Raw genomic sequence first — 72,089 nt, forward strand, 5'->3', positions numbered from 1 at the left:
GAGTCAGGTGCCCATCAGGTTATGAGTGTCAGAGTCACAGCCAAGGCTGGTGACATGCCCAAGAAAAATGTGCAGGGGTGTCTGCAGGCAGAGCCTCAGCTGTCCCTGGCTGTGTGTGCCTGCCCCAGTGAATGCCACACACACACCTGGTACCCAGGTGAACTGGCTGGGGAGCTACAGCCTCAAAGGAGCCTCAGCCAAGGTGGAAAATACACAAAGAGGGGTCAAATAAATGCCAGAATTGATGGAAGGGTAGGCAGAGGGAAAGTATAGTCATGAGGGGGGAAAAGCAACCATTTAAGTTGGTTTAAACTAATACAAAACCACACTCTGGGCCAGCAGTGACATCCAGATTGAACAATAAGGTTTCTGTGTCCTGTATGATGAAGGCAGCTGTGATGGCTGCCTGCCTTTACTTTCCACAGTAAATAGGTTCTAGCAAGGTTTGAGCTTCTAAGTGCTCCACAAACCTGCAAGATTTGAGCTTCTAAGTGCTCCACAAAGCAGCTGAATGATCATGTGTTGATTAACCTCACTATTGCAAGTACTGGCCATCAGCAACTAGTTGAAAACGAGTCATTAAGGGTATCAGGCTGGAAAGGTGTTCTTTACAAAGGCATTCCAAGTGCAATTAGCTGGTGGTTCATAACACCTTGAGGCTATCACTCTTTGGTTTCATTCATTTTTTTTCTCTTTCAGTTCAGTTCAAAGTCAATTAAATCTCACCTTAAATCACAGGCCATCTTTCTGCTTGCTGGGAGTCTTTTGCTGAGTTTGTGAGAAGATTCAGTGGTGAGGGTGAACCAGGAAATGTACTTGTGTACCATTGCTGAATTTCAACAGGAGAAGCATTTTTCAAATCTGGGTGACACCTAGTAAATCTTCAGCAGGCAATGAATGAGGCACTTTCAGACTGACCTTATTTATTGTTGGAATGGAGATTAATATATCATCCCAGAGGTCAAGTTGGTTTGACTGATCTCTAAATTACTGACCTGCTTTTTACCCTCTCTAATGGTGAGTCCTGTTCTTACCATCCTGTGGCCCTTTGGAACCTTCTGCTAGAGATAACTTGTTATTTCCAGAGATTATGGCAGTTTACACATTCTAGAATGTGTTCTACCAAACCCTGACAGCTGCAATATATATTTTATTAGATTAGTGACTAATTTATTTTCCATCCAATCTGTCTTGTTCCATCGATCTGCTTTACCAAGTGAGATCATTCAGGTAGGATTTTTCATCCTCTTAGAGCACTGAGCCTATGGGAGAAGCTGGAAATGGTCTCATGCTTCTGATTTGGTCAATTCTGATGCTGTTCAAGATTAACAAGAAAGCAGTTCAGCCACTGAAATTAGCACACTTCTAACTTCTCTTGATGGTTTCTTAGCTGGACATGCTGCAGGCCTTGCTGGAATAATTTTTTCTCTTGGTCTTTGTAGTTTAGAAATGGAAGTGAACATACAACACAGGCAAATAATGAGGAATAATTTTATTAGCACAAACACGAGGTGAGCACTCCCTGTGAAAGCAAAGCATATTAACTTAAGGAGAAATCTGAGCAGATCTCAGCTTCTGCAAGGTAATTTCTGCAGAGCTATAAAACTACAGAGCTGAAATACCAAATGTTATGCTCTGTCTGAAAATCTGGTTGTTCTAATTAAGCTGTCTTCTTCCATTCTGGCCAAGCTGGAAATGTATTTTTCTTGAATGCTTAGAAGATGATTTTAGTAGTGTCATTAAAGGAACTACATTCGCAGAAGCCTTAATAAATTCTGAGTATGAGCTGACAGTTTGTAGTCAGGATCTTCAAACAGGAGATCTTAAAAAGAGCTCTTAAAAGAGCTGTTGGGTCCTGTCCTCCCTGGCAGGCAGACCTTCCTGGGCCATGTGTTCTTGTATTTTTTTCTGATTCTGGCAGAAGTGTTTTGGAAGACTTGCTTTTTATTATTAACATTATGAGAAGGGTACTCTGAAATACGAAGGAATTGTTTCTGCCTGAACTGGGCTAGAAAAACCAGCTGTTCTAGTTTACCTGAGCTATTTGCCCTTCTGATTCTCCTTTGCAATATGAGGAACAAACAGTTGCTTTTCTGCATTTTCTGTATTCTTTTAGGTGCAGGGTGAATTTGCAGAGACAGCTGATAGATCAGTCATTGCTCCTCTTGTCCATGCAGAGTGCATTTAAAATTAATATTGTTAATATGCCACTTTCTCACTTTCCTACAGTTAGCTCTTGGCATGGGGCCTCACTTTGTGGTCCCAAATGTGCTGCAGACGTGCTTTGGAGGCAACAGCCAAAATGCAGCAGAAGCTTCTGTCTAAACTTGGCACCCAAATACCTCCTTCCAGGATTGTGGGGAGGAGTTGCCAAATAAATTCTGCTCAGCTTTATCTCTGCATCTGGCTCTCTCCTGGCATGGGCTGGGCCTGTGCAGGGGGAAACAAAGCTACAGCTTCAGCAGAATGCTGAAATGTGGTAAATTAAAGCTCCCAGCCAAATGAAACTTGTAATTGGTGTGTCACTTTCAAGTGAGAGAATGGCTCAGGCAGGTTCAGCGTTCTGCCTGGGTTGCAGAACTGTTGTAATTATCCTGTGTGGTTTTTAATACTTCTGAGAAGAGGAAAAAAGGTGCACTAATTTTTAGAGCTACACTCTGTTGCCAACGTGCAGCTGGCATCTGAGGGCATCTGAGCATTTCAGCCAGATGAAGAATTTGTGAGCACTGAGACTGGGTCAAAAATTGCTGTTGCCAGTGCAGGCTGAGTTACTTTTGAAGTAATGTGACTTCTTCTGGACACAGACATTAGACTGTCATTGAGATTGTAATTTAATTTGAAGATCAGACCCTTTCTCTCTGTTCCAATGCTGAACATCTGCTTGAAACATGAGAGGATGGACTAAAAAATGTAATTTTGCTGTTTGCCCTTCTTAACCTCCAATACTTAGCTTTTTTTTTACCCCCTCATTCTCAAGGACATTCTTATCATAATCCTTGCACACAAATTGGTACAGATACACTCAAACACACAGGTGTATTGAGAGAGACATTGGAATTTGGTGTGCTTGAATAGATTCCACACCTTTCCAGAAACAACCTAGATGATATGAACTCTCTCTTGGCAAAAGAATGCCCTTGAGGGATCATATTTGCGTGAGGAAGCTCCTAAAATAAATATGTGTGGGAGTTGCCGAATATATTTAATCTACATTTGTCTGTCAGAAACAATAAATTAAAAAAAATATATTTTTAGTTATTTAATCTTGAAGGTGAAGTAACACTCAACCACCTCCTGAGCCTGCTGTGCAGATTGCAGTCTGAATGCTTGTGAATGCTGCTGCTTCTGCTCAGAGCATTCCTGCTTTCTGATATCAAGTTTGTTCAACAGCTATCAAAAGCAATTTACCAGGAAGCAGCAAAATAAAAATAAAACACTTTATCTGAAACAGGTGCTCTCAATTCATGTCACTATATATATATATATAAAATATTTATCTTTATATTTTTATATATATTTATATCTTATAATTAATATATTTATATATTTACATCTATGTATATATATTTATGTTTATAGCTATAGCTATTGATATAGATATAGATACGATCAATGTTTCCAAAATCCAGACTAGTGCCTGGTCATCTCCTGGTTGCCATCTTCAAAGGGCAGCACATCATCATTTCACATACTTGTGGGCTCCTGGAAAACACAGAAATTTCCCTCCCCTTGGGGCAGAAATGGTCCTTTTAATAAGATTTTTCAAAGCATTAACAAACAGCAAACTACCACCTCAATGCTTTGCTGAGGAAGTGGCTTGGATTGTCCCTGGGAAATGATCTGAGGTGGATATTTGGAGGAATGGAGCTGTCCCTATGTGTTTGAGGTGGACAAGGTGAAGTTAACTCAGCTCTTGTAGCTGATGCCAGAGCAAACTGCTTGTTTTGAAGGGCACCCTGTCCCTAGGAGACTTCACTGATGCCCAGAGGCTTTCATTGATCTGACAGGTGAGCAACAATCAACAGAATAGCTTTGGGTGTGGGAATGCAGTAAACTCTTCAAGAACAGGTAAAACTTGTTCTTTTCCTGCAGTACATTCTGAACCATAGCACTTACACAGAGAATGAAGTTTAGGCACTCTGCTCATGCTGTCATTTCCTTTTACTTTTGTTCTTTGTAAGCAGAGGCTCAGATGTGCAATATTAAAGGAGAGTTCTGTACATAAGTGGCATTATTATATGCTTTTTTTCTTAAAGTTCTTGCATGCTTTAGGAATAAAAACTCCAATTTTTATATGCAACTTGTGATGGTTTCTTAAGGCTTCAAACATCTTGAAAGGAAGAATCCAGGCTTAAGTTTTCTCTTATGACAAGGTTTTTGATGGTTCCTGAACCACTGAATTCACTCAGTGCCTTGGACCTGGTCCCAGTGCCTGGGCTCTCAGGGCAGCTTGCATCTCAGGTTTGTAAGGACAGGACCAACTCCTCTATTAGGAATTACTGATGATTAGTTGATGTGTTTTTAAAGAACTTCAACTGAGGCTGGTCAATACAGCAGAGTTGCTGAGACCTGGGGATTTTAGCAGATAACCCTTAATTTTTACATCAGCTAAGGAGGAAACACAGGATTTATCTTGTGGAAAAAACATCTCCAACTTTATTGCTGCTGCTAGAACAGCAGATTGCTGCAGCATTCTGCCTTGGAGGCATAACAAATAAATTATTTCAGTATGAAGTTCTTTCATGCAGTTTTGGGCTCTTCCCTCCTAAGTTATGATGTCTTTTCCTTTCTCTTTGTTCAGCATTTACTAAATGACAGATACAGTACAAACTTTACCCTCTCCACTGGTGTGTCCCAGGTCTTTCTCCATTCTCCTTACTTAAGTAGGAACAAGGTTTAAAAATATGCTCTAAATAGGTTTAAAATTTTGCTCTCAGTCTCCCTGGGCACTTGAACACATTGCTTGCTTTTATCTGGGTTCCCAGGTGAACCAGGACCTCTAACTCAGGCTCTTGGAAAAAAATAAAGTCAGCAGTATAAAACCTATTTCTAAGTTATCATATTTATTACAAAAGAAGCTCCAAAATTTCAAACAGTACTTTTTTATTCTTCTCCCCTTTACCCCTAATTTTAGTCTCTCTTTAAGAAAAAAAAAGAAAAAATAAAGAATGGAGACCCATATAACAAAATAAATCTGTAATTGGAGACTTTAATGATAACTTCTAATATTTACTACTTAAAATGCTCATTAAAACTAACATGGCAACTTTAATGAGAAAAATGAGTTCCACATTATGCAAATATTTGCACTGGTGGACCAAGATTTGAATTTATCTAGATTATAGCTGGTGGAAACAGCCCAAGAACAAGGTCAAGTTTCCTCCTTGTGCCTGAGAGCTTTTTCACAGCTGACTGGGCTGCTCACTCACCAGCTGGGCAAGACCCAACATCCTTTAAGTTATCTCTGAAGGGGGGTGTGACTGCTGCTTTATGTGGGGGCTCACATGTGAACTCCTGAGCAGGGAGCTGATTAAAGGAATTTCCAGGGCTGGCCTGCTCTGGCTGATGGTGACTATTCCAGGTGTAATGTGAGAGCTCTGCTGAAAGGAGAGCATAAAAGGATAAACAGTATGGTGAAGGAAGCTGTCACCATTATGGAAAATCAAAAGTACAGCAGATTCTGAGAACAGATATGGGGGAACTCTCTTAGAGTGGTGATTTTAAGACACACTTCAAGAAGTCTGTAAACAACTGGTTTTTCTCTCAAACTTGTATTTTTCCTTTCAGGTATGGTTTATATGAAATTTTTTGGAGGCAGAACTGATGGCTTGATTAGAACATAGAAGTACATAGCAACAACATAGAAGTATAGAAGTATTCAAAACTTGTGAAAAATTTCTCTGCTTTGTGCTGGGGAATGAGAAATGGATGAAGCAAACATCTTGTTCTGGTCAGTTGGCCAGTCCCAGTAAATGCTAATGTTAGCTGGAACTAATGTTGTTCTCTCTGCTTCATGTAGCTGGGCAGGGCCATTTGGAGTTTGGATTCCCAACCAGGGGATGAGTTTGCCTTCGAGGGGGAAATATTTACCAGTCTCCAGTTAAAGTTACCTCAAAGATTTTTTTTTCTATCCCCATAAGCATAAACTGGTTTCACTTTATGACAAGAAGTTTCAAAACCATAAAGAAATTGTACTAAAGGGGAGCAACTGGAGCTGTAACCACTTGCACTGTGCACAGAATAGGAAATATTGAGTTGCCAGGCTGCTTTTTTTTCTTGCCAAGTCTTCCAAAGTGGTAGGAATGGAGCATCTCTGACCTCTCTGGATTGCTGTTTCTACCATGGTGTCACTGTGCTGGCAAGAAGTTTTTTCCTGATGCCCAGTCTGAATCTCCCACACCTCAGCATGGTGCTGTTGCCCTGTTGCTTCACTATAGTGGAATAAATTTGGTTCTGTAATCTCTGGGGCTTAGATGCAAGTATTTGTAGGTTGCTTAAAAAGTCCAGTCCAATGAGCGTGAAGAATTTTTAAACAGTCTAAATGCTACGCTGCTTTATTTCTGGGGAAGAATATGAGTTATAGCTTCAGTCATGGAAATCCTTTAACAGAATTTGAAAATCCAAGGTGTGGTGATTTAATTTTTTTTTTTACAACTTGAAGTTTTACCACATCATTGTTTATACCAAACTACAAGCTCAGCTTTCACAGAAAATATCCATCTTGTTCGTCCTCCTCACCATCAAAAGCCATTAGAGTAAAGAGCTGTTTATGGGGACAGATGTCTCATATCAGCAGACTTTAAAAAAAATACTCCAAACAGACTTTATAGTGCACACAGTAACCAGATAAATGCAAAGCACTGCCCAGCACAGGTGTGAGAAAGCTTATCTGTCTCCTTATCTGCAAACTACAAGGGTCAGAGATACACAGGTGTGGCAAATATTTGTGGGTCCCCAGGATGAGGGAAGAGGTGAGAATCTTGACTCCATGTTTCAGAAGGCTGATATATCCTATCCTATCCTATTATATCCTATCCTATGATATGATATGATATTATATTATATTAGCTATACTAAAATTATACTAAAAGAAATAGAGATAAAGGATTTCATCAGAAGGCTAGCAAGGAATGAATAATGAAATCTTTTGACAGACTCAGAGAGTCCGACACAGCTGGCTGTGATTGGCCATTAGTTAAAAACAATTCACATGCTGGGTAAACAATTGTCCAAATCACATTCCAAAGTAGCAAAACATGGAGAAGCTGAAGCTTCCCAGCTTCTCAGGAGAAAAAATCCTGGCAAAGGGATTTTTTATAAAATATGACAGCGACACACAGGTTTGAGAAAGTCATAGCAGGAAGGAGCAGATGGCAAATGATGCAGTCCGGGAATAGTCTGCTAAATTCAGCCATGGGTAACAGCCAGTGCAGGTGAGTGACCTGTTGTCAGGAGGAAACATGAGCATGCAGGGCTGTCAAATACCAGTTTACTCAGAAATGCTGGAGCTGGGCTGTTTCCACCAACCACTGGGCCACAGTTTCTGAGAAATACACGTGGGCAATTAGAGGACTCCAACAACTGGAATAATAATGTTACTGAAGATGCTTTCCATCAAAGCTCTTTAGGGAATGATGAATAATAACTGAGCACAAAACCTTTGTGACAAGAAGTTTCAAAACACTAAAGAGATTGTACTAAAGGGGAGCAACTGGAGCTGTAACCACTGTGCACAGAGTAGGAAATATTGAGTTGCCAGGCACGTCTCTCTTGTCCCTTCAGAACTTTCCTTCCATGTGAATGATGTTTCAGTGAGCAAGGCTGAATCTCCTGATGAATCCCTTGTAGTCCTGGGAGCCACCACTCTATCAGCACAGCTACTGTTGAAATGAAGGACCCAAAGTGATGTATATGACTTTGTTTTGGAAAGAAAATCCTCAAGTCACACCTGAAACATCCTTTGTTTTGAGATCTTCCTTTCCCTCAACCCTGCGGGGAATTTCCTGTGTCTGAGGTTTTGGGTTTTATGGAGGAAAACAAAGTGTTACTCTGGCTTCACTGCTGGATGTACAGGAGATGGAACTGACTTTGGTGTGGGAGCAGAGAGGGGACTGCTGGATTATTTCTGGAGTTTGGTGTGGGAGAAGAGAGGGGACTGCTGGATTATTTCTGGATTTTGGTGTGGGAGAAGAGAGGGGACTGCTGGATTATTTCTGCTCTCAGCTTTGTCACCTTCAGAGGTTGTCTCCCAAGGCAGAACAAAACCAGTTTGTACTTTATAGAATGCCTGCACATTTCAGCATGCCTGCTGTACACAGGGCATCCTGAAAAAACAGGAATTGATTTGTCTTGGAAGAGGCTGGGCAAGAATCATATTTTTCTTAGTTTAGGAGGAGAGTTATTGTTACAGCCCAGAAAGAATGTTGGCAAGATCTTCACAGAAACTCCCCTCTTCTTTTCCTCTTCCTTACCCTGAAAAAGCAATTGTTAAATGGCATGCATGTAAAAATTAAACTGTCCCCTTCCAAAAAGGGGACGCTGCTTAAAGGACAGCAGCATAAGCCAGTGTAAACTCTGGGCTATTTCCTGTCCTTTTGGTGATGCTGTTAGCAGTCAGGAGGGTGTCTTCTAGCCCAAACCACAGGGTCATGAACATTTAACAAGAATTTCATGTTTTACTAGAATTGTGGTAAAATATTTTTCAGGCTTGAGATGTTACACTGGTTTTTAATTCTATTTTTCTTTGTGTCTACTGAGAAAAAGAAGTTTCTAGCCAAGGTCTTACTGCCTGACTGCAGGAGTGGAAACAGTGACAGAGCAAAATATGCATCTACCACAGGTGGTTGGTTTGAACAGGTGAGAGATCAGGGATCAGCCCTGTCCAGGGCTACACCTTCATTACCTTGGTTTTCTTTCCTGTTGGCAATCAGCTCACTGCTGTTTGCTCACTTTCATGGCTTTTCTCTCTCTCTCTCTTTTTTTCAATGCCTATTTAACAAATCTATATCTGTAGCCACTACAGTGGATGTGAAGAACATGAAGTTGCTTTATAAAACACAGGTTTTACAAAGTGCCATTATCAGACAAACTAAATAGCTCTTCTTTTATAGCTGAGCATATTATATACTGTAGAATTTATTGTGGCCTATTTATTATCCCTAATAACCCTCACAATAACTTAATTACAACCCTGAGGTAATGGTGAATTTGTCCACCTCTCTGCAAAACAGCAGAAAATAACTGATATGATCAGGTAATCTGTCCTTGGAGGATGGGTAATTCATGCTGTGTGCTCAGGAGGAATTCTTTCAGAGGCCTCTGCTCCAGTCTTTCACCCCAAAAGACAATCTTCCCTCCATCTCTATGTGTCATTTTAACTGTGCCAAATCTTCTCCAATAGCACTTCTGCAAGAATATTGTTGCTATACAGGGCACCAGTTTTTGACTTTCAGGTTTTAAGTAATTTCAGGTCAAGCAGTAGTATACCACTAAAACAAAGCAAAACACAAAACCCCACTGCAATGCTGGTGCAAATATTGATTTATAGATTCTTCTTTTTATCACCAGGTATTTATATCATCAGACCTGAGTTTCTCACCCCAGCCTCCCTTTATATTAAAAACTCTTACCTTTTGTCCATATACTTTTAAAATAACAAATATTATCCTCTTATGAAAATAGTATTTCAAGGCTATGTGTATCATATGTGTAGAGCACTTCTTTTTCCCAGCATCTGGAAAGAAAAAACTTCTTAAGAATCCCTATTTTAATTTTTATAAAGACATAATACCTCCCTGGCTCTCACTGCAGCATCCTGTGTGCTGCTGTGTTACAACTGCAATGCAAAGGTTGCTGAGCTTCTCCAGTCTTTAGGAATTGTGCAGGGTTTAAACTCATTCACAGTTTGTAAAGGGGCTAAGCCCAATGTCCAGAGTTTTGAGTTGAAACTCAAGTGTGCCCATGTATCCTAAGGCAAAGTGTGCTTTCCTGGCAGAGTTCAACACTGATACTACAACATTACTGCTTTGTTTTGTTGTTATTCCAAGCCAGAGACAGCCTGGAACCCATTTTCTTATGGCCTTCATGGGCTTCAGAAAGTTTCTGCACTTTTTGAAAGATTTTGTCCTTCTTGGCCTATCACTATTATTTTTCTGTGGCTCAGACCTGGCTATTTCCCTTTCTGGTGAAAACACAGTAAGGATGTATTTTTGAGGGCCAAAAATGCCTTTAAATTTCTCTAGAACTGGGGAAGACCTTAAGTCTCTTACTGGAGTTGCAGGAGGAGAGTTATTGTTACAGATGTTTAAGTACAGCCAAGTTAGTAGAGGGGTAAATAAGGGCAGGGAGGGGATTTTGGGGACCCAGCTCCTTTCAAGGGGTGAGTGGTGATAGTTTGACTCATGGTCCTATAGCTGATTACAAATTAGAGCATGCAAAACACTGATACCATGGGGGTATTTGCAGTATTGGCTCTAAATTGTAGCTGCTAAGAACATACCTGCTTCCTCTTTTCTGCATCTATGCACGTTTAGGCTGGTCTGAGAAAGGACTAAGAATAACAAGATACTAATAAGAGAATGGGAGCTTAGGTTGAATAATTGGAAAATTGTTAAAGAAATGTTAAGTTGAATTATTATTTATAATTTATTATTATTTATAATTATAAATACTTTATATTTATATAAATAATTATAATTATTTATAATTATTAACTTGAATTATTTACAGTCACATTGGGACTGGAAGATACAGCTGAAGGAAGGATGTGGGCAAATTCTAATTTCTGATAAGCCTAGAATGCCTCTAATGTGTATTTTAGGATGGTTTTGGCTCTGAACACGTGAAATAAGACAAAATTAGTTTATTTCCCCTTCATATGCAAACCTATTCATATATTCAAAGTAAGCAGAGAAAGGCAAACCCCTGATCTGTGTACAGTGTCTGCACTGAAGCCTTTTTGTTTTTTGTGTATTTGAGCAAATCTCTCTGCTGGGTTTCCAGTGGGCTGTGCAACATCTACACCAATACTCCAGGCATAACTCTGATGGTTGCACCAGTATCTGATGTCTCAGGGCTTGTCCTTGGTGTGCTGTGATGCTGAGCTCAAATATGCATTTCCTCTGGTCTGATTGCTGTTTCCAGATCTCTGTCTCCTATCAGATGGTGCCTTAAGGTCGTGTTGTCTTCCCCATGGGGTGGGTCTGGAGCATGAGTCAGGAATGTAAACTGAGGTTTTAGTCAGCAGCACTTTGAGTAAAGGAATGGAGGAGCAGCTGCTGGAGCTGGAATAGTTTGGGAAGCAGCAGTTCTCAGCACTTTGCATGGTCTGAGCATGATTCAGTGTGTGACTGCTCATCAGGCCAGCTCCTGAGGCATCCCCCAGGAGGGCTGTGAAGAGACACTCTTGGGCTTTTTGGCCCTGAAAACTAAAGCTGGGAAAATGCTGATGCTCCTATCAGGCTGGAACCTAAGGGCTGAGCACGGTAACAAGCAAAAATCCAACCAAACAGGCAGCCTGACTGCCCCCAGCTTCCATGGGCTGCCTCTGGAGCAGGGATTGCCAGGCTAAACAGGAGCCAGGGAGGGCTGGGGCTTTTGGTGCTGCCAGCTCATTTCAGTTCTTTTATGGGCCCACAAGGGGAGGTTGAACCTCTCTCAATAGATAGCATGTACTTTCTCTAAAGAAAAACCCCACAAAAAAGACAAGTAACCCAAACCCTGTGCCCACGCACAATAGAATGCAATTATTTTACATAATTCTAGAATTATTTTTACATAGTTCTAGAAAATAATTTACATAATTCTAAAAAATAATTATTTTACATAATTCTAGAATTATTTTACATTAATTCTATTTAGGAAAGGAGGGAAAAGAAAAAGTACTTATGTTTAGGAGCAGTGATAGTAGAAAATAAGGTGGAAGGATGAAATGAGGAAAGGAATGATTAATTCTCTGGTAATGTCTATAATCTACTCCAAAATTATCTGTACTATTTAAGAGTTTCTACTAAAACAATTCTGTGAAAAGTGGTTGCACTGGGTTGTGGTCAGGACACAAGACAAGAGGACCTGCGGTAAGTTCCTTTTTCAGCCAAAAACTCTTTGGGCACTGCTCAGCATGTTTAAATGCCAGGTTTCCAATCTCCTCTCAGGAACAGAGCAAGTGGGAATGTTCTTCAGGTCCAAGACTATGGTGAGGCTGACTTAATTATTTTTAAGATCTCCAGTGGCCCATGGTGAAGTTTACTGGAAAATACCAATTAAAGAGAGGTGAAAACAGCAGATTGTGGGTGGTTTGACAGGTCAGCAAAACTGGACAAAGGAATTATTTTCAGGAGGCCTCTGATGCCAACAGGAGCATTACACAGCTTTCCTTCAGTAACAATGTGCTGTTACAGGAAAGTGTAAGTCTCCATACCTAGATTTTATTGAAAAATGAGTTTGCCCTTTTGAAGGAAGGGCTAAGGCTTAAAAATACATTTGCTGCATCCCAGCCAAGTAGGTTCACTAATAACAAAAAGACCAAAGACAGACTTTTTGCATTAGAGAGAGCACTTTATTATTTCTCTGCTTTGTTTTCTTTGGAGCCCTGCTGAAATGTTTTTGATTGCATACAAGTGGGAGATCAGTTGTAATAAGGCGTGTCTCATGTTTCTCGTGTTGCTGCCAGGACTGAGATAATTCTTTGTGACTTTTGAACACTGCTTTGATTTTAAAGGGGCACTATCATAGATTCATTTTGGTTGAAAAAGACCTTTAAAATCACTGCATCAATGGAAACAACCCAAAACTGCTGCATTTCTTTTTTAAGGACATCTTACTGAGAGGTACACATGTATTTAAAAGTACCCAACACCATTGCTTGTTTTGTTTCTTAAGTAGCATGTGAGTTTAATAAGACTAAAGGGAGCATTTCTAAAAGCTCCCTTCTTGATCTTTTAGACTGCAATTCTTCATTCCTATGCTACTGTGTATTCAGGTTTACTCTTTCTGTATTAATTTTGCCTACCACTTCTTTTTGGCCATAAAAGGAGACTTGTCCAGGTTTGCTGGTATTCATTCTTTCATGGCACAAGCAGAGTTACTTGGGTTAACAAGCTAGAAGAGAAAGTTGGATTTTAATTGTCTGTTTTCTATCATATTTGAAAAAGTTATAAAAACAATTCCCTCAACATGTGGTGCTGTAAGTTCCCTTTCCCCGTGTTGTTTTTGGACCTGCAGTATTTTGAATATGACATCCTACAAAAAAATAATAGTATTTTTAAAACCTCCTACTGGAGTGCATTTGATTTGAGTTATTCAGAGCAAATGTGGAGGACTAAGAGCCCTCTGAAAAGGATCAGTGACAGGAAAGCAGCGTTGTTTGCTTCCCTCCCCAGGGCACATTCTGTCTGTCCTGTGTGCACGTGTGAGACTTTCTGGGACTCTTGGAGAGCTGTGGGCATCTGCCAGCAGAATTGAGCTCCCAGATATCCAGAAATATGTTTGGACACGGTGCAGTGGTACAACCCACTGGTTCTAAATGTCTGGTAGGAGCCAGACCTTTAGCCAGGAGTGTTGAAATGAAGAGGGCTGGTGACCTCCCCTGCGAGGTCCCTACTCCAAGGATTTTGCATCTCCTTCTGGACAAGTTCAGCAGTGAGGGCACTGGATGGGCTCTCTTGGAGCAGCAGGGCTTGAAAATACACATGAGAAAATACCCATTGCCATAAAGGTAGCTCACCTCCCCTGATTTCAGAAGAGCAATGCCAGATCACATCTGCTGATAACCCAGCAGAAATAAATTCTTATTTATATAAGAATTTCCTGCTGGTTTAATGGACAGTCTAACCCCTGGGTTTGTGGGGTTTTTTTGAGAAAAATCTGACTTACTAAATGTAGCAGATGGGTTTTTTTTTAAGTGCTTCTTTACCATCTTGAGCATCATGTAATGAAAACCTGAGCCTTCAGGTCCTCAGGAATTTTTTTCCCTCCTATTACCTATTCCCACTTGTGCAGGCATAGTCCCAAAGTTATCACATTGCATGTAATTGCTGTAGGGAAGATGATCATTTTAAGTAAGAGAATATGAAGCAGGATCATGAATTCCTTAACCAGCACAGAGCCCAGCCCCTTGTGTGTGTCTGTTACTTCAAAAATAAAGGCAAGACTCCACTCCCTTTATTATATATAGATTATCAACAGAATTGTTTTGAAATTGCAATTTTCTTAAAACAATCACTGAAACACCCACAAATAATTTCTCCACCAACTAGCAAAGAATGATGAGCTTGATTTCAGCCCAAAGTGTCTGAAACACAGTGCCTTAAACTTAGTGGTTCTAGTTAAAATCCTTTCTGGACACAGTTGTAAAATGCAACAGCCATGTGAGGGAGGATGAGAGGAGCAAGGGATGGTAAGATCTATGTAAAATCAGTTTTGCTGCTGTTGCTGATGAAATCTCAAAGGAAAGAGGCTTAAGAATCAGTGAGCCCATGAAAACAAGCAGTACAAAAATAGTAATTTTAACTTCATTGGTGCTTTTATAATTCATGTAGTGAAACAGCTTCTTGTGCATACTCATAGAGTCTGGAGATTCTTATTCAGCTGTGTGAAGAAACAAAAGAGTGAAAAACGACTAAATTCTGAGCAGTGCACTTGATGCTTACCCACTGTAGAAAACTTTTGGTATAAAACAGTCTGAAAAGAATTTGCTGCCCGCCAGCATTTCAAACTCCTCTGTATAGAACAAAGGCAGTCATCTGGAGCTCTGACTCGTGGTAAACCTGGATGAAACTTCACCTCAGACATCCTGGAGAATCCATCTTTGGTTATTCTTGTACTGACATTTGTATCGATGTTGATATACTGGTATTGATGTTGTCAGTGACAACGAGGTGATGAGGATTAAAAACTCAAAAAAGCCACTCTGGCCACTCTAGTCCTTATAGCAAATCAGCTCCTTTTTTTTCTCTGAGATACTTTGTGGATCATGGTGGTGACACCAGCCCTGTGAAGATGGTTACACTGGCTGCTGTAGGATCTCTTTTCCTGGTGTTGTGCTCTGACTCAATCTTTCAGTGAATTGTAGGCTTTTGTGGTCCTGCTGTTGATGAAATCTGCCTTCTTGAAGTCAGCCTTTGGAATGGAAGAAACAGAACAGTTCATTATCTTCAGTGCTGATTCTGCAAGGGAAGGGTGGCTCCAGCTGCCTAAAAGCTGGATAAGGAGCCATGGCAGGGGTCTAGGCAGAGTCCTGAGCAGTCACAGAGACAGAACAGGCTCCTTTAGTCCAGGATAGATGAGAGGATAATTGGAATTGCTGACCTCCCTCCACTGACTGTACCAGGAGCCTGTTCTTCCACCTCAGCTCTACAGACTCCTAACTTTTGACTAATAGCTAAGATTAACCAGGCTGAGATCAACCTAGCTGAGATTAACCTAGCTGAGATCAACCCTGTCAGAACAAGGAACACAGGGCAATGCCAAAATGACTCAGGGCAATGCCAAAATGACTCAGGATTTTATCAATTTCGTTCGATAAAGTGATTTCTGTGGCTTATTAGACTAAAGTTTCAAAAATGTCTGGACATTAGGTGGTTCTGAAGTTTTCAATGCCATACCTGGTGTCTCTAGGGGACCTGATTTGCATAGGAAGAGCAAATAATCAGCATTTTGGAAAACCAAGTCTGACAAATGTGTCCTATAGACTTTCCTAAACTATCAGTAAATTCATAAAATTCATGCCATCAGGGATATTGCTGATAGTATGGTAAATTTATTGTATGGTAAATTCAGGAATGCAGTTGTAAAAAACCAGAGACAACTAGTTAGGAATTTATATGGCACAATAGCCTTATTCTGGAACACAGATTTCTGGCTTGTGGGGCCATTCCTGCTAGGTGTGATGCAACACTGTTAAAGTTTATGCTAAGAAAGTTTCTTGTAGCAAATTTCAACAACAACAACAACAACAACAACAAAATACAAAGAGAAACAGCTGAATAACAAATGCTATCAGCTTGCTTGAGAACTTGGGACAGTTTTAGGTTATAGGGAATTTGAAGTGACAAATTCTGAACAGCAAACACACAAGGATTAGAATCAGTTTGAGATGCAGGGTGAAGGTTGATAGGTGGAAGTTGACTCAGCTGAGGGTTGAAAAAGCAGAGAGAGAGCTTTAAAAAACCCAACTGGTTTGTGGCAGACTCATGCTGGCCATTTTTTGTTTGACCTGACTATGGCAGTAAATGTTTGCCAACACCTTTCCCAGGCCCTAGGTTTTGTGTGACTATAACCTGGGCTAGCAGGCTGTGCAAACAACGAGGAGAACAGAGCTGCTCTGCTTTTAGGGCAGGGAGCTGCCTGCCCTGCCCTTGGCTTTGCTGCCACCGTGGTTCCTCTGTGCCAGCATGGGCATCACCTCCACTCTGCATCACTTCCCACCACCTGACACTCCTGGCAGGAGCAGCAAAACTTTTCACAAGCTCTGTCAGTGGGTATAAAACCACAGAGGGAGAGAACATGAACACAGAGGAGCAAAAATGAAGGCCATGCATTACTTATGCACAAGTAAATAAGAAAACCAAATTCAGGGACCACTTGAATCCTATCATAGGTCGATTCTTAAATGTGCAGGAGTGCTAAGGGCCCCAGAGGACAAATGAAAGTGTTCTAGGCCTGAAGGAACAGATTATTTTTCTTTGTGCTTACCTTTTTGTAGGCACTGTGGAGATCGGTGTGTAACCACAGGGAGTAGAGGAGGACTGAAGCAGCTCTGCTGGCTTTGCTGAACATATTGCTGCCATTTTGCAAAAAGAATGATAAAACATATTGAAATTCCCACATCATAATCATGGTGCGTGTACAGACCTCAGCAAACATAACCTCATAGCATTTTTTTAATCTCTCTTTACTCCTAAGTGCTGGTTTGCCACCCTTTAGGAATTGTAGCATCTTTCAGGCTGTCCTTATTACTGAAACAAATGAAACATGCCTCCCTGCTCCACTCATTCTTCAGATTTAGGGAGAAATCAAGTGCTCTGTAGCCTACACCTTACAGCAGCTATCATATTGTGCAATTTCAGCTGAGGAAAATAACCTCAGCACAACAACCATCTGAAAAAATCTTTCCAGTAGGTAAAAATCTCTTGTTAGTTAGACAGGATTTAAACTATTCAGGTCCTCATGAGGCCTCTTTTACTGAGATTGATTTCCTTTTCATTTTGCCAAGAGAGAGCAAGGCAAATGGAATAGTTACTCATATTTTTAAAACATTAATTATCTTTGGAGTAAATGTTGATTGCATTTGTTTACATATTAAAGAACGATTAAATTTTGAATCTGTTCTCTAAAATGCCAATATGTTATTTTTAAGTGCAGATCTATAGGTTCTATAAAATGTATCCCTGCACTTTATTGCTAAAGTTTATCAGGGCTGTATAACAATGGACAGGAAAGACATTTTGGGTACAGATGAGATCTGCTGATCAGTCACTACATATATATCAGAATACAGATAATGTGGTGCAGTTATATTCTGAGGAGTTTTTTAAAATGCTTTAATATTATTAGTTATTTTATATGCCTAAATTATATAAATTTAATTATATTAATTTATATAATATTAAATGCTTTAATATTATATAGTTATTTTAATGCTTTAAATGAGGACCATTTAAAATGCCAGAACCTGGTGACTTTAGCTATGGATGGGAGAGTTGTCCTAAGACATCTTTCTGTATTTCCCAATCAGTGCAATTCTATTCACATCCCTTGTTTGGGCTGCCCTGTACCTTGAGATGAAGCTTTTCTTCCCCAGAGTGGCAGAGGTTGCAGTTTCTTTTTTCCTGGGGATAGAGTGAGGCTTGTGGAGCCCTTACCTATCGTTGATGCTGATGGCAATGACCTTGTGGAACCATCAGGTCACTGATGCTGGTGGCAATGACCCTGAGGCTTGTGGAGCCCTTACCTATTGTTGATGCTGATGGCAATGACCTTGTGGAGCTCTTACCTGTCCTTGATGCTGATGGCAATGACCTTGAGGCTTGTGGAGCTCTTACCTGTCATTGATGCTGATGGCAATGACCTTGTGGAGCCCTTACCTGTAGTTGATGCTGATGGCAATGACCTTGGGGATTATGGAGCCCTCACCTGTCGTTGATGCTGATGGCAATGACCTTGGGGATTATGGAGCCCTCACCTGTCATTGATGCTGATGGCAATGACCTTGTGGAGCCCTTACCTGTAGTTGATGCCGATGGCAATAACCTTGGGGATTATGGAGCCCTCACCTGTCGTTGATGCTGATGGCAATAACCTTGGGGATTATGGAGCCCTCACCTGTCGTTGATGCTGATGGCAATGACCTTGGGGATTATGGAGCCCTCACCTGTCATTGATGCTGGTGGCAATGACCTTGGGGATTATGGAGCCCTCACCTGTCGTTGATGCTGATGGCAATGACCTTGGGCAGGCCGTGGGCGCTGAGCAGCAGCCGGGCGTTGTGCGAGCTGCCCTGGGTCAGGTTGAACAGGGTGTAGCAGATGGATGCTGTGGTTTCACAGGCAACCTCACGGCCTGGCACACACTCGGGCAGGGCTGACACCAGGTCAGGCAGGACTTCTCTGGCTGCAGGGTGGGAGAGAGACAAGCAATTCCATTACTAACAGGAGCAGATTTACATTATTCCTCCCATTCTCCCTCAGCAGGGAGCTCTGTGCTCCCACCACACACACACTCATGGCTTCCTACCTGCATTACATCCCCAAAATTCAGGTGAAGCTGCACCCACACTACAATGGGCAGCCTGTACCTGGCCTCATGCACAGTCCATTATTAGCTCATGTGCTGGACTGAACTCACCAAGTGTCACTGTCATATTTTCTGGAAAAATCCCTTTGCCAGGATTTCTTCTCCTGGGAAGCTGAGAAGCCTCAGAGAAAAATGAAAACAATAATTATCTGATTGCTTCTCCTGTGTTTTGCTGCTTTGGAATGTGGTTGGAGATTGCTTACACAACATGTGAATTGTTTTTACTTAATGACCAATCACATCCAGCTGTGTTGGGACTCGAAGCAGTCACAAGATTTTCATTAGTATCTTGTTAAGCCTTCTGTATCCTTTATCTGTTCTTTAGTGTAGTTTTAGTATAGCATCCTTTAATATAATATAAGTGCATAAAATAATAAATTTGCCTTCTAAGAACATGGAGTCAGATTAATTTCCTTCCTGCCACGGTGAGATCCCAGAAAATACCACAGCCAGGCATGTGCCAGCTGCAGGCTGCCACTTCCCTGCTAGAGATATTTTATATTAAATTTATCTCCATTTGATATGGAGGTTCATTTTGCTTGATAAATTTGGATAAATGTAGGTTCATTTTGTTTGATAAATTTAGACCCTTATAATAGAGAAAACAGGGTGCCCTCTCAAATGTTTTCCTTTGGCCAAAGTTTTTCTTTTTGGAATTTGACCTGAATTCACACATGCATTCAGTCAATCAAAAAGAACATCTTTTAATAGAGAAAAGGTTCACCTGAAATTCCCCCAGTCCTCTCCATTATGAGTAAAAAAAGAACAACTGTGAATGTGCAAGATGAAGCACCTGCCCCCAAAGCTTTGTGCTATTCTGTCTTTCCCATATTCTCATAAATTATTTTTTCCTGATGACATCAGAACTTTTTATCAGTTTAATTTCTTCTCTTTCAGGGGGATTCACCACCTGTAATTGCTAACACCATATGGATTATCCCTTTGAAATCAGCCCAACAACATGTTATAAGATTTTCATTAATAGGGAATGCTCTTTAAGGCTCAAACAAGGCCCAAGAAAATGTTCTGCAGAATTCTGGAGGGTAATCTGTCCCATGAGCTATCTTTATACCTGGAATTTCCCCTTTCTCCCTTGGTGGGAAAATGAAAAAGAACAACAAATTATATGAACACATTTTATCCTGTCAGTGGGAGAAAGTCTTAAATACACAATAGATTGAAATGAGAATACTCAGAATAGAAATGGCTTTATTTAGAAATGAGATAATTTAAAAGAATTAACTATTTTTCTATAGCATCTTATAGCTTCCATTATTAAAAAAAAATAGCAGGAAAACTGTGTGGGCTGCAAACTTTTAAAGCCTTGTGTCTAATAAGAGAGAGTCTGGTCTTTGCTAGAAGAATTAGAGATGCTCTGTGATTTCTTGCGAAGCATTATGCAGCTGTGGCAGCACAAAACTTAGCAATCACCTTCCTTTACCCTATTTTGAGCAGAAGAAAAACTCCCTCTCCAAATCTGTGTAGAATTTACTTCAATTATGTATTTTTGAAAGTAACACTTGTGGAAGTATCTGAAGAGGAATACCCAATAGAGTGAAAAGCTTGTTTAGGCAAAACTCTTAATTTTAAGCCCTGTATACAGTGACTGCAAGTATCTGGTGAAAAATCTACAAAACTCACAGATCAGGGGTTTTTCAAGCATTTCTTTCTTTCAAAGCAGGAAACTTTGATGTGAAGAGAGCAGAGCAAGCTCTGAGTTTTTGCTCACCTATGTCATTTTGCAGGGAGGGGTTTCGGGACAGGTTCCTGAGCAGGGAGACCGCTGTCTTCTTCACGGCGGGGTGGCTGACGTGCAGCATGGCGCGGATGCTCGGGAGCCCGTTGGCCCTTTGCACAACAGTGCGGGCCACTGCCAATGGCATCTGTGGAGAGGCACTTTGTGTCATTGCCACCAGTGCAGAGCCTCAAAAAAGCCAGATCTCTGCACCAGTTTAAGCACATTTCAAACAGTTTTAAGCCAGTTACATATGAGTTGCAGGGTGGCTGATGTGCAGCATGGCGCGGATGCTCGGGAGCCTGTTGGCCCTTTGCACAACAGTGCGGGCCACTGCCAATGGCATCTGTGGAGAGGCACTTTGTGTCATTGCCACCAGTGCAGAGCCTCAAAAAAGCCAGATCTCTGCACCAGGTTAAGCACATTTCAAACAGTTTTAGACCGGAGTTACAGATGAGTTGCAGGGTGGCTGACGTGCAGCATGGCGCGGATGCTCGGGAGCTCGCTTGCCTTTGCACAACAGTCTGGGCCACTGCCAATGGCAACTGTGGAGAGGCACTTCTGTTTCATTGCCACCAGTGCAGAGCCTCAGAAAAACCCAGCTCTCTGCACCAGTTTAAGCATATTTCAAACAGTTTTAGACCAGAGTTACATATGAGTTGCAGGGTGGCTGATGTGCAGCATGGCACGGATACTCGGTAGCCTGCTTGCCCTTTGCACAACAGTCTGGTCCGCTGCCAGTGGCATCTATGGAGAGGCACTTTGCGTCATTGCCACCAGTGCAGAGCCTCAAAAAAGGCAGCTCTCTGCACCAGGTTAAGCATATTTCAGACAGTTTTAAGCCAGTTACATATGAGTTGCAGGGTGGCTGATGTGCAGCATGGCGCGGATGCTCGGGAGCTTGCTTGCCTTTTGCACAACAGTCTGGGCCACTGCCAATGGCAACTGTGGAGAGGCACTTCAGTTTCATTGCCACCAGTGCAGAGCCTCAGAAAAACCCAGCTCTCTGCACCAGTTTAAGCATATTTCAAATAGTTTTAGACCGGAGTTACAGATGAGTTGCAGGGTGGCTGACGTGCAGCATGGCGCGGGTGCTTAGGAGCCTGTTGGCCCTTTGCACAACAGTCTGGGCCACTGCCAATGGCATCTGTGGAAAGGACACTTGGTGACACTGCCACCAGTGCAGAGTCTCAAAAAAACCACACACACAGGCAGCTCTCTGCACCAGTTTAAGCATATTTCAAACAGTTTTAAGCCAGTTACAAATGAGTTGCAGGGTGGCTGATGTGCAGCATGATGTGGACACTCAGGAGCCCATTTGCCCTTTGCACAACAGTCTGGGCCACTGCCAATGGCATCTGTGGAGAGGCATTTTGAGTCATTGCCACCAGTGCAGAGCCTCAAAAAGCCACACACAGCCAGCTCTCTGCACCAGTTTAAGCATATTTCAAATAGTTTTAAGCCAGTTACAAATGAGTTGCAACAAGAAAGGGAGGTGATAAAAAAGAAGTTGCAAGCCTTCTTTCTTCCAGGTGCTCTCTCAGACAGATACCATTAGTTTCTTCAACACAAAAGTGATCTGCTGGTGTGTCAGAGCACTCCTCTCTTCACAGGACTGTCTTCCACAATAATTACATTTTTAGGGCTTTTAACATCTGCTCATCCCTCATAGTGTGATGAATTAGCAAACTCCACACATGGAGCTGTACACAGAAGGAGAAGAAGTAGACCCCATATCTGCCAAGCAAGGAAAAGCTGCACTGCTGGTTATGACTTTCCCTTCAATGTTCTTCATTTTCCTTCACCGTGTCAGTGAGCCAGTGACTTGTCAGTGCTTATTTAAGCTCAGATGCACTCTACACATTCACATCAAGAACTAAATGAAAAGAAAAAGAAAAAAGCTGACTTACTGGTCCAGTGCCAGCTGTGAGGTTCTGGAGAGCTCCCAGGGATGCTTCTTGGGTGTAGTTTCTGGTACTCTTTGCTATTAAGGAGAGGTATATCCTAATCAGCGTAGAATGCCAGAGCGACTCAACACCTTTGGGATTGCTCTTTTCCTCAGGAAGCGGGGTGTCCTGCTGCTTCTAAACATGCCAACAGATCAAGCCTTTAGAAACAGTGATCTCCGTAGCTTAATGCACCACGAGCTGTACTAGCCACTTTGTAACTCTGCGTGACCAGGTTATTTGGAGACTGTCAAGTTCTGAGTTCAAATAATAATGTGCAAAATTTCAGTATTTAATGATAGTGGCCAGTCCATCCAGTGAGTATTCCTCAACTAATAAAACATTTGTTATGCCATTGCAATCAGCAGAAGCTAAATGAGAGAATTTGTATCAAGAAGGACTATCAAGAAATTTGCATTTTTGGGGCAAGGAAGTGTCACCCTACCAGATACATCAATAACAGACTGTTTATTAGATTACAGCCTTATTGTTCAGAGTTTGCTACAAGTTATTAACCAAATGAGATGTAACTACTCGTGTACTTTACCTCTTTTACTTTTCTGCTCCGTGTTCCAAAACAGCCTGGTGTTTTATCATTGTTAGAAATGTTTCTTCTTTGCACATATATGCTCTGGGCATAGCTCTCAGGGAGCTCTAGCTCTAGCTGGTAGGAAAGATTGTGTAGAATGCACACACAGTTCTCTGTGGCCTAAAATAACAAAAGAAGAAAAATTGAAAGCTTTGGCAAGTGTTGAAGGGACATGTACAGACATGGGAGGAGATTTGTGGATCTTCAGTAACTGACTGCAGAGTTTCTAATGCCTCATGGAAGAGCCAGGCTTCAGGGCAGTGATCCACCAGAGTGCCTTACACTGAGAAATGAAACATGCCCTGGGATGTTCCTGAGCCCAGCAGGCAGCTGGCACTCGGGGCTGCACTGGGAGTGGGGTGCCTGCCTGTTGGAAATGGTCCTGGGACATCAGAATTCCTCAGCTCTGCCTGGGAATTGTTTGGGCGAGTGCTGCTCGACACAGAAATGTGCCAAGAAATGTTTAAGGGCTTAGGAGCAAAGATGATCATGTACACACCTCACCACAGCATCAGCAAGAGGAAAGCTTTTCATCTTCCCCAAGGAGGAAGCATTTTTCTGTGGTGGAATGCTTTTTTTAAATAAGACATTCCTTCCTGAACGTGGCTAAGGTCAGGTCTACAATTTCTGAGTGATGAGTCCAGTGGCAAAGAGCTTTTGTTACCAGTTGCTCCCCTTTTGAAAGCCAAAAAGGAATGAGTGGTTTTAAGACAAAATGCAGCAGGGAGCTACTGGCACACGTGTAATGTGCAGGATTCTCCCTGAAGCTAATGGCACTGGATACAGGGAGATGGGCAAGCTCAAGTAACTAATCCTAGAAGAGAGCTATAAATGTGCAGTAATTACCACTACACAGCACAAGCTATGGCAGGCCCACCAGAGGTGCCCTACAGGCTGCAGCTAATGTCAGTGACAGCTGCTCTTCTCACCCAACTTCACCCAGCTGAAAGACAAGCCTCTGCTCCCAGAATCTGTGTCCAGGGTTCACCTGCACTCGCTGGAGGGAGGAAGAGTGAGAGAAACTGGCACCTGGAGGTGTCCATGTCCTTGCAGTTACTGCCTTAGGCTTAGGCAGCAAGGAAAAAAAAGTGCAGTTTTTTTTTCTAAGAAAACCTAGGAAAATTACCTCTGTTCTAAATGATGCAAGATCCTTAATCACACTGCCACCCAAAGGGATTTGGGTTCTTCATTTCCTAAGGGTTATGTAGCATTAAATATATAGGAGAGTAAGCAGATTGATTTTTTAAGCTTCTAGCTAGCTAGCACCTTGAGACAACCAAAAAGGCAACATCTGACTCTTTTGTGTTCCAGCACTTCTGAAAGCTGTGATTTTATCTCACTTAAAAAAAAAACCAAAACAAAACCCAAAACCAAACAGAAACAAACAAACAACCAAACAAAAAACAACCAAAAAACCCACCCAACAAACCCCAGAAGTTTCTACCTTTCTCTCTAGATATTCTGAAAATGTTTTCCCAGTGCTGAGTTATACTATTCTTTTTGATTGCAGGATAAAAATACTTCAAAAAGATTCTTACTGGACTTTCACCTTTGGTGGCAGTTTTAAAAGCCTTGGAAAGAAGTTTTGCAATTGCATCACAGCTGTTTCTGAACATTGGTTTCTAAACAACAACAGAAAAATGTTCACTTGGCAATTTCCTCTAGGAAAACACATTTCATCTCAAAGAGTACCTTGTCATTGGGCTCATGGTCTGCAATAGCTCCTTGGATATAATACACAAGAGAATCAATCAAGCCCTCACATTCTCTCATCTTCTTCCTTCCTTCTGGGCCAGCAGAGCTCATGTTTCTGTGCAGGAAAGACAATGTTGGGGAGAAGAGATTTAGTCAAAGGTATTTTCTTGTGCTCCTCTCACAAACTTTTCCAGCCAGAACTTAAAGATACTGAAGTTCAGGTTGACTGTGTCTTTTCTTCAGAGGTGTAAGACAATCTGAGCCTCCTCTAGATAAAACCTTCACTCCCAGACAAAAATAAATACTCCAGGGAAACAACCCACTGTTGTTGGATGGGTAAGGTAAGATCTGGCTCAAATTTTCATCTCAAACTTGAGTCAATCCTTTTTAAGCAGTCAAAAAAAAAAAAAACCAAACCAAAACTTGGACTTGTTTTCGATATTGCATTTTCAGTTATAATTTTAATATCTAGGATGGTGAAAATATCAGAGGAGAGATGCCTGTAAAAATTTCCACACACACAGATGTCCTTTAGAATTAATTTGCCTACACTGAGCTGGTTCTTGATCCAAGATGACCCATTTGCAGGCACATGGTCTGAGAGTTTCAGCAGCATCTCCACATCCACATGCACAGACCCACCCTTTGCCTGCCTTTCAAGTAACATTTGCTGGGCTTTGTAGTAAACCAAGTACAACTCACAAATGAATTACAAAACTGAATTAAAAACTCTTGACACACCAAACGCACACTTTCTGCTTGAAGCTGCTTGGCTGCTCTAAACAAGCTACTGATGGAAGAAACAACACTTGCACTTTTGAGGTATAATTATTTTTACAACTCAGCAAAGTCTGAATTATGGAATACCAGAATTGTAAATCCAGGTCTTTTTTTTTTTTTTTTTTTTTCCTGCAGCTCTGCTGGACAAAGGACTGCACATTCAAGCTTCTTTGTTTGAAATAACATTAAATATTAGCCCATGCCAATCTTAGCATCCATCAAAACACAGAGGGATGTGTTTCTTTAGATAGTTTCAGGTTGCTTATTTTCCATGCTTTGCCCATTAAAAACTACAATGTTTACAATTTTATTAATGACAAAGCTAGTAAGGTTTAAGCTTTCCTGTGGCTTATGACTGTAAAATGAATGTAGCATTTTATACACTGTCATTTTACTTCTACTAATTTTTTTTTTTCCTCTGGGAAGTACATGTTCAGGTTACATACCTGTAATATTACATTTTTTACATGTAATATTTTGCTGTAATTTTTTACATGTAATTAAATACTGTAATTACATTAATTTTACTTTAGGTCATTTTAGGTCATTTAATTTTACTTTAGGTCATGATGTTAATGATGTCCCTATTTATGAGTTCATTTATTCTCTCATGGAATTATGTATCACAGACTCAATATTCAGATCCCACAACATGGCCTGCCATATAAATCCCTTTGGAATTTAATTTCACCTATATGTGTCACAGTCAAGGCATGTCACCCTTTCCTATGTTTATGCTGACAGAAGTGTACAGCCCTCCTGGTGCATAGCAAAAATAGTTTCTGGGGCACACAGACTAAAAATACTGTTAAAGATAAGTGTGGAATTTCCCTTGCCAAAGACACTTCAGCTGATGCAGTGTTTGGTTTTGTCCCACATATTCTAAAATCCCCCAAATTTTTCACAACTGCTCCTGCTGAATGCCTGTGCAAGGAGAGCCCATGCCCTGGCTTTGCTGTCAGCAGGAGCAGAGCAAAGAGCTTTTCTAGCTCAGAAGGCAGAGAAGAGCCTGAATTAGGGGCACTGTCCTTTTCTGCAAGGGAAATGAATTCCTGGGCTCTGTTTCATTAAGAAGCTGATGCTCATCCAGATTCAGGTATCAGTGAGTGTCCCTGTGCACACCTGTACACAGGTGGCTCCTCCTTTCTCCCCCTTTCCCTGTGTCCTTAGGGTGACATCATGGACTGGGAAGGGAAGAGCTCCTGCTCTCCCACCCCTCCAAACACTGCTGTACCCACCTTACTCAAAACAGGGTCAGACAAGAGCATTTCAGGCAAAACCTCAGCTGACAGCTTAAATTTGTTTGCTGACTGAAGCTTGAGAAATTCCAGGAGATATAAATATCATCCAGTTTGTAAAAAAAAAAAAAAATTCTAAGAAGTGTCACAGAAATGTTAATTTAAATATATATATATTGAAACAAAGGAGACATTTTGCTTAGAGAATTTAAAAACTGACTTCATCTTGGTTTCCTAAGATTTGAGGTTCCTGACAATTGAAATGCCACCCTCTGAGCTCGGGAGCTGGATTTGATTGTAGTGGAGTTCCAGGAGGCCCTGAAATACTCAGTGCTTGTAAAATTGAGGAGAACACAGCCTTGGGGAGATTGCCACTTGTGGGGATGCTCTCATCTAAATGACTCAGAACTTACAATTTGGCAGCACCCATTTATGAAAAATGCCTGACTTTGGGCATGCTTGGCTGTGGTAATCCTGGTGACATGCCCAAACTGTGACACTTGCTGATCTGTCTGCACGCCTCATTTATCTCATCTTGCATTTCTGCTTCCATCCCCTCCTGCACACATGCATGGTGCAACTGTAATCAGATATAAAATAGCTCTTTGCCCACAGTCCTGGGGTGAGGATCAGCTAATTTCCTGTTGGGAAATGTTATTTTGATCCCGAGTTGTGAGGTAGATACAAAGACATTCGACACAGTTAAACCAAGGGTGACTTTGAAGTAAACAGAATGATGATAATAAATGTTCAATTAGCTGATAAATGGCAGCAAATGAAAGGGATACTCCCTCTAAGCCAACACTGAGTCATGCACTGACTGTTGGAGAAGGTTCTTGAACTGCTCTGAATGGTCCATGTAACTGATAAGAAGAAGGATTTTGCTCCTGGGACTCATCCTGCTAAAACTGGTAATAGGAATTTAATTCAATTTCCAGACAGCATTTTTGGAAATTCTTTTCCCTTCATACCTTGCACAGTTCAAGAATTCACCAAGGAGGTAAAGGTATCCACTTGGTAACTAGATGTGCCAGGCTTCCAACTGCTTGTTGGAAGTAACAAAATTCCTTTCAGGAATTGGGGGAGCAGATAAACTGAAGAGGAGGCAAGAGGAGATAAGAATGGATGGAAATAAACCTAAAGGAATGGCAATGCTATGCAAGAGGCCTTGGTTCAAAGACTTATTATCATCAGTCACTTGTTTTACTTTCTCTCTTAGAAACTGCCACTGTGAGTCCAAGCTTTTCAACACATGGGGAGAGCTTTGGCTTCACTTCTCTCCAGAGTAAATAGAAGCAGATGTTTCTGCAGCCTCCTGGGTTGCAGTGACACAATTCCCTCCAAACACAGCTCTCCACTGTCCTTGTGTAATTCACAGGGGGCTCAGACAGGGGCTGGGACAGACAAACTGTGAAAAATAATAATGAAAAAGGAAGGATGACTTTTGTTTTCCTGGGTGAGAAGAGAGAGGTTAGCTGACTGTCCTGGAAATAGTTGTCTAGAAAGTTTTGAAAAACTGGAATACATAGGGGCAGAGGATGCTTCAGTTACAGGGCAGATAAAAAGGAAGGCTCTGTAGTGAAGTACAGCAGCTTCAGCACTTAAATTAAATGTTTTGCAGGGGAGAATGTGATAACTGTGTATAAATTTGGGAAAGTTCAGCATTGCAGAAGTTCTGGGAAAAGGTGTTTCAAGATAAAAATGGAACCAGTTCATTATCAGCTTTCAAGGTGTGATCCAACAGCCTTCTACTAACCTTCCTTTCAGAGGAAAAACCAAGCCAGAGGTTCACTTATGTATATAGATAATATTCAAAACCATGCATTCTACATGCTGCTGGGATCTTATCCTTTCAGACTCAGGAGTATGGGGAAGTAAGATTTTTATCCTTTGCATTGGAACTAGAAGCAGAACTTTTATGTGTAAGACTTTCAGGCCAAGAAAAAGAGACTTTACCTTTAAAATCCTACAGGACTTGTCTACAATTGTCTGTAACACTCATCCAGATAGTTTAATACACCAGTTTTACTTGTTCAGCTTATTGTCAGGCAGGCAGTGAAGTCTGCTGATTTGGCTTACTCTGTGGGTCCAAGCAGAGTGCATTTTCTCATATTTCACAACCAAAGAACACTATTACTTATTTTCACTGCCAATTCAGAATTCCGTGGTTTACACAGCTTCTTTTTACTACATAAAGCTTGTGACCTGTGGTTTCTGTAAGGTTTTGCTTCTCCCAGGGTCCTAAGACAAAATGCAGACCTAGAGAATGGGATTAACAAATCCTTCTAAGGTCAGACTTTCTTATCAGTGACACAGAGATTCAGGACCCCACTGCTTCTGGCAGGAGCTGGGGACTGGTCTGGTCATGCTCTCATTCCAGTGCTTGAAGTACCTGCAATATTATCTGCTAGACGTGGATTCACTTCTCCTGCTGCTGTTTTCTCACAAAGGATGAAGGAAGCTTTGATTTATAATCTGGTAATGGTGTGGTGCAGTGCACATACCCCCACCAGGTGCTAGGGTTGGTTTGGGCTGTGCTTGTCCTTTTCAGTCAACAGTTTTAAGGGAATTTTTGAAAAGAAGTTCTGGCATTCTCCTGTAACTAAATACAGTACTGTGCATAATGTATTGCACTTCAAAGCAGTGTTTTTACCCTCTAATAGGAGCTGCAGGCTATAGACTCTACCAACACACCCAACACACACGTTAGCATCACAAAAGGGAAGACTAATTACAGATTTATATTCTGGCAAATAAGTAGACTCTTTTAACATATTCATAAGTAACATCATTCCCTCAGTGCACGCTTTCATTACTCCATGGTGTGCTCTTCTTTTTACTGATGCAGAGATTTTGTGTTTTTCTAATACATAAGGAAGGAATACTTCTAGTGACCTAATCTGGGAGGTGAGTCAGTTTCCAGAGAAGAGATGCAAAGTGATTAATCTTAAAGATTTCAGCTATTTAGTCTGTACAAATAGGTAAGCCTCATTAAAAACTATTCTGTGCTAGAAAGGATGTGGCAATCCTGCAGATCATCTTTACCTGGGAGTTTTCAAGCCCTTTTTTTTTCTATTTTTAATTTTCAGTGTTGAAGCTCTTAAAAATGAGAAGGATTAGAATGTGGATGTCATATTTTTAAAATAGGTAATGTATCCTTAAGCACCTACATAAGGGCAGTTTTAGAGACTTTTAACTAAGGCTGGAAAGCTCACAGCAATTCTGGAGCAGCCCCAAGCACTGACTTTGTGTCCAGAGTAAGGTTAACCCAGGAATCCACTTTCATTTAAAAGAACCCAGGTACTGTTACACCTTATTTGTCACAGAACAAGTCCTGTCAATCTGCTGAAACAAGCTCAGGAAGAGCAACACCAGCTAAACCTGAGATTATCTGTGCCACCATCAGCTGCCTCATAGGGAAGAGACAGTTCCAGAGTCCAAACACGAAGAGAGGAGCAGCCAGACTGGTTTCTGCACAAATGCAGCTTGGGCTAATTAATATAAAAAAAGACAACTTCCTTCATTTCCTAGACAGCAGCACTAAGACTTAGCTAGAGAGGTTTTATTATGGGTGGTCAGTATTTATTTGTATTTGGTTTTGAGTCATCAGAGTAAATAAAAGTTAATTATTACTTAGAGATGAAGTTAATTAGCAGTTAGTGGGCTGACAGGAGTTCCTGCAGAAAAAGGTGTATTGCTGTTGAGTATTTTGTATAGCTTAAAATTCATTTGTCTTCTGAAACCACACAAGTCAGGTACAGAGCTGTTGCACAGGAAAAATCAGTGCCATACACATACAAATACTGTGCTATAGGACATGTCAGCATAGCAGGTATGTCTGAGGCAAAATGGGCACCTTTCCAGCCTCCAAATTCCAAACTTCATTCCTTGTACTCTCCTAGAAGGAGTTTAAACCTCAGGTCATGCCTTTGCAGTTGTACATTACTCCTTAGGCAGTTCAAACTGTGTCCTTTTGTGCATTTTTAAAATGTGTAAACTGACTTAATGTGCAATGACTTTGAACTCACAAAGGGCCCCCAGTTTATAGGCTGTTGAAGATATTTTTATTGAAGATGTGATTTTTATACTTCAGCCATTTAGAGGTGTGTTCACTGAGGCCTTGGGTGTTTCTCTGTAGTAACTGCTACTGTGCCCACAGTCTATTAGCAGATTGCAGTACTAAATACACAGCTATAAATCTATTCCTCCACCCCATGGCTGCAACTTGCTTGAACTTGTGCAAAAGGCTGCACAGGGCTTACTCTGGTTTAAAAAATGGCTGTCCCATAATTTAAGTTGAATCACTATCTAATCAGTTTAGGCACAGATTATGATATCTTCAAGTAAGCATCTTTGGTAGCAGCTGGAAACAGAAGATATTTATGTGCTTGTAGGTACCATGTCCCCTTTCTGAGTCATCTGTTTGCATGAGGGGTGATTGTGGCTTGAGATGGACTCTGTGTATTTATCCAAAAATAACTGAGCAGAGCTGTTTTGTCATCACCATTGCTTTGGGCAGTTGTAGACAGAGTGCTCACCTCAGGCATCCTGTGGCATTGTAGAAGATATCAGGGTCAGGCAGAACACTTGATTTTGGGTAATCTCTGTCTGGCCAGCCTGAGTGGGGGATGAGGACAGCTTCAGTCAGGGTCTGCAGGGCTTCTCTGACCAACAGGTGCTTCAGCTGGTCATTGGAGGACAGGTTCCACAGCAAACCTGTAACAGCCACAAGGAAATCAGAGAGGCAAAAATACTCCTCTGCACTTTGAAAGACTTAATCTCACACCCCTTGGTGTTAATGAGTGAAGAGCCTGCCTGGCACTGATCATCTGGAGAGAAGCAGAAGGGATTGGCAAATGCTCACCAGCCCTGATCCAGGGACATGGAAACAGGGCAAAAAAAGGGGGCACAGTTACCTGTGTGAATAAAGTAAAACCTCTACACAGTCAGTCTAATGCCCAGCCAAGAAGTGCAGCTTTCCATGGCTCTGCATTGTCCATCTGCTGCAATCACCTTCTCTATAGCAAAGCAGCACAAGCTAAGGGAAAACAAACTCACAAAAGGGGTAGATGGGAGGTGGTAGACGGGAAATGCCCCTTACCAAGTTTCTCTAACACTTGATAGCAAAATTTCTCCTAAGAGGGAAAGCTGTTAACACTGGTTGGCTGCTACTGTCCAGGCATTAGTCACTAAACAAACCATTCAGCAATGCTACAAACCTTGTCCACTCACAATCTCCAAGACTAATTTCAAATATAAACTTGTTGAACTTAACAGGTTCCATTATGTTCTATTCCAACAGACAACAATTCCTTTTTCAAGTCCTCTTCCCTTGGAAAACAACACGTATTTCTGCTTTTCACCACAAAGACATTCATTGTTCCTCCAGCTTGCTGCTCTAAGTTTCACAGACCTCCTCCTCCACACACTGGCAGAGTATTAGTGAATGTTCCTTTCATCAGCTCACAACAAGAACAACAAAAATGTTTCTTTTGTATCTCCTTACACTTTGAATTTAATTTCAGTTATTGTGAGCAACAGTAAAATGAAAACAAAAGCCAGCCAGCAGCAGCCCATTCCTTCTTCTGGGATCAGCTCTTCAGCCTCTGAATCAGGGGATGAAAGGAAGAATGTGCATTTCTGAAGGATAGGTAAGGCTTACAGGAAAACAGACAAGCAGTCCAAAGGGCATTGCTAAGCGAAGCAAGTTAAGACAGAAGGGCACAAATGCAAGGAATGGCACAAGGACAGAATATACGTTTAAAAAGAAAAATATACATTTGGAATTACAGGCAGATACTTAGAATTGTCAGAAGAGAATTTGAGATAGTGCTCTCACTGTAAATTTTCCAACAAAAACCCTACCTTTACCCACAGGCACTGTCTCCCTGGGCTCAGAAGGATTCTCTCAGTGGTATTCTGGGTGTGGATGAATTTGTGCACATTAGGAAATGTCTTTAGGAGTGGATTGTTTCCTTGCACCTTTGCTATGTTCTGAGGAGCACAGTTTTCCCTTAGATGGTTATTTGGAAAAATGGGTGGGGTCTGCTTTTAGATTTACATTTCTTTTAATGACAGTTCTGCTCATGCTGTAATCTTCCCCGCAGGAAAAATTTTCTTTCATTTCCTATATTTATGCTGCATGATAACAGGATCAGGAGGTTAGCTGCTCCCTGGAGGCTCATCTGGCTTACCTTTAAAAGCTAAAATCTTTTGGTTCTATCATGCCACAGCCATTTTATTTTCTGTTCCTCAGCATGCTCTCCAAATACTACACAACTCCAATCCTGTCTTAGGTCCTGCACATGAAATCCTCTCCTACAATTTAGGAGGAACCTCACTCCTTTTCTAAGAGTTTTCTAAGTAGCTTGTGTGCCAAAGAAAGGACAGAGTCTCTCTTTACTTTAGCTGTATCAATGCTTTTGTGAAGCTCCCAAATTCAGTCAAATTCAGTGATCTTGGGCAGGTCTGATTCCCCTTGTGAAGAGATCATATGAGCACAGAAACTGCAGAGGAACTGGGCAGCTCTTTTCTGCATTAGGGGGGCATTGGGCAGGCTGGCCCACAGCAGCTTTCAAACCCCTGTCATCAGCACAAAGCTGCTTTGGTTTGGTGGTTTTTGTGTGCTCACAGACTGTGAGGCGCATGCTGTAATCAGCATTTATCTCCACACACTTGGGATGCTCTCAGTCTTTTCACAGCACAATGCAAGGCACAGTGGCTCGCTCTGTGTTCCTAAGCCTGGGTCCTGAAGAAAACCCAGGCCATCAAAGTATTCCTTGAGAACTTATGATAAAATATGGATTAATGTTAGGCAAGTGCTTGTCTGTATGAACACTGATGGTCCTCATAAACCAGTGACCTTTAAAGATAAGCTTCTAAGGCTGAGATTGACTTATCCCAAGTGCACCAGGACTGTATTTCTGACAGGTAATGAAGTACAGTATCAGAAAACTGCCATCTCAGAGTTTTGATTTCCTTCTCTCCTAAAACTTCCTTATTTCATATACTTTTGTCAGGTGGAGTGCTTTGGTACCATGCTTCCCACACAGCAGTAGAAACAAAAAACTTCCCTCTGCTGAGCTTAGACATCTTTATTATCTATTGCATGCTTTCAATCCTTGGCCAGGAGTTTTTCACTACAGTTCAATGAGGTATTATCAGGTACCAAGATGATTTTACAAATCTTTTATAGGCAAAGACATTTAGCTGAATATGATGCCATACATTTGGAAGTCCCTAATTTATAGTCAAAGCAGGATGAGGAAAGACAAATGGACTTCTGGTGCTGACTGGTGTAAGACCAAATCTTTCACATTAACCTTTTCCTGGAAGTGCACATTTTAGAGAGATTGCATGCATAGATATGATATTCCACTAGTCCTGTATGAAGTCAAAGGCAATGCAAGAGGTAAAATTATTCATCCAGTCTGCCCTTTGCTCTTGTAGGCTCCTTGCAGCTTGCTAAGGGGCTGGAAGAACTGTTCAAGCAATGGCAAAAAGTATGTCCTGGTGGCATTTTCACTAAGGTACCCAGTGCATTTCCTCCTGGCTGCACATTTGGTCTTGAGCAAAGTAAGAAACATTTCTCTCTTGGTGTATTTTTAAAGTTGTCCTTTGCAACTGATAGGCATGAAAGCACATCATAATATTTTGCTTTACACAAAGTACATCATACTGCTTGGCATAAATATTTTTTGGTGTCTTCTTTGTTTTGTGAGTAAATATTCACATTCAGTGACAGCAGTAATTGCTGAAAGAAAATGTTCCTTTATCCATTTCCACACTGGTGAAGGGGAAGACAGTAATATTCACAATATACATGTGAATTATCAGGCACATTCAATATTTTTGTCAGAAATTATGGAACTGCTAGCAAGGAAAGAGCACTGGCTTTCTGGCCACTCTGCCACCACTGTCACTGCTTCCCTCACTGGTCTGTGACAGCACTGAGAGTTAAGGCACTGTACAGTAAATTACTATGTGACCCAGTTCTGCAACTGATGAGTGTGAACAACTTCAAAACATTTTAACGTTGCAGAGCTGCAGCTAAAAAAAAACGCTGCAGAGCTGAGCTAAAAAAGAGCCAACAATACAAAGCTTTGTTCTCAAGCTTAGGGGGTGGAGTATTTAAAATACTTTAAAGAATGCAGAATTGCAGAAAGTCTCAACATGTCTTTGCTTCAGGACAGGGCTGTTTGGCAATTTCAGTATCTTTTCACGCACTGTTCTCTTAATGGATTTTGTTCCTGGTGTCTTTAAAGCTCGCTTGAAATAAAGCCCCATTCATTTATTCATGTTTTCCATTTATAAAATATAAGCCTGCTCTTCCTTTGCATGTTAATTAGAAAGAATGTGGGTCACAAGCAGTGGAATTCCAAGAGACACACTAGGGACTGCAGGGATGAAGCAGGAATCTGGGGCAGTGGGGTTTGTGGGGAACAGAACAAGCACTTTCTGTCCGGGGCACAGGACAGCTCTGGGTGTTCAACTTCCAGTAAGTGCTGTCAGCACAGAGTCAAAAAATTAAAGCTGAGCTGCTGTGTAAGTAGCAGGCATTTATTATGGTCCCCAGCACCCCTAGGGAGCCTGACTTTCTTTCCTGGAATATCAAGGAATTAAAGCTTCCTGCAAGCACACTCACTTCATCTCTGAAGAAGCTGTAAGAGAGGAAGCTGCAGTTCCCAATCTCTTGTTACTGACTGAAAGACTGGTCTTGAGTAATGACCTTGGAATTTTACCCTCCGGGAATTGCTTAGAGTAGGTGACAATGTTTCTGTATTTAGTCACTAAACAATCCTGTACCTCTCCCTGAAAGCTTTTGCACCGCTTGAAGCACTTCACGCTCGGCTGCAGAGCAAACACTACCTGTGATTTGCTTCTTGGTCTCTATGTCCCTGGTGTGCCGGAGCAGGCGGAGCAGCAGCGGGATCCCCTTCTGCTCCGACACTTCCAGCTTGTTGTCATTGTCCTCAAACACCAAGTTCCTCAGAGCACCACATGCCGCCCGCTGAATGTCCTCATTCTGAACCTCAAGGAGCTGCAAAAGCTTGGGGATACCACCAAGTGAGAAAACCTGTGAGGAAAACAGAGCACAGCAGAGATAGTCAGATGCTGTAAATGACAAACTCCCCTTTCCCCCTGCCCCAGCAAACGTTTAAATAGTTATAGGGACTCCTTTCATTTGCTCCTATTTGAGAGACTTGAAGCACAGATCATTAATCATTTGGACGTGACTATTAACCTCTGGGCTTTTGTATGACTAATACTTAAAATCCACAACTAGAAGAGGCAACCTGTTTTCATAATTAATATCAGAGAATGCTACTAAATCTCTTCTAGCTTTGCCACAGATTTGTACTCTCTGACAAGACATTTAATCACTCTGCTCTTTAGCTTCCATGTTGGGGAAATGAGTATTTGAGATTTAATTCTGGAACATTTATAAACAGGTTTTTGTTTGTTTTTTTTTTTCTCCACAACCAGCCTGATGAAAAGACAGTGTTCTTCCCAATGCATGTATTGAAAGTGTATTAAAAACCAATACATTATACTTAATACTTCTTAACTATGCCACACATTGGAAGAATAGTAAAAGTAAGCATCCAAATGTAGAGCATTAAGCATTGTTAGCCAGCTATCTACCAAACTACCCACATTAAGAACAGACTACTTTTCAGTGTTTAAATCTTCAGAAAATGAGCTTTTGGCCCCAAATGAATGAAGGACTTAAAGGATGTTATGTTACAGTAGCTGTATGGAAACAAATAGTTTGTTGTGGTGAATGAAGAATCCCATATAAACTGTGATATGACACAAGCAAGCCTGAGCTGACTCAGGAATGAATTTACCATGGAAAGTACCTTACATTAATGTACCATTGCCAAGGGTCTCCTCCAGCATCTCAAAATGCCATATGGTTTTGTGGACAAACTCACCCTTGTGCAGAACCAACAGCACATGAAAGACTCAGAAATCTGATACAAGTGTCTTAAACAGCCCAGAGTTTAATGATAAAAAGAATTCAGTAGAACCAGCGGGTGTTGGCAACACGAAGAAATGGAACGCAACAAAGCCTTTTGTCATTCATGGAGTAAACTACACAGCCTGGCAGCCTCTCCACTGATCCACCTGTACAGAAGGCACAGTTTCTTTATCCTGCTCTGCTGAGCTGATTCCCCCTGCAATCTCTCAGCAATCACCTAAATGCCAGCAGAGTGGAATACAGGAATATCTGTGGCGAGGGCAGTGGTGCACAGAGCATGCTGAAGGCACATCAACCCATTTCATTGCAGTACATCAGCCCTTTTGACACCAACACTGTGGTTGTTTGGTTTTTAAAAATATTTCTGCAGACTTTCTGTCAATAATTTTAAGGCATTTATAGCTCTTGTAAAAGGAGTGCTATTTCAACCTAATTTGCCGAGAATTTACAACAGCTATTGACTGGTCCTTCTAAATTTTCATTAGTAGACAAAATTCACCAAAATGCTGAGAAGTTCACAGAAACAGAAAAACCACTAGACCCACAAACTCTCAAGTATCAGGGAACAATAGACAAAGAATGCAGGCTGAAAGGCTAAAGAGGGGACACAAGACCATGCCAATGTGAACAAATCTGATGGGCACCAAACAGAAAAGCTCATTACAGGATATGTGGGATAGATAGGAAAATGTAAGGCAGCTTCAGGCTGACTGCTCCAACCTGAACACTACTGAGCCATTGTTTTTCTGGGAAGCTGCCTGAGAGAGGTCTGTGTAAGAATCCACTTTCAAAAATTCAATTCTGAGGCTCTGTCCTCAGTTTGAAGTTAAGGTTGACACCTGTACTGTTATTTTCTCCCAAAACTGACTCTGATGTACCCTAAAGCAAGTAAAAAGGACAGAGACACATTTGGCTGTCACTGAACTGGACTGCATGCACATAATTATGGAAGTAAGGCTGGTATTACTGAGCATACTACTAACCAAAACATGTGTAATAATGTCTATTAATGGTTAAAATAAACAATCACACTTTATTGTACAGAACTGTTCAGCAGGAGAGACATATTTGTGGTCACTAGTGACATTTAAAGAAAAGGGAGAATATTTTTAATAGACCCTTTCAAAAAACTTCTAAGAGACTTAACAAGTTTCTTGTAGGAGAAAATTTCAAATCTTGAAAATCTGGTAAATCTAAACAATGTACTAATGCATATGCACAGTTCCAGTGAACCCTTAACATTTCTGCTAATCCATGTACTTTTTAAACACATTTGTGCAGTCCTAACAAACCCTGAAGCTTGGATAAGTTTGCACTGTACTCAGAATTTTGTTTTTTGGGATATTTCTGCATGCAAGTCAAAAATGGGAGACAGGAACAACTATACTGACAAAAAGTTCAGATTCCATTATTTATAAAGGCTGAAAGCATTAAGTTTGTTTGGCTGAAAAAGGGGAAAATGAGTGGGTGTACAATGAGTAGGTTCAAAAGAATCTGCAGCAAAACATATCAATGCATTTTAGAGAAAATATCTACCATCAGAATCCTATATGGTTACTCAGACTGCCTTCCTTATTTTCACGTTGACACACAGTGCCATAAAGTATAGAATAGAATAGAATAGAATAGAATAGAATAGAGTACAGAACAGCATAGAATCTGATTTTCTCTGCCTGATTGTAACTGGCAAAAGAATATTGACTTACTTTTCTCCTGGCATCTGCTTTTTGGAAGCACTCATGCTGAATGAAAGTCACTGCAGCAAGGATCCTGGGGGTGGACTGTGTGTTTTCACTCTTCAGAATGCTCACTGCACGCTCCAGGGTCATCTCCACTTCTGGGCTCCTTGAAAGTACAGACAGAGAGATATAGTGAAGAAAGACTGCAGAAAAATTACCAGTCTTGTAAAACTAGGATTTTTGTGTTTTTCATGTCACTCTAGCTTTTCTTAGAATTTTTTTTTCCTTTCCAGTAGCAGAAAATATCATAATGGCTTTAAGAGATACTGACATTCAGGGGGAAGAGAAAGCCATAAATAGAAGTGTGGTTCTGGAGAAAGCAAGTCCTGCTTTAAGTTCTAATAACAAAATGGAAATATCAGTAGATGTTTGTATCAGTGTTTCCATCCAGTGGATGAATGAAGAATGTGAAAGGAAGGATGAAGAGTGGATGAGGATCAAAAGAAGGCCATAACCATGCCAGATTGACTATTACTGGCTGTGAAGATAATTTGATGTTCTCCTCAATAGTGAGAGGATTGTTTTTTTATATTTGTCCTTATGCCTTTCATCAGTGTCTTAGTTCCCAGACTACATCTATGCAGGATTCAGAACCTCATTTTTTCAAAAAAGGAAGTTGTTCTTGTTTGAAATAGATGGGCAAAGCTATTTTTCAGGTGGGAAAAATAAGAATACCACTCATTAAACTGAGTATTGTAGAGATTGGTAGAAAGCCAATGTAGGGAATATTCAAAATATGTGCTACCACCTCCCTTCCAACATGTTTGCTTAAATGATTGATTGTGTTAGACAACCATATAAAAAAATGCAAAGAGAGGTCACCGAACACATATTTTTCCCCAGTAAATGGAACATGAAACAATTAATGGCACAATCAGGTGCATTAGCTCTGGGACAGGTGGTTATGCTCCCCAGACTTTTTATTTACTTTTGGTTTCAAATATGCTGCACCCAGATAAAAAAAATGGGGAGAGAAAAGTTGACAAGAATATATATTTTTTTTTTAAATCCAGAACATTTTGTAGTAGTAGCAGATGTGCCACCAGCCAGAAAGGGATGAGAGGGCAGTCTGTGACCCACAGCAAAGCAAGCAGTAATTGGCAATTACTCCCTACTGCAGAGCTACCAGAATCAGAATGGTTTATTTCATAATCATCTCAGTAAATGAATCTGTAGTTAGACATTTTAACTCAATTGCCTTTTACATTAAAATTAGCACCTGAGAAGTAGATTAACTGGAATTGAAACTTTAAAATTTTTCTTTAAACTAAGCAGAAATATTAAATAATAATTTAAAATGCTCAAGAAAGTGGAATATGGAAAATTAGCCAGATGATATTCCTTCTTTTTACTTTGTAGTGGAACTGAAAAACAGGCTTTTCAAACTTTGGTTTTAGTTATCTGTGTCTTAAATCAGCAAAGGTTTTGAGACCATGTTATAAACCTGCCCATGTGACCAACCATGTCTACCTGTTGGACACAGCAATAATTTTGGAGCGTTGTGGCCAAATTCAGTCACCTTCTGTGAGCAGCAGACATCTCTGATGTACTAAATGGTGGCATTTCACTGACCAGCAGCTGAACTGGAATAGCACCATGGGCTTTCCAAGGTCAAGCATGAGCTTATCCCTCAGGACACACCAGAGAATTTATGTGGCAACTCAACCTCAGGATGCCAGGGGTGTCCCAGGGGAGTAAAAGTCCACCAGGAGCCACTGCCAGGCTGAGATGGACACATGGACACGCAGACAGTGCATTTCTAGGTGCTGGGGTACAGCTCTGCCCTGAGACTGACAGTAGCTCTGTGGCATTCACATTCTCTGAAAAATCCCTTTGCCCAGGAATTTTCTCTTGGGAAGCTGAGAAGCCTCAGAGAAAAGGAAAACAATAATTATTTCATTTGCTTCTCCTGTGTTTTGCTCGTGTGGAATGTGTTTGGAGATTGTTTACCCACAGGTGATTGTTTCATTGGATTTCTGGCGTGAGCTGTTTTGACTCTTTGACCAATCAGGGCCAAGCTGTGTCAGGACTCTGGAAAGAGTCACAAGTTTTCATTATTTTAGCATTCAGTAAGGATCTTTTCTGTATTCCTTAGTATAGTATAGTATTCTTTAATATAATATAGTGTCATAAAATACTAAATTACCCTTCTGAGAGCAATGAGTCAGATGCATCATTCCTCCCTGCCACGGGGGTGCCTGCAAACACAATGCAGCTCCCCAGTCACAGTTACCCCTTCATGCAGCAGCCAGAGGATTTCTCTCCTGTTGTGCAGTGCCATACTTGGATTGCTCTCCACTGGACAAAAATAACATTCCCTAACATTTTATCTGGCAGCAGTAAGGGATACAATACCATCTCTGACCCTCAGTGGTATTCATAGAGCTGCAGCACCCTAACTCTTGTCAAAATAGAATTTGATGCAAAGATTCCATTTCCACCCTCAAAGTATTACAGGCAAACTTAATTAGCTCTGTGGCTGACTGACACATGAAGAGACACCAAACAAATGGTCAGCCAAGCAGAGGTTGTTCAACAGAACAATGATTTGAAAGATTCTGACTTCAGCTTAATTGCCAAAGTATACCAGTTTCAAGACAAATACATTTTGTGGCAGCTTTCAGCACATTTAGAGGTCAGATTCTGCAAGCAGCCATTTCTCAGACAGCTTCAGGTTGAGCCTCACTCTTTTCTAAGCTCTTAATCATGAGGATGCTCTTAACTGATTCACTTCACCAGAAGATACAGAGATAGCATCTCTGTACTTTGATTTTTTCTACTTTGATTTCATAGCATGAGCTAATTCTTTTACAGGAAGTTTGAAAATGCATTTGTGATAGGTTTCAAATGCTGTACACAGATTTAAATTTACACCACTATTTTACATTCTCTTAATTCACTTGGAAAGACTTAAACTGTGGCCTGAATTAAAAAAAAAAAGAAGTATAGATTTCTGGAAAAATGAAATTACTCCAAAAACAAGCTTATCTTTTTTCTCCTATTTACATTACTAAGGGAATAAAAAGTAAGGTAGCAATATGTCAGATAAATGCAACCTTCAAATAAGAGAATGAGAAATAACAAGAAAACTAGGAGTCTCTACAAATTCTTTGAACTGAGAGAACTTCTGGCAAATGCTGAACCTAAAAACTGGCCCTTAAGGAATTATGACATCACAAAGATTTCCAGCAGATCACAAATCTTCCATTTGAGTTAACATGGTCACATTAAAGCCTCTTGTACAACGATTCAAGACTGATTTTTACGTCTGAAGGTGTTAAAATATTTTTGATGTTTGTACAGATAGCCAACCAGACTCCACTGTCTGCACCTGCAAAAGAAAAGCCAAAATTGCTCCTACATGTAATTCAAGATAAAAATTGTTGGTTGTGGCTCAGAAGTGCATTTTAGAATGTGCCAAAAGTTAAGCAGATTATAAAATCAATGGGATTCATGTTTGTAAATTGTCTTACTGAAAAACAAAGTCCTCCCTACTGAAAAACAAAGCCAGATACCTATTTTCAGCATTACTCCTCCAAAATCTTTAGCTGTTGTGAGCTCTCAGCTGGTTCTTCTGAATTCTTATAAGTCAACATAAGTAATGTCAGATCTCCTAAGTCCTGCTTCACTCAGAGATGAAAACTTCTGTCGAGAGCAGGAGTGAGCATAAAATATATGTTTGCGAATATAATCCTACACACAGCATGTACTTGACAACAAAATATACCTGATCTGCACATGGCAGTGATATCAGGTGATGCCTTTTCTCACAAAGCAAGAAACTCAGAAAAAGAAGAAAGATAAATCTTCAGAAAAAAGAACTTAAGAGCTACACAGTTGTGGGAATAACATTTCTTAATAACAGTGTTGTAAATGACACTATGATTAACTGAAACAGAAATTTTAGGATCTTTATTTGAATTCTGAAACAGCAGCAAAAACCAGAATAAATATGCAACCTTCTCCTCTATACCAAGTGGCTTGTTCTGTCCACTGAAATGTAACAGCTCTGGAAACATTCAGAATTATTCTAAAATGAAAAGATATTCACTCTTGAGAGGAAATTTAGAAATAATAAAATTTCTCTTTTGAAAATGGAAGAGATTTTAAACATTCTGAAATCTTCTCTGGAAAGGAGTATTTGGTGGGGGAAGTAATTTTGGGAAAAAACCCAAAAAACCCTTTCCAGTATTTTAAACAAGTTTTATGAAGTCTGGGGGCAGATTTGGGACTTTTTGGCATGGAGCTAATAGAGTTTCAAATTAAGATAACTCCCTCAGAGAATGTAGGATCTCATGGTGGTGGGAAGCTGTGGGGTCTTGGGATTCAGAGCAGTTTGCATTTTTTCTAGGAAAGGATGGTGCTACAGAGCTAAGAAAAATTTCTGCTTATGTTTTACGTGAAGTTTATAAAAACTAAGAGGTGTCCTTGAAACCATGCAGGATTTTTAACTGGAAATTGTCAGTCTGCCAAAAACTGTCCCACTGGTATTTTTCTAACCTGTTCCCGTGAGAACCAGTGCTGATATCGTACGGCTTCTTGTGAGCACAAAATTTGCCAATACAATTTTGTGTACTGTGACTTAGATTGTAAGTTACTCAGTGACTGTTTTATGTCTCCTGATAAAGTTTATAAAAACTAAGAGGTGTCCTTAAAACCATGGAGAATTTTTAACTGGAAATTGTCAATTGCCAAAATGTCCCACTGGTACTTTTCTGACCTGTTCCCATGAGAACCAGTGCTGATATTGTACAGGCTCTTGTGAGCACAAAATTTGCTAATTGTGTATTGTGATTTAGGTTGTAAATTACTCAGTGACTGTTTCATGTCTCCTGATAAAGTTAACTCTTGGCAAAAGGGGGTCCCAAACTTCAGCAGGAGGTGTACACCTTGCACTATACATACACATACATTTTTTCTCCCCTTTCCTCCGTTGCGCTGGATATGGCTTTTTAAAAGCCAATCTACTTTCTGCCTGCTCTGCGCTGATATTTCATGCATGATGCTGGCTGCTGAACCAAAGGCTATCAGTTTCCTTTCTAACAAGCACGTTCTTGTCAGCTGTGAGAGGCCAGAGCCAAAGCAGGTCCTGCACTGTGCTTACCCCAGCTGAGATCCATTGAGGGTCGCTTGCTCGCTCTGCAGGAACCCATTCCTCCCTGCTGCGGCCACGGCAGCTGTCACTGGCATCCTCTTCCCATCCGTTTCTGCAGTGACACTGCCTATGGAAGCTGGCTGGGAAACCCCCCTCCTGCTCTGGGTGTTTCTGAAGGAGGTTTGGTAGAAGCTGGACCTCACGGAGTGCCTGTTCTGAGACAAGCGAGACGCGGCCGGGGACCTCACTTGTCCCACGGCGCTCTCCGAGGCCAGGTAGTTCTCCTTCTCCAGGAGGTTGCTCATGCTGCGGCTGTTGCCAGGCTGGTGGTGCAGAGGGACAGCAGGGCTGGGGTAGGCACCATCGAGGAGAGCATCGCTGGCAGCCCCCAGGCGGGAGCGCCTCCTGAAGGAGCGGCCCCTGTGCACGGAGTCATGGAGGCTGTAGCCGACGATCTCGGAGCGGGCGTACCGCGGCGGCACGGTCCCGCTGCACCTCAGGCCATCTCCTCCGTGCCTCAGGGAGAGCCCAGCTGTGATCCCTCCATCGTAGTGAAAATCCTGGGGTATGTAGGCCAACCTGTCCGGATTTCTTTGGGGTGACACCTCCAGTCTCTTCAGAGGCTGCCTTTGAGCTCTCTCCTCCATCGTCCTGTAGGCAATCCTTGTCCCCCAGCCGTTGGTGTAAGAGGATGGGGAGGCGACCTGCTCCAGGGGGCACGAAACAACAGGAGCCACAGTAAGGTCACAGTGTTTGGGATTAGCAGCAGAGAAACCAAACCAAGAGAAACCAAATCAAAGGCAAAAATTCTACCGTCTGCTCTCAGAATCGCAAAAAAATATGTTAACCTTGCCAAAATTGTGCATCAAATGGGATTCTGCCACACTTCTTGGTACCTCCCTCATGGAGGCAGGAAGAAGTATAGTCTAAACATCAGGAGGCAAAGGCTAAGCATCCTGTCTTTTGTCATGAACTCAAACCAGTTGCATAATTAAGCCAGGTAATGAACAGATTGATTATTAATGGAGATTCTTCTGTTGAAACTCCTTGGGGATTAACACCAACATCTGCTACTAAAGCTAAATTCAAGGCTCTCTAATAGACAGAAGAAAATTAATTAATCAGATAAAAAAATTTTATACTGAAGTGTTTTGATATTGGTAATTACCTTATTAATATAAAGTTATATAGCACTTGTGTTCATTTGTGGTGGGATCTAGTAAAAAGAGATAGTCCCTTCTCTCATTGTTTAGCCTCTAAAAAAATTAAGGAGACTGTATAACATTCCAAGAAAATTAAAATTACCATTTCACCATCTCAACAACTTCCTTAATTCTACAGTTGCAATTTTAGATTATTTTTTCTTCCTATACCTAATGGGGAAAGACTGTATTAGATCATAATCTGGCTTTACAATTTTCTCTTTTCTAAACTAAACAAATCCATGGCCATCAACCTTTCTTTGTAGAACGTATCTTCAAGATTCTTACTTTTAGGTACCATTTGAGGCTTCTTGATTCTTATCCTTTTTTCTTGCATTCTCCATTCAAAATCTTCCTGAACTAAATCAACTATTTGGCCTTGAAATAGAGGAGTCATAGACCAATTTTTAAAAAATCAGTAAGCATAGGGGCATACAACCATAAAAGAAAGCTCCATATCTCCACATTGTGTTAAAGCTTAGAAATATTAAAGGCATTTTTTAAGGTAAACTGAGAAGTTTACACAAGCTTTTAATTGAAAAAACAGTGCTTAGCAGATAGATGCCAGACTGAATTCCCTTTATTTCACTGTTGAGGAGATCCTGAGGGTGACAGATGACTCACAAAAGGAGTAAAGGTTATAGAAACTAGCAGGCTCAGGAAAATATCATTGGATATATCTGTTTATTCTACAGAAGTTATCAAGGATATCTTTATCTGTTGTTTGGGGATAATTAACATTTTTTGTGAAGTACTAGATCTTGTGGCTTTTCCCAGCTTTTATACTTTTTTCTCTTTTCTCCCCACCCCCCTGCCTGGTAAACTGTATTTTTTTCTTGTGATTCCTATGTCACCTCCAGCTTTCCTCTTGTTGCTGTCTTCTGGAAGGAATGAATTCAGGTCAAATATTATGGACTGCAGGACAGATGAGAATAGAGGATGGGAGGACAGAGAATGAAATGTGTTTAAGTAAATGCTTCTGTCTCTCCCTGTAAAGAGCCAGAGCTGCTTCACTGCCTGGTCAAAAGCTGGGCTATTGTTTTTAATGACAAAATGCCATTCTCAAGTAGTCTAAAATTAGGAAAGAATTGCCCCCTTCATACACAGTTATTTACCAAATAAATGTTTCTGTTCTCAAGCCAAAATGCTTTCAGTTTACTAAACTGATTGTGCAGGAGCATTGCTATTGAGCTGTGTTAATTTCCCAGTCACTCCTTCAAATAGGTCCAAAGCCAATTATGAGCTGTGTCAAAAACCCTGCAGAAAACCAATTATTTATCTCAGTGTTCAGGCCATGACCCCAAGAAAACCTGGTCAAAATAACAAGAGAATTTATGATTAGATGGTTTAGAAACACCATTGTATTGCAAGGACTCTACTGCTGGAATTCTTATAATGATAAAACAGGTAACAACAGGAGTGTTTAAAATTATAAAGAACCACATTGTGAAAACTTAAGTATTTGTGAAACTAAAGCAATCTGTTTTCCTTTGATTTTGGATGCTCAATTCTGTTTGCCTGGGCAGCCTGGCCTCTGGCCACCCTGAGGTACAGATGTGCTGACTGAGCTGCTGTCTGGTGGGAGGGATGAAAATCTGACTTGTCACAGCCTTTGCCTCAGTGGAGTGTAAATATGATTTTTCATTTTCTACCCTGATGCCAATTCTCACAAACCCAACAGGACTGCAAACAGCCCATCTGTATGATTGGCTTGAATCTGGCTACTGAAGTCATTGGAAGGAAGGGAGAACATTAAGAGATTTCATTGTAAAACCCTCATTTTCTAAAAATCAGGTTTTAAGAAGAAAAAAACCCAAGCAAACAAACCTCATAACACCACCTAAACGCTATTATTTGTGGCAACAAAACGATTAAACTATATGTGTGATACTATTTTCATTTCTACTCATTGTCTTCCTTGCCTCACCTGGTTTGCCTGGTAATATGAGAAGCTGTAGGGAGACCTTGGTGCAGAATCATTCTCAGTGATCCCCATGTTGTAGACACGCTCTGGTACACTGGATGCACGGTGCAGGATGCCTGGAACCAAAAACTAATATTAGTAAGATCTTACCAAAACATGGCATTCTGATAAAGGGTGATACATAATACTGGCAGCAGTCAGCACTGACATTTATGTAAGCTGAAAATTGAACAGGGAAATCGTGGAGGGATATTTGCATTTTCCCAAGGATACAAGCCATTTTTTTTTCAATTCCCTATGTACTTTGCTTAAGAGTTATTTTTAGCTTTTAGGAGTCCAGTGACTCCTGCAGCTATGAAAAATGTTTTAGCAAAGCAAGCTGATACTTTAAATATCCCAGATAACAAGCTGATTAAGTGCTGAAAAACAGTATCACTGAACTAAGAACACTTATTTTTCACTGTAACCACTGTGAATGTACATGCAAATAAATATATAAATGCATGGTTTACCCTGGCTGACTATGTACACAAGAGATGAAAATATTGCAGCTGTGGATTGGAGCTGAGAAACACAGGTTGATGTCTGTATCTGTTACTGTGCATGCTAGAGATGCAGATTTCACCACATACAGTTGTAAACAAACAGCACACACTGAGAATAGACTCTCTATTTCACAGCTGTCTGCCTCAGCTGCTGCTGTTTCCTCTCCCTCAGGTGCCAATTTAATGACAGAGTATGGGAGCAAATAATGCTTCACTGGTCTCAGTGCTCCACCCAAGCAGCACAAAGAGTCTGTGAACAAACTCTGTGGCTCGTGGTGCTGTAAAGCTGGGCTGTCCAGTGGCACTTCTAATCTGCACCTGAAAGGTTCACTAATCCTACAAATAATATCAAAGATGCACATCTTATCTGGTTATCTGCTCTCTTTTTTTCCATGACCCAGCTCTGAAAGCAGAGCAGCACATCGTGGTTATTTCTTCCAGTAAAACCCCAAACAGGCCCACAAAACCTTTGGGCTGTTCCTTTTTTTCACTCTCTTCATTTTCAAGGAGTGAATGCTTCTATTAATGAAACTTTTGAAAGCAACAGATATTAATGAAATAATTATTTATGAGATGCTACTACAAGAATCTGCACATAGGAATGTAGTTAACATGGGTTTAAAGAGCTGAAATAGAAGTTGGAAGCAGGACCTCAAATCAGTCATAAATGGCCCTACTAGGCTGAACAGGTAACAGTGGTCAATAAAGAAGTTAGCTGGCCATCAATTTTCAAAACAGCAAATATTACCTGAGGTACTACAGAGAAGAAATCTAAAGAACCAATCACTGCCTTGCCCAAACTGCTGAAGATCAAATTTGTGTGTCCCACAATACAGTAAAATACAATACAATATAATGGCAGAATGGGATAATTTGAGGCCTAATTCAAACATAACTTGCAATAATTTTACTTGTATAATCATACTTTCCAGTTCTCTCATTTTGGCAGATTTAAACATGTATGAGGTGGTTTGTTAGGACACATTCACGGTAACTTTGTGTCATGAGAGTGGAATGGTGCAGCTTGGTCAGGCTCATGATTTGGATTGTAATAATTCCTTCCTGACATTACAAGGTTACCATAGCCCAAGGGTTACCTGAGCACATGAGAAAGAGTCAGGAGTAAATTCTTCTCTTATACTGCAAAAAATTCACAGAAATGTGCACCAACATCCCAGATCTACAGATTTATATGGATGTCTCATTTGTGTCATATAATTCCCACAGCAATGTACTATTTCAGGTGCCCAGTAAAAGCCCATCTCAGCTAAGTGTTGCTGAAGAAAGATTCACTTTCTTCATTGCTGCATATTAAAGGACTTTAATACAATAAATCATGAAATATAAATGCCCATAAATTTCTGTTTCTTTACAGTTTGTATTTTTTTTCCTGTTTACTGTACTTAGTGAGAAAGTATTCTCAGTTACCTGCTTAGGGCACAAAGGCCCTTTCAGCAAGTAATTTTTGCATATTTTAGATAACTCTAAGCTTGTCTTTATTAAAAATAAAATTACAAAAAAGAGAACAAGTGAAAAATAACAAGGCTGTCCATTAACTGGCTGATAAACAACATATCTAATAGTTCCCTCTTAGAAAAACAAAACTCAGTAAATCAAGAATTGTACCATGCAGTTATCTTTCAAGCAGTTCCCTTTTTTTACCCTGTGAAATTATCCTTCAGTAAAATTTTTTCTCTTTCACAGACAAACAGAGTACTTGTCAACCTATGGAATTTCACTTTGCAGTTGTGTCTTGCTTGCTCTTATCACATCAGTAAATTATTCTACTGGCCTTTTACCTGTAGATTTATTAGGCAGACATAAAAGACATGGTTTTTACTGTGTGCTGGTTAGTTTCTTGTGCCAAAAGTCAGTGTGGTAAAGGAGAAAGTGGGAACTGAAGTGCTGTGCCTTTCCAAGAGTTATGAGATGCAGAATAGGTGACCTGATCAGAGCTTGCCAGCGAGGCTTCCCTCAGTTTATTTTCACTGCACTACAAAAACCTTACACACCCAGTGCAATGTTTTGTTGTTTGATTTTTAAAAAGCCAAGAATTACTATTTTTAAAATTTATATTATGTTCTTATTTTCTGTTAGGACTAGTACTCTCTGACTGTGGTTCTCAGTCTTTCACAAAAACTCTCTCCTCAGGAAATAAGCACATGATTCAGTTACTCATCCACAGGGGACAAACACTGTTTGAGAGGCCATAGGACACCACACTTGATTTCCAGCAGCCAGTCAGGAAAAAATGGGTTTGCTGCAGGCCCTGCATCATGTCTGTCAACCCATAAGGGTATTTTGGACAACCCAGGCATCTCAGACAGCATCAGACACCCATGTGTGGGCAACTGAGTGGAACTGCTTATCAGCTCCCTCTCTGCTGTCAGTGTGAACTAAAACAGCTGAGGAACACCTTGGATGTGGTCAGTAGAGGAGGCAAACTGAACCCCTCTGCTCTTCTCCACGCCTAAAATAAAAACCGTGCAGAAGTCACCTGATTCTGCAACAGTTACAGGAAAATTCTGAGACCAGAAAAAATAATTCCAGTATCAGGAGGCAGGAGCAGGCTGTACAGATGACAGAGCAGAAATCCCATCTGTCTCCAGAGGGGCTCTTCTCAAGTTCCCTTTGTCCCCCTGGAGGTGACAAGCCCAACACCTCCCAAGGCTTTGGGAATTCCTCCCCAGCAGTCACTGAATCACTGCCTATGGCTGCAGACAGACCACTCTAATGTAATGTTTGCTTTGCTTTCAGAAACAACCATGACAAGAGGCATCTCTAAGATATCTGGAAGATGAAAAAGACAATTATCTCCACTACGGGGCTGGGTGTATCAAATCCCCCTTAAATCACAGACAGGGGGAACTCTCTGATGTGAGTCTTCATATTTGAATGGATACCATGAAAGCCAAATTTTGGCTTTGAACTTCTCAGTGCAGTGATCAATGTAGCTGTACCTGAACACATCAATGTAAGAGGACCTGAGGGACTGTCACACCCCCAGAGTGCCCCCCTGCCCAGTGCTCATTGCCCACTCCTGCTCAGGGCACCTGGGTGGTCACCTCCTCCCATCCAGACTGGCACCCTCCCATCCCTTTTTGTACTTCAGCACTCAGGATGGACTGAGAGGATGACATTTAATGATGGCATATCAAAACCATCACTGAATCCCTTCATCTCCAGATCAAAGAGCCTTCCTTTTGATTGTGCTCCTTCATCACTCTGCTAGCACGTGCCTGGTCCCAGAGGAGTTCTTCTAACATTTGGTTAGAAGACATTTACACAAGAAAAAAATTTCTTCTGCCTCAGAAAGCAGAGGAATGTAACAACACCAACAAAAATAGAAAGTCAACCCAGATATTTTTTCTACTTCCTTATCCCAGACAGACAGAAACAGAAACTTACTATGGAACAGTTAACATGCCAGCATTCTGCAAAATAGAAAGCTAAGGACAGAAAAGTGCCCCGAGTCCCTAAAAGCAACTCTAACAAGAAAATACTAGGAATTTTAGAAATTATTAAATGTGAGGAATAAATAAGTCTCTGATTTCCATCGTCTTATATCTGATGCTGTTTATTTGGAAATCACGTAAGATTGAATTCTGCTTTTAGTTTTTTGTTTGTTTTGTTTTTTAATAAACACGCTGTGTTTATAAAACTTGTTAGAAAAAGAATCAGTCCACAGACAGCAGTTCATCAGGCCATTTGGTTTTGTGTGATACATTACTCAATTCTGCCCTCATTTTTTACAGTCAGATAAGGCATCCTGATTTACATCCTGATAAGGATGCCTTAAAGAGCCAATCAAAATCTAAAAGGAACAAGAGCAGAGGCAAGTGGACTCATCAACAGAATGAAGTTTAAAAGATTCCTAAAATGTACATGAAATAAAATCAGCCTGGGCAACAAAACACCAGTCATTAAAATCTCTGATTCCAAATGCCACTTTGATGAGGTGGAACTACCTACCATTGTACTTCCATTCCTAAATAGCATCCAGAAATTTGATACGACTGCTTTAGTTGTTCAAAACTTTTAAGTGCAGTGATTTAATTTATAAAGGCTCAACAGTGGGTAAACTGGACAAGCTGCAGCTGCTGTTGAACTGCTTGAAAAGCTATTAACAATGCTTGAGAACATCTTGAAAAGAGTTGAGCACATATGTAACTTCATTCCTTTGGCAGCAGGTGGAATCCTCAAATCTGGAGATTACTGAATTTCTATTATCAGAAAGAAACACACCTACCAAAAGGGGGGAAAGGGCATGACACAACAAACAGTATGGGGGTAGGAGGAATAAAAATAGTTCCATATAAAAGTAGTGCTGAAGGCTACGCAGACACCTCTAATTTGAAACTCTAGGGAGAAATTATGCTGGCTGACAAATTGCTTCTTGTGGCTTCAAAGTTTCAGTAGAGTATAGTCAGAGTACAGTCAGTAGAAAATGGGTGTGCACTGCTAACACTGGGCAAGAACTTTTCCTACCACTGATTTTTCACACCCAGTGGTTATGTGCTTGGCTAATTTTAGGCATGCATGTGAACACTGTGGCTCGGTATGCACCAAGTGCCTTGTTGAGCAGAGTCTGAAATACTCCTGCAGACAGGACAGTTATGTCACAGGGGGCTGCTCCTGCTCCCTCTGAACCTGTGTAATCCTCCCTGAAACTGCAAACAATTTAAGAGCCTTGATGAATGTAGCCAGGAAAGGGCTGTAATTCACAGAAAGGGATGATTTTGCATGTAAAAAGGGGCATATTTTTAAAAAGTTCCCTACACGTCAGAATTCTAATGTTTCTGAAAGCATGGTCAATTTTTGAGCAAGTATGTCTAGAAAGCACATTGGGACACACATGCAAGTTTATGTGTATTTTTCAGGAAAGCCAACATGTTAAATACAAGACTGGCTATTATTCACATTACATATATTTAAGATCTAGGCAGATAGACATGTACTATACATATGTATAAATTAATGGAATGCATTTCAGTTTTCATTACTTTTTTCTGAGTTTTACAGTGGGACTAAAAACTGTACAGCAACTTGCCTGTAAAAATAAGTTTGAAAGAAGAAAAGTTCATTTTTTTGCATGAACATGACATGTTACAGACATGCCATTTTCCACCCCTTATCCTGAAGTTTAAAAGCTTTGCTGTCTCAGAAATGCAAGGGCATCAAATACTTGACCTTTAGAAAAACAAAGCAAACCAAGATAACTATCCCCCAGATACATCAGGTCTGTTAAAGTACTCCAGAGAAGCCAGGATGACTTGAGAGCAGGGGAACTCTGTTTTCATAGTGTTTTATCCATGGTTTAGAGGCATGAGCTCAGGTTCACTACACCGTAACATTTATAAACTACTCTTAAAAAGCTTTTTGCAGGCTCTCTGCTGAGAGAAAAAGAAATTAAGCTACCCTAAAAGTGTTTAGAATCCATATTTAAATTACAGCAGCCAAGCTAAGGACTTGCATGTTTATTTGCACATTGCACATCCATTTTTTTGACTTGTACAACTGATTTCTACAAGCAGAATATGCCCATTTTTGCCATGAGTTGTTTTTAAAAATAGAGGCCAGACAAAGAACAAGAAAATATTCGTCTGCCTGACTCTTAAGATAGATGAGTGAAGCATGGTTATAAAGACTTTTGTCTCACAGCTTTTAGCAAATGAAAGGTGACAACTTCTTTAAGGACAATGGAGCAACAGGGCATGTAGCCTGTGAGTCAGTCATACCTTCCCATTCAAAAACAGAATTAAAGTTCCATGGCATATAAAGTTTTGAGGAATAGTTAAGACTAAACCTCTCGAGTACCTTGCCTTTAACCTCAGCAGCTGGCAGTCACCCTGTGGGTGCCTGGGGCTGCGATCGGGCTCTGCTTGGGGTAGGTACAAGGTGTGGCCGCGGGTTTCCTGACGGGTTTGGCCTCCTGGCCACAAGATCTGGGAAGGGAGGGATGATTGACGTCAATTTGCAGCACGCATGTCAAAGAGCTGGGTAAATAATGTCTGATAGCGTTATCGTTCTGTGCTCCCCATTCATGCCTTTCCTAGAGTTACTTTTCCAAACTTTTTTTTTTTTTTTTTTTTTTTTTTTAATTTCACGGTTAAACAAGGCAAAACTTTTCCTACGATTCTTCCCATTTTACTTCCCAAACAGGAGCGGTGGGTAAAGCTAAAGGCACTAAAATAAGCACATGAAGCGGCTGTTGGATTAGGAGAATTTCAGCACAGAATTTCAACTCGGTTCCCGTCTCGGGCAGCGGAGAGCCTGGAGCGGCCCCGGCACACATCGAGTACGGCGGAGGTTGGGAGGGAGAAACTCCTGCGGTGGGAAAAGAGTAAAAGCAGAGGCGACAGAGCCACGATTTTGATTTCCTGCCGGAGCAATCCGCACGCCCCAGGGCCGGGCAGCCACGGGGCCAGGCGGGTCCCATCCCGGAGCCGTGTCCCGGATCCCTCCCGTCCCGGGCGGGCACTCACCATTGTACAGCGAGCCCCGGCTCTTCCTGGCCAGCGTCTGCTGGACCTGCCGCTGGATCCGCAGCGCTTTCTCCTCCCCGGCGCGATCTCCCGACAGCTTCAGCCGCTCCTCGGAGGGCAGCGCCAGGCTGGAGCTGTCCAGCTCGCCCAGGATCTGCTGGCCCAGCACGGTGCGGATGTAGCCCTGCTCGGGCCCTGCTCGGGCCATGGGCTCGGCTCCGCTCGGCTCCGCGGACCTGTTGCGCCTCCGCCGCTTCCCCAGCGCCGGGGCCGAGCCGCGCCCCGCCCGCCGCACAGGTGCCAGGCACGGCCCCCTGCCCGCCCCGCCCCGGCCCGCGGGGACCGGTTCTGCCCTGCCCCGCTCGGCCCCGCGCCGCTATTCCGCTCCCCTGACCTGCCCACGGGGGGAAAGGGTCTGGCGGGGCTGCCCGGCACAGCACAGCCCAGCCCGGCCGCAGCCCAGCCCAGCCCGGCAGAGCCCAGCCCGGCGCAGCCCAGCCCGGCACAGCCCAGCCCAGCCCGTCACAGCGCTCCCCGGCACAGCGCTCCCCGGCACAGCCCAGCCCGGCACAGCCCAGCCCGGCACAGCGCTCCCCGGCACAGCCCAGCCCGGCACAGCCCAGCCCGGCACAGCGCTCCCTGGCACAGCCCAGCCCGGCACAGCCCAGCCCAGCCCAGCCCGGCACAGCCCAGCCCGGCACAGCGCTCCCCGGCACAGCCCAGCCCGGCCCTCGCCAGCGGGGAGCGGCCGCCGCCTCCGGGAAACGCCGCCTGTCCCCGTCCTCCCGCCGGGGCAGTCCCGGAGCGGCTGGGGCCGCGATCGTGCGTGTGTTTGTGTGTGTGTGAGTGTGTGTGTGTGTTTGTGTGAGTGTGTGTGTTTGTGTGAGTGTGTGAATGTGTGTGTTTCTATTTGTGTGTGTGTTTGTGTTTGCGTGTGTGTGCGCACGTGTTTCTGTTTGTGTGTTTGTGTGAGTGTGTGTTTGTATTTGTGTGTGTGTTTGTGTGTGAGTGTGTGTTTCTGTGTGTGTGTGTGAGTGTTTCTATTTGTGTGTGTTTGCGTTTGCGTACGGGTGTGTGAGTGTGTGTGTGAGTGTTTGTGTGAATTTGTGTTTGTGTGTGTGTTTGCGTGTGTGTGTGTTTCTGTTTGTGTGTGTGTTTGTGTGTGTGTTTCTGTTTTTGCTTGTGTGAGTGTGTTTGTGTTAGTGTGTGTTTGTGTGTGAATTTGTGTTTGTGTGTGTGTGTTTCTGTTTGTGTGTGTGTTTCTGTTTGTGTGTGTGTTTCTGTTTGTGTGTTTGTGTGAGCATGAGTTTGTGTGTGTGTTTGTGTGAGTGTGTTTGTGTGTGTGTGTTTGTGTGTGAATTTGTGTTTGTATGTGTGTGTTTGCATGTGTGTGTTTCTGTTTGTGTGTGTGTTTGTGTGTGTGTTTGTGTGTGTGTGTTTGTGTGTGTGTGTGTTTGTGTTTCTGTTTTTGTGTGTCTTTGTGTCACACCCGCCGGGACACCGGCTCCCCATGGCACATGCACCCCCTGTGAACAAACACACGGACCCATTTTAAACGCATAAATATCTGCTCTCCTCGCGTGCTGTCCCTCACAGATGCTTTGCATCACGGTATATATGAGGGAATTCTATGTTCTTGTGCCTTTACACATTGTGTACCTAAGTTTCAGCCTGGAAGTAGAAGATGCTGTACGCGCAGTGCTCTGTGCTGTGCAGACCAAACTTTCAGGCGGGAGTGGTTGTAGGGCTGCTGGTTTGGGAGGTTTTCCTGCTGTCTGGGTTTTTTCCAGGTTACCCTAAGGGATTGCAGAGAGGTGAGTTACAGCCGCCTTCTCTCCGTTTGGTTGTAAAGAGGTGATGAGGGAATTGCTCAATTAAAGCTCGGAAAAACCCCGGCTGGCTCTGCCCCTGCTGTCGTGAGCGAGCGGGGGTTTGTCCCTCTGAAGTACTGCTGGGGGAAGGCTGAAATTCTCACACCATCTCAGGACGTAGCTTGGGTTTATGTTCAAACACTCTACCCAACGGTGGGTTCAAAGGAGGAGGAACAAGGGAACGTACGGTGCTTTGGGGAAAGGAAAATTCAGGTTTTAGAAAAAGAACTGGGCGATCCAGAGTTGCACAATTAAAAAAACTCCCAAATTCCACCAAACTAGATGTAGGTATAACTAATGTGGCTTTTAACTTCATGTATTGCTATTTCAGAGACAAGGGACTCAAAATGAGCTGTTGAAGCTTTTTTTTTAGCCAAATTTCAGACAGCAGGGGGGGTACACATGGCTGGGGAGGAGCTGGGGTGATCTTTGACTTAGGGTTCACTGCAACATAAGAAACTGGGAACCTTCTCACAAAAATCAGGATGGGGAGGAAGAACTGGCTCTGCACTTCTGAGTCCAGAATCCTTTTACCCCTGATTTTTACTCTTTGTCTCTCTTCTGTTTTTTCATTAAAAGGGGGAGGGGGCTCTGGCCCTTCTCTGAATTAAAGTCACTCCCCTTTGTTCTAATGTGGCACCCACAGGAGAGGTCCTGCTAGTGATACATAAGAATAGTTTCACTGGTTGAGGGAAAATAAATGAGTGACACACTCCTTTCCTTATAAACGGGGGAAAATTATATATTGGAGCAGAAAGGTTGGAGATGGTGGGGTGGAGGGGGGAACCAGCTGGGAAAGAGGAGCAGGAATTTGTGGAGAGGGGGAAATTGGAGGTATGTGGCAGAATGACAGATAACAGTGGTTTCTCAGGCATACAGCTCTTTTTGTTGTGCAGTAGGACAGGACTAACTTGCACCCTGACCTGTTAATAAAGCTGTGTTCATGTCATCAGTCAATCATACACTCCTGATGAATATGGGCAGAATTGGGATGGACAGGAAATAATTGTAACAGAAAAGTGCAAGGGTGGAAAAAAGAAAGAATGGAGAGGATAGGGTAGGAAAAACAATGGGGAAGACACATCACAGCTAGAAAGGAATGTAAACTATGTCAGAAGCTATGTTAGACCCTTTTGCTGACATGCAGACAGTCACAAAAGCATTTCCAGTAAACAATAGATACTTCATTCTCAGGCAGTATGAGTGAGGAGATTAGAAATAGTCTAAAAAATGTGAAACATTTCCTCCCCTCCTCCTTTTCCCTGCCCTCTTCTCCATTCCTGAACTCCAGCACAAACACGAATTCTAGATAGTTTTTACAGTCAAAACAAATTTGCTTTAACACAAACTAATGCACCTGAAATGGATTTAATATTTAGAAAAAAACTTGCAGAGGGTGCCCTCAGATGCTGCTGACACCACAGAGAGGTTTACAAGCTCTTGGCACGGTGGCATCACCTCTGTTGAATTGTTACTAACTTTATTTAGCAAGTATGTGCATTTATTTGTGCTTGTGAGATCTGTGGCAAAAGAAATAGCAGTTTGCTCTAGGCTTTAAAATCTTTAATTATATTTCTGAGATAGATTTCTCTCCTTGTAACTAGGAGTGCTGACTGGAAAGTTGGGGGCAGGGAGAGAGAGGAGAAAGAAAGAATTTTGCCTGCACAGCAATTCAGAAAATGCTTAGCCAAGATCTGAAATAGAAATGAATTAAGGTTTTTTCTTAGCTGAAGGAAATAAACAAATATCATGTAACTGATTGCCCCATCAATTCCTTGAAGTGGATTCATTTTGGATTAATATCCCATCTCAACTGAATTAAAAATAAAAACCCCAAGTTTTTTGAGAGTGAAATACTTTAGCAGTGTCATCTGCAGGCAGAAAACAACATAGCTGGGACTATCCCTAAAAGATTGCAACTTGTGATACATGTTTGCTCATCAGATTTTTGAAAAAGAGAATTAATTACAATGCAAGTGCTGATTGAGGGATGTGAAACACCATATAAAACATTTGCTTTCAGCCCATGGTCTGATGCAGTCAAGCAGATTAGGAAACCTAATTTTTTTTATAAGACATATTTCTTATTCTTACCAGATGTTCTTGGCCTAAACCAAAAACATTTCTCCATCAGAAGTTTCCCACAAGTGATATTTATATGAAAGTTGTGGTGATTTGTGCTTTCACTCTTTTTTCCTTCCCAGTCCCCCCCCCCCCCTCTCTGTTAGGACTTATGGAAGCAGCCAGGTTTGTGCCCTGGAAACAGCTGATTTTCAGCTGCAGGAAAAACGGGTGTGTGTATGAACACTGATGTGTTCATTTAAATGTGAAACAGCATCTTAAATCCAGAAATAATGTGTAGGACCGCAGAGAAAAGAGATTGCCATTCACTCAAGGTTTGGTTTTACCCCGGTTTTTATTTTGGATCCCGCGGCTGAAGGTGTTGTATCAAAGTGTTAAAAACGAGAGCAGGCTCCCGGTACTAAAGTGATTTCAGTGTTTATTGTAAGAAAAGAAAGGCCTAAAGCAAGGGGCCCGGGCTGAGCAGGAGCGCTCCTGCTGAGGATGCTGCAGCGCCGGCGCTGGGGCTGCTCAGCAGCGATGGCCCCGATGGAGCAGCGCACATTCAGTGGGCCAGAAGCCCCTTTTTATCCTGGTTTTTGTCCCTTTGGATTGGTTTCTTTTTGGATCCTTCATTTGCACGAAGGTTTAAGGCACTGGATTGGTCCATTACAGCTCTGTCCAGGCTGGCTCGGGGACTGCTGCACTTTACTGAGGTGTGTTATGGTACATTGTATTTCTTATAACTACCCTTTAAACCCCTTTTACAATATAACCACCAAACTAACTTGTTTAACAATTATCAAATATTTTACAACGGTTTCTAACCCATTTTTAACATAAGTACCGGCTAGTCAGGAAGAGCAGGATTTTTTCCCTACCCGTGTCCTCCTCCCTCTGGTTGGATTTGGTGATCCCGCCGAGGGAAAGGGAAGGGACCCGCTCCTCCCGGCCGGGAGAAGCGCTCGGAGGAGCGAGAGGCCACAGTGCCACCGCGTGTCCCCTCTCTGGAACGGCACGGCCGAGCCCGCCCGGAGCCAGCCCCCGGCAGAGAGCGCTTGGAAAGAGTTAACTGCGCGCTTTAAAACCGCATTTTGTTGCAGTTTTGTTGGGATCTTCTTCCAGTAACTTTTTTTTTTTTTTTTCCACTCTAGCATCGTTTTTGGAAACAGAAAAGAAGAATATGATCTATTTGGTCCTGGAGGATAATTTAAAGTAAATATATATATATATATATATTTTTTTTTCTGAGACACCTAGAGGAAAAGTGCTATTTTTACATTGGTAAAATGAGTGTGATAGGAGTTCTCTGCTTGTAAGAGATATTGCAATAATTGAAAGAGATATTGCAAGAAATCACAGCCCATTTATTGCAATGAGATTTTGCAATAAATGGGCTGTGACTGAGGCTGATATAGATGGATAATGAGATGATTGGCTCTCACAATTAAAAGATCACTATTGTGTGAATATTAAGAAAAGCTTTAGTGCTGTACAGTTATGTTATTGCAGTTTAGATGTCCTCTGTTCTCCCCACAGTTCCTTTCCCCCCTGTACTGTTGCCATCAGACAGCCTGGGCTGTCCAGGACAGGTACAAAGAGGCTGCACAGGTGTCCCTGGCATGGGGCAGTGGGGAATGGAAAAGCTTGGGGGTGCTCAGGGGGGCAGCATGGCAACACCTGAGCTCCAACCCAGTTACAAGCAAGCATCTCCACTGATCAATGGCAAAGAGGAGCTGACTGACAGACTTTGGGAGGGGCCAGGGCTGGCTGATGCAACCCCCAGGGGTGTAAAAGACTGAGCATCCATCTTGAAGGTGAACCGGCCATGTGGTATCTATGAGGGGCAGTTCTCAGCACTGCAACTTTTTCCCTATGTAGTCCTTTGTTGTATTTTTGTTAAGGTTTAATAAACCTCTTTAAATTTTCAAAGTGAGCAGTTGTCTCTCACAAGGCTCTCTCCCTGACCTAGACAGAGTTCAAAGGAGCAGCAAATTGCCTGAGGAAAGGGAAAGCACAGTCACACACACATTATGAAAATTATTCTCATTGAGACGTCACACACCTTCGCTCAGTTCCATGAGGTGGGTGTGGAACTGCTGGTTTTGAAATCCCAGGCCATAGCCCAGAGCTGACTAAGTGACTTGAGCAATACCAAAACTGCTGCATGGCCATGAGCTTTGCTTTATGTCTCAAGAGAGCCAAGGACTGCAGATAACAGTGGCTCCTCAGGCTTCTCTTTTTTATTGTGCAGTAGGACAGGACTTGCCTGCATCCTGCCCTCTTTAACAAAGTTCATTTCATCACTCAGGCCTCGATTTGTTTCTCCCTGCAGCTGGGGGTGTTGGTGTCTATCCCACCTGGAGCAGGGAGGCAGGTGTAGCTCCCAGGTAAAACCTCTGCCTGAGCCACAGTCTGAGGAGCAGCTTTGTGTGGTGTCACTGCCACAGAGTGACAGATCTGATGGCAATGGGATGGTGCTGCCAGAGATCTGCTGGAGAGCTTTGCTGGGCTGCTTTCAGCCAAGGGATGTTTTTGAAGGCTGTGCCCAGCGCAAGTCGTGGGGTTAGATTGCAGTCTCCAAGAGAAAGGGTGACTGCCCTCGTGTACAGTGACATCTGTCCTCTGTGATGCTGTAAAGGGGTTTTGTCACAGTGAAGGAGGCAGCAGGAACAGAGGGAGCTGAGACGAAGTTTTTAACATGCCTAACTGTGAATAATCCCTGTGGAGCTTCCCCAGATAGATCCTGGGGAATGTTTTAGTTGATAGTAGGCTCCTCTGCACTGTGGGTAGGGGACAGTCTGGCTGCACAGCCCCATTGGGAAGATATTTTCCAGAGATTAAAAATGGAGGAGACAGCATTAATCTAAATTTTGTCTCCCAGCTGATCCTTTTTGTGTGGCAGGACCACCTGCATGCTGTGATCTGGAGGTGGGGTGTCACAGACATCTTTTATGAAAAATCCTTTCCTTAGGATTTTTCCTCCTGAGAAGCTGAGAGGCCTCAGGAACAAAATGTAAACAATGGTTATCTGCTGCTGTGGAATGCCACAGGTGCATCTGGGATTGGTCTCATGTGGTTGTTTCTAATTAATGGCCAATCACAGTCCAGCTGGCTCGGACAGAGAGTCCAAGACACAGGCCTTTGTTATCATTCCTTCTATTCTATTCTTAGCTAGCCTTCTGAGGAAATGCTTTCTTCTCTTCTTTTAGCATAGTTTTAATGTAATATATATCATAAAATAATAAATCAAGCCTTCTGAAACATGGAGTCAGATCCTCAACTCTTCCCTCAACCTGAGACCCCTGGGAACACCGTCACAGTGGGGTGCTCAGCAAGTTCTGGGGGAAGATGGCAAAGCCCCTTCTGTCCCAGCCAGTCAATATCTTGTGGGTAACTTTCCCCTGGCTGTGCTCTTCTTGCCCAGTTTATCACAGCAGGCTCAAGGCTTGCTGGCAAAGCAGACAAAACTGAGCAGCAGGAAAATACGGGCAAAGCTGGTAATGGTGCATTTAAGCATCAATAAAGTAACAGCATGGCCCTGTCCGTGTGTTGGACTGTTGTCCTGCTGACTCAGGCAATTGCCTGTGCCTAAGACTTGTTCTCTTGCCCTCATTTCTTTCCTTTCCAAATCCCTGTGCTCTGTTTCATCCCATCATTTTAAGACTCTCACTTTAACAATCAAGTGTAATATTTAAAAGAATGTGTTTTCTTTTTCATTCTCCTTTTTCTGCCTCAGAGATGCACATAAGCAGTTTTTGGAACAAAGCTTATGCCCTGCATCTGTCAGTCCTTGAGTCATCTGGGAGCTGGGAAGACAGCCAGGAAAGATGTGGGAAGACACATTCAAATGGTGCTATCAGATCCTGTGCTATAAAGAGCAGCAATCCTGACTGTCTGCAGGGCTTGGAATGAAAGGGATGGAGTGGGGCTAATTCCAGGAAGCTTCAATCACTGCTTTGGGTAACACTCTTATTCTGTTGTCTCAGGTGGGGATACTTTGCCAGGCATTAGCATTTTGGTAAAAGAATGTGCTGCATATGTAGGTGGAGGTATAAATATTCTGAAAGCGAGGACACTGGGGTTTATTTGTGTTTATTTGAGCTGTTATTGAATGCAGTAGCACCTAGAGGCTCTGAATTTTATCAAGGCCCTCTTTCATTGGGTGCTGCATGTGTGAGAGTGTTTTGGCTTCCCCTTGTGCTACAAGGAAACAATACCATCCAAATGGCTGGTGTCTCATCTTTATATACAAGGCAGGGATGGAGAAATTAAATGTTTTTCCTGAAGAAATGTGGTATCTCAGAGACTGAAAACCGTCTCTTATTTTTTGGCTCCTAATTTTGAAATGTATGAGATGGGGTTATTGAGGAAAGTATTAGAGTAACATTTTAAAACACTTTTATTTCCCTAGTGTTAGTAAAAGAGTTTCCATTGGCCATATTTCTTCCATCAAAAAGATCATAAAACTTTGAGATAAAACTACATTTTTTAAAAAAATAAGAACTGTCAACAGCTGTCCTTCAGGCAAAATGAAAATTTGTATTTTTGTTAAAATATCCTAATTTATTTTCCTTTTATATTTAGCAAAGTTGTAGAAATAAATGCTAAGGGGGCTTGAGGAGTATATCTGCTCATTTTCTGCTGTAAAACAGGATTAACTGTATCTAAAAATAACAGATATCTTCCTAATCTGCTTTTAATATATTTAATGCGTGATGGGAGACTATTTCTGTATCATTTTGTTGATCCACGACCTGAGGATGCACACATGAAAGATTTGTTATAAAAGACACTCATCTGCATAATACCAGGTAATGCATCCATCCTCCCCAGTCACCACGAGAGAATGACAGAATGCACTAAAACTTACAGGAGGTGAAGCTGGAAGGGCACTGAAGTGTACTTGCCTGTTCATTGTGGAATTCCTAACTGCACAAAGCAGGCACAAAGCTGCCTGGCCTCTGTTCCTGGGGAAGGAAAACCTCAGTTGGGCTCCAGCTTGCCAGAAGACTTTATAAGCAATCAGAAGAGCTTATAAGCAATCTGTGTGTAAGGCCAGCAAGGACTGCTGTCAGGAGCTGCTCCATGCCACAACGACTTCCCAGCAGTTTAGGGAGTTTTTTTGGGGGGTGGGGTATTTTGGATCAATCAGGTTGATCCTCATTTTATGGGCACATTTTTTGTTAGTGAGGTCAGGAAAAGCACAGTCCAATCTGATCCTGGCTCAAAATAAATGCAAACAGGTTTGCAGTAAAAACTTGCCTGGTTTCCTAAACTTTTTGAGGTTTATAACTTTCTAGGTTTTGCTGTTAGCACAATGAGTGGTGGGTATAATACAAGGAAAAAGTTAATACCCTAGGCATTTCCAGCAGGGTTTAGGGAATGCACAAGAGCCATGGCTACCCTACTAGCCTACCATGCTGTCATGTGGCCAGCAGTGGATGTCTGGTATAAAACCAGCACAAAGGTGGAACAGTACTCCCTGAGCATCCTTCTGCAGCTTACAGAAATGTGCAGCTCAGGGGTGTCTCCAGCCAGAGGCAGTACCTTTGTGTTTAATTGTCTTTAATGATTTTCCCCCATTCGTTTGAATGATGCCTTTTTGCATGACTATTGCCCCTCTGTGATAGGTTATACAGCTTAATTAGAGAGTATGGGAAGATACATTCCCTTTTGTGTTGCTCCAAAATGCTGGATGATAATTTCATTTGATGTAATCTATTTTTGGTATTATGACAAAAAAAAAAAAAAAAAGAAAGGAATTAGAGTTTCTTATTCATCCTGTCTATTCTACTGATTATACAGTTCACTGTTATGTTCCTCTGAAATTGGTTTTCCAGGCTGAAAAGTCCTCTAACCTTTTCATCTCCCTTTCTATGCAAATTGTTTCAGATTGTAGGTCACCTTTATCAACCTTCATTTTTCTTGCTCAACTCTACAATTTTTAAGATGGGATGCCAGAACTGCACACAGCATTTAAGGTGCTGAGACACCTTGGACTTACACAGTGATATAGTCATTATTTCCTTTCTTTCCTTGTTTTCTTTCTATTCTGTACCTAATAATTCCTTTATGTTCAGTTAGCATTTCTGGCTGCTTCTAAACAGACATTTTGAAGTCAAACACTAATGCAGAGGATTTTTTTTTGACCTTCACATTCCTTGAAGAATGTTGAATATAAACACATTTTAGTGGTTATTACAGAGATAGTCCTTGATAGTAACATTGTGACATGAGCCAAAAATGCCACTGGGAAGGGAGACAAAATCAGATGCTCCCCCTTAAGTTGCCTGACTAGCTTATCCATGAAACATTCCTGCAGAGTGTCTAAAAATACCAGAGTGACATTTAAATGTACATAGGAGTAATTAAATTCTACTATTATGATGGTATTTCCAGTCCTGGCAGACTCTCTGAAAGGGATTTTTTCTTAGTTTGTCCCTGTGGTTAACTGTCCTGATCTTGACCTGGATTAGTGCTAATGTGTAGACTTTGCTTGAGATTGCTTTTAAATATTTTGCCTGACCCAGCTGTAGGAGATTTGAGATTTGCAGTTGGCCATCAAACCACTGCTGTAGTTTTGGTGGTCTTGCACAATGTCCATGGGGCTTTAGAATACACATCAGCTTTGATGATGAAGGTCAAGTGTGTAAACACAGTTTAAAATTGTGATGGTCTAGAGGAGTAAACCAAAATATTTGTTAGAAACAGATTTCTAACCTGTAGAGAGGAAGCAATGGATGAAATTGCTTGCTTTGTTCCAAAGACTGCAAAGTGTTTCACTTGTGTTCATGAACCAAACTTGACAGCATCATCCACACAGAGAGTTTGGCACTTAGGGCCTTCCAGCCATCTGCAAAATGAGATGAAACCTTGAGGGGGGGTTCTCACAAACATTCTCTAGCTGTGGCTTGATCAATATACTCAAACACTCTCCTGCCTCCCCTTTGCTCCCCTGTTGCATAATAAATTCATGTCTACTTATCTGGATCACAGCACCTGCCATCTGTTGATCCAGGTGTTAAATGTGGACAGTGGAAGTTCTCTGTGCCAGTCAATTGTTCCTTGCTATGTGTTGCTTCTCCTGAAGTCAGCTATCATTGTCATGTTAGCAGGAGATTTGGATGCTGCTGCTTTTTTTGCCAGTTTGTGGAATCTTTTAGATAAATTATAGGAATATGTGCAGACCCATTGTGCTCCCTGTAGTATCCTGATTCATTTTTAGATTCATGAAGACTGTAACTAGGAATTTCCTCCTCTGTGCCAGCAGACACTCTATTTCACTCCCCTTTGGCAACTCCAGGCCATCATTCCAAATGACAGAATGGGATAAAGTGCTTCCTGAAAATCTGAAGTAATGCTTCCAAATACATCCCTGATGTGAAGCCACTGTCAGTAATGCAGATACAGCATGGATGGATACTGTCTTGGCCTCCACTGAATCTGTTTCATTTGGTTTTGGCAACACACTTGAGATTTTTTAAAATGAATCTGTAAGTCTCTCCACAATCTGAATCCAGTCTGGCTGATCTTGTTCAAGTTTTACTTTTTTTTTGACATTGATGAAAATTAATTGATCCCTAGACATGCTGTTGATACTAATTTATTTCCTGCAGCTGCAAAAAGCCCTTATCTCAACAGGCAATTTAAACTGGAATATTCAACCCAAAAGCAGTCTAAGCAGCAAGGACATTTCTTTTTTGTTTAGATCTTATTTGGAAGAAGGGACTGCACAATACACAGTGGCCAGTAATTTAACTGGAAAATCTTAACTGGAAAACTGTGGACATCTTCTGTTACTGACAGATTCCTTTCCTCTCTGAAAGCCCTGCTGAAAGTTTTCCCCACTAGATCTGGAATTGTGCAGAGAAAGGTGGGAATTTCGTCCCCAAACTCTGTTTTTTTTAACAAGGAAAGAGCACCAAAGGCCTTCAGTTGCTAAATCACTGTTTCATTTAGAATGTAAATTAATCAATTAGGGCATCACAGTTGTTTTAGGACATTTTTACAGCTGAAGAGGATGTACTACAATAAATCTCCTTCTTGACCACTCTGATCCTTGCGGGTCTGTTTGTTTCCCCTTGCCCATCAAGAGGACACTGCAGAAACTCCTGCAGCCTCCTCTGCTTTGCTAGGAAGTGCCTGTCTCAGGGTGCTGTGCAATGCCAACTCTCACATAGTTTGTTGCCAAAATGATAGGTTCCACTTCTTTTTTTTTTTGCACTTTCAATAAATGCTTTTGTTCTTTCCTTTGTGGGGGGTGTAGCAGCAGCTTGGTCACAGGGTGAGATAGATTCCAGGCTTGCCTTGCTGCAGCTGCTGGAAAATGAGAAATTTCTCTTTTATTGGGTTGGTTTTCTGTGAGATTGGCAGGTGAAGGAGCAGCACCAAATCTTCTGGCAGTGGCTGGCAGGTGACTCAAGTTGAACAGGTTTGTTCTCTCTTGCAGGCTGCCCCTCACTTCTTTTGGGGGTCTCTCCTGTCACTGCTTTATGCCTTTTTCTCCTTTCTCCCTCTCTAAAGTGTTCAGTACAACTCAGACTTCAGTGGCCCAGATGAGACAGACCGCGCTCTCTTGCAAGATGCTAAAAATAAAAAAAATCCACAGTATGGAAAGGAATTTAGGTTGTTTCATCAAATATATATAGGCAAACATACATGTAAAATGCATACATCCAATTTTATGCATTTTAAATGGAAAAGAAGATGAAAATTTGTGTCTGTAGAAATTACAGTCAGTTGGAAAACATGCATGAGCTACTTTCCATCAGCTTTCCTCTCACTACTGGGATCCATCAGTAACAGTTTGTTTATTCCCTCCTGGACTGAGTAATTTAGCTCCTCTTTTCTCCATCATAGGGACATGGCTGAAGAAAGGCTCTGTCTTCTATGCTGTATTCCATAGCTCTGAAACAACATCTTAGCAATAGCCCAAATCAAGAAAATTGAATACTGTTAATATAGATCTCTTTATGTTGTATCAGCTTCCTAGGATTGGTTTTTTTCCCCTCAGTTTCCTCTCCTTCCCCCTTGTGAAAGCTGCTCTGGGCTTTTTGAGCCCCTGTTCAGTGCTGGGCTGTGCTCTGTTTTGAGCTTTGGCAGTCTATTAGTAACGGGTGATGTGGCTCTTCATTTTTTGTGTATGAGCGCACAGAGGAATGCACAGACAAGCACAGACTAATGCTCTCATTCCTCTGTCCAGGGGAGCTCACTGGAGAGGAAGAAACTCTGGATTTCTTGTCTACTCATGGCTATGAAATAGGACTGCAAATTATTTTCTAGGGATGTCGAGGTTTTAATCAGTTGCAATTTCAGCTGGACAAAAAAATCCAAGAGCAAGTAACTTACAACATGAAGAGCATAGATCTGTGCATTCAGTGGTTGTATGTGGGACCAAGGAATGCATGTTTCATCCAAACCAGAGTAGAAGTTTGACACTTTTTCATCAACATATTTCCCAAGCTGTATCAGTACAGAGCTCATTGTATCTTTTCAGGCTGTTTGCAATAGAAGTGGGGGACCAAAATGCCCCACAAATTCCCATCATATTCATGGGAATTTGGCTATATAAAATAAAAGAAAAATGGGATTTGGCCATATAAATAAAATAACATGGCTGCACTATATAATGTTTGGCTTCATGTAGCCACACTTCTTTCCTCTGAAAGCCAAGGTGTGACAAAGGGGGAGTGAAAAAAGGTGAAAAAAAAAAGAAAAAAAGTGAGACTTGCATCCTTATATGAGGTGAGATTTGTCCATGTTCACAGCCTGTGTCCACTTCAAGAACACTCTGAATCTATCTTTTAAAAAATAACCTCAGTAAATCAGGCTAACAGAGGGGACAGCAAAAAGCTGCATGACAAATCCAAGCTTGCCAGTTGGAAAATGGAGACAATAGAAAACCCCAGGAGATCTCCACTTTGCCTAAAGTCATACAGGTCTTGAATCCTGAGATCCAGTCCGGACTTTGACCCTTTTGCTGGCAATTTCTTTGTTCTAAGTGTGAATTTAATGGTTCTTTGAGCCATATCTCTTGTATTAATCATCAAATGGCAATAATGCTGTTCAGGTAGTTAAGAGCCTTCTATCCCTGCTTTTATCTCTTCCAGAAGGAAAAGTACTCAAAAAGACAAATTTTATATTTGTATTCCATCTTATAAAGGATAACTATATATTATGGGCTTCAGTGTGAATAAAAGTGATTAAGAAAAATAAAGATTCTGTATATCAAACTGGGCTGTTTTGCTGAAACTTAACTACATTTGTCAAACATATGATCTACTCTGTGTTCTCCAAAAGCTGATTTTTAATTACTGACATTATTTCTTGGTTACTGTACATAGAAGAAGAGTGTGACTGCACTTGTCAGCCACTTTTCCTACACAGAGTTATTCCTTTTCAGAATTTATGTACTCTTGTAGCATACTGAGAAAGAAATTAAAAAGCACAGAGATTTAATCTTTGAATTAAATTGCAATTAAAGTTGCAATTGCTCAAAGTGTTATTTTCCTTTTTCAAACTTAGTAAAAGGTTACTTGGAATATAGCTAATGACAATTTTGAAGGAGTTATGGGAAAATGTGCATATATAATACTTGACTTCAAAGTCACATGAAAACATTGCAATTAAGTTCTGTGAGACTCACTGAACTCTTTGGTTTCTCTATGTGCACACTTTGCAGGAAATGTTGCAGGCAGGAGGAAAGATGGGGAGCTAAAGACTGTGGCTTACCTTGAGCAAGGTAAAATCTGCTTCCAGCACAGAGATGGAGAAAGAGCCACATTTTCTTTTTACATCAAGAGGAAATAAGTAAGAAATGATGAAGAAAGAATAATAAAAAGAGATGGGAAATGATGTTAGATTTATTCACACTGAGAATAGAGCCTTCATGAATTGAGTAATAATAGCAAGAAAGTATTTGGACTTGGGGTTGAATCAATCTACTGCAAACTTTAACGAACTTTGAATTGTGTCTCTGTATTGTTAGTGTCTTTTTAATGGAAAATAATAAAAGATTGGAAATATAGGCAAGTTGCATGTTACAATAAGCACAGTAATGAGACTATAAATATGCTAAATTATTGTTATAAAAATAAATCTGAAAATGTAAAACAAACTTCTGAAAGTAGAATATGTTAGGATATCATAAAATGTCTCATTAAAAATTTGGATGATTTATTTTATAATTTATACTTCTAAACTTTTTACTGAGACAAATAATAAAGAAAAATGACAATTTCTGTTTGGTCACACAGGCCAGTAAAAGTTTTAAGGAAGTTATTTTATGCAAGAGAGAAGGAAGGGTGGGTTGAATTTATCACACTAAAAACCAAAATAGGGATTCATAAAGTACTAATGAGCCTGCATGTTTCATACCCATCATATTATAATCTACAGAAAGTGAAGATTTGTGGGATATTTTCCCACATTGTGGGATATTCTCTCTGTTGGGACCAAACTGACATGATGTCCATAAGGAATTGCAAGTTTCCCTGTTGATACACTATGGGTTGAGGCCTGAAAAATAGATAGAATATAGTAGCCTTTTGAAATGACCTGGAAGTTAAAAAAGACAATTCCACTCAAGGATATTATAACCCATCCAGGACCTCACAGCTCTAGAAAGGGATATTTGCACAAGTACAACACTTTAGGAGAAACAAGGATAAAGTATGATGGCTATAAAATGATGACTGCTTTGTGCAACCTATAGGCCACTGAAGGTGGAAAGACTTATTTTGAGCAACAAAGTCATCTTTGTTTTTTGTTTTTGTAAATTTTACATTGAAATAGCAGTGATAAGTCATGGCTGAAATAAAGACACTTCTTGCATGTCCAACAAAATGATATATTGAAAGGTGTGAACTTTAACTATGGCCATCAGGAGAGATTTTAGCTTTTAATTTAGCCTCTATGAGATGCATCTGAGATGTGATAATCATTAAGAGTTCAAAAATCTCCTACAGAGAAAAAATGAAAGGATCACTTTGGGCATTCATCTGTCAGAGAGGCTTCAGTTCACAGAAATCACCTGTTCTGTGCCAGAGGCAACCTAAATTAAGCTAAGTCAGTGATAGCTTTCAAGATTGGAAGGTACTGCCTTTTGTGGGATAGTGATGGAAAATATGGAAGACCCCATTTAAGATACTTGAATGAATCCTGAAAAAAAAATAAAAATTGAACAGTTTGTTTTGGAAAGGAGCTTTAAAGACCACTTAGTCCAACCCCCTGCAATGAACTGGGACATCTTCACCTCATTCTGGTTGCTCAGAGTCCTGTGTTGGAAACCAGGGGAACTACTGCGTTATTGTCAGGCACAATTAAGAAGAAACAGGCTAAACCATCACACAAATATTTCAGTTCTGGGATAGTAGTGTTGTACACACAGATGCCCCCCAGGACCTTCTGCTCTGCTGCTCTTTGTTGTTCCTGTGCTGCTGCACAGTGCCTGATTTTCCCCACTCTCTTGGATCTTTATGAAAAATGAAATTTCTTCCCTGGGAGTCGTTGACCAGCTATCTTTTGTCAGATTTTACCCCTCCCCAGTCAGTACAATGTCAACCACAGGATGACATTCTGCTTCCCAGAAAGGCAATGCAGCAAAGCAAGTTCTTACAGGCTGTTCAATATGTTTTTTCTTTGTGTCTGTAGTGCAGTTCAAAAGAATATTGCATAGCTTGCATGTGACTTTTCCAACTTTGAAGGTCTGTATCAAACCAGGAAGTCAGGATGCAGTGATTTCAGTAGCTTTATTTTGTTCAAGGAAGAGTGTCACTGTCATACTTTCTGAAAAATCTCTTTGCCCAGGATTTTCTCCTGAGAAGCTGAGACGCCGCAGAGAAAAATGAAAACAATAATTATCTGATTTACTTCGCCTGTGTTTTGCTGCTTTGGAATGTGTTTGGACATTGTCTACCAACAGGTGGTTGTTTGATTGGTTTCTGCTGTGAATGGTTTTGACTTATTGGCCAATCAGTGCCAAGCTGTGTTGGACTCTGGAGAGAGTCAGGAGTTTTTCATTAGTATCTTTCTAACCTTCTGTCTGTATTCTTTAGTATGGTTTAGTATAGTTATAGTTTATATTCTTTAATATAATATAGATCATAAAATAATAAATTAGCCTTCTGAGAACATGGATTCAGATTCATCATTCCTTCCTCCCTTCATCGGGGGTCCCTGAAAATATGACAGAAGAGCAGCAAGGATGAGAAGCATCAAAGGGAGCAGCAGAGTGACAGGGACTGTGAGGAATGGCTGCTTGGGCACTTGTGTTGGTGTTTATCAGCCATGCAGATGCCATCTCCTGAAGGAAAAGCAACAGAAGAATAACCACACTGAGTGGATTTTGCTTCCTCTAGAGAGTTTTCTGTGAATCTTTCAGGGCAGAGAGGGCCTGAAATCTCTATATCCTATCACATAAGATAGTTACCATCACTGGTAACTATCTGGAAATGAGTATAACTATCTAGAATGAGTATTCTTTCCCTGGAAAGGAGTATATCTGGCACAAAAGCCCTCAAACCACTGACACACAATATAAATTAAAGCTTGCAGCTTTAATTAAGAGAACTTCAAGAAGAGAACACTAAGGTTATGAATTCAAGGATTTTGAGTTAAGAAATGTGGGAATTTAGACACACATTGAATATATACAGTTCTAGCCTGGCCAGCAAAAATCTGGCAATAAATAAATTATAGGAAAATTTGCAGTGGAAAGGGTCAGAGTAAACAAAAGGAAAATGAGTCATCTGTTGTTTAAATGACTTTTGACATGATAAGAACTTTGGATTTTGATCAGTAAATACACTGAAGGAACTTTATATGAACCTGGCTGCATTAAACTGAATTTTCAAAATGACTCAAATAAAGGATAGGCCAACTTGAGCAATAAACTCCAGCTTCTTTTGGAAATAAGACTTTAATGCTGTGATATTAATCTTGCAAGTGTATTTTTACTCCCCAAATAAAACTAGAAAGAAGGAAAAGAAACTACAATATGAAGACATTGGAACTGAAGAATTAAATGACTTTGCCAAAAAATGCTGAGTATGAACATTCTGTGTGTATTTTCCATGTCATCTGGAGGTAACACTGCTCAAGGGGCTTTTCTCAGTATGTGCCTTGGCCATCACCTAGAAATTATAAACCACAAAATTATTCCTATGGGTAAAAACTGACCTGTAGTAGTTCTTTGTAATCTCACAGCATTATTTTGGGAATGAAGTATAAAGTGGAGACACAATTCTGTGTTCTTACATGTGTGAAACCTTAAAGGAGCCATTTCTATACAGTGTGCATATTCATTTCTATCCACTGTTCAATATTGTATGTAACATTTACTAGGAGCAGTGCCAAAAAGAGGTCATTTGACTACATTCTTTCTCAATATCTGCTCTCAGCATTC

At 41.3% G+C, this 72,089-nt stretch overlaps 1 protein-coding gene across 1 annotated transcript; it reads right to left on the reverse strand.

Annotated features, from left to right (window-relative positions):
• Positions 1-14,498: 14,498 nt before the first annotated feature.
• PKP2 (plakophilin 2) lies at positions 14,499-53,958 on the reverse strand. Its single transcript, XM_066549879.1, has 13 exons — positions 53,751-53,958; positions 46,724-46,836; positions 43,604-44,298; positions 38,467-38,605; positions 35,644-35,851; positions 31,314-31,491; positions 24,755-24,872; positions 23,021-23,182; positions 22,438-22,611; positions 20,522-20,675; positions 18,420-18,609; positions 16,693-16,780; positions 14,499-15,117 (listed from the first exon to the last, which is right to left on the reverse strand). Exons 1-13 carry the CDS (start codon positions 53,956-53,958, stop codon positions 15,049-15,051), a joined length of 2,496 nt encoding a protein of 831 aa, XP_066405976.1. The 3' UTR covers positions 14,499-15,048.
• Positions 53,959-72,089: the final 18,131 nt, after the last annotated feature.

This window comes from Molothrus aeneus, chromosome 5 (assembly GCF_037042795.1).
Source record: "Molothrus aeneus isolate 106 chromosome 5, BPBGC_Maene_1.0, whole genome shotgun sequence".
NCBI lineage: Eukaryota > Metazoa > Chordata > Aves > Passeriformes > Icteridae > Molothrus > Molothrus aeneus.

What these genes read in the sequence shown, in the direction of transcription:
- PKP2 (XM_066549879.1), bottom strand. Translation starts at nt 53,958, where the DNA reads ATGGCCCGAGCAGGGCCCGAGCAGGGCTACATCCGCACCGTGCTGGGC. An exon ending in CCGGGGCTCGCTGTACAATG is followed by an intron (nt 46,837 to 53,750) that starts GTGAGTGCCCGC and finishes TTTTGGTTCCAG; the next exon opens with GCATCCTGCACCGTGCATCC. An exon ending in TCCACAGTGCCTACAAAAAG is followed by an intron (nt 15,118 to 16,692) that starts GTAAGCACAAAG and finishes TCCATTCCAAAG; the next exon opens with GCTGACTTCAAGAAGGCAGA.